We start from the raw sequence: 72,089 nt of genomic DNA, 5'->3' as shown, positions 1-72,089 counted from the left end.
CAATCTGCTTCCAAATGAAACTGTTTAAACTGAACCTGCTTTTTGTTCTTATTTTCCATTGCTCTTATCCGTTGCCTGTTCTAAAGCAGTATCTTAATGTGTAAAAAAGCAAGTCTTCTCTGCATCCGGCTTCCACAAGCTGTTTCTCCCCCTTGACGTGTAATAACCGTAAGAGGCACTTCTGAAAAAACAAAAAGTCCATCAAGGGCTTTATTGAGCAAGAGTGTGTTGGGTTTCAGTATGATGTTCCTCAACATGCTGCAGTGCTTGTTGGACAAACCTCTGGCACTCTGTCCTCCACGCTGAGAATGAGGCTCATGGTATCAGTGTCAAAGAGTCTTGACCCTTGGGGGAACAACAGACATGCCTGTGGTGGCTGATCAAAGGTCATTAGATAGTCATGGAAGCCCTGGCCTTCAAAGGGATGGAATCCGAGCCAGGGCCTGCCCAGTGCTGACTTCAGTTAAGTCATTTCCCCTCTTCCCCTAAACCCCATTTCTTCATTTGAAGAATAGAAACTATGAGCCTATCTCATAGGAATGCTAAGATAATAAGGATATGTGTAAATGCTAATTGCATAATGAAATTTAAATACTGAATCTCTTTGACTCCTACAGAAAAAAAAAAAAAAAAAAACAGAAGCAGAAAAGAGCCTTCTGCAAATTCTCACTCCTTGGTTGCTTTGGATTAAAGCTCTCCTTTGCCCCTCCCCTCTGTGGCTTCACAAACAGGTCTTTGGTCTTGGAAGGGAGAAATAATGTTTTCATTGATTCACACAGGAATAAAAGGAGAGAACTTTAACTCTGAAACAAGATCAGATAATCTTTCCCGCATGGCACACACAGTCCAGCAGGCTAGGCCCAGCCCTGTGCCTGGCATTTCTCATGTGTTTCTCCCCCCTCCTTTTTTTATTCTCTTCTCCCCCGTTTTCATTCTTGTCTTCCTGCTCCTCTACCCCCCCCCCCCCCCCGACTGGTGCCTATTCTAGAACCACCACAACCACAACACATGGCACTTGAGGTTCCTTCTGCCCCAGATCTGTCCAGCTCTCACAGGAGCCCTTTTCATGTGCCCTAAACTTCCACTTTCTCCTACCTAAAAGCACGGTAGAGAGCAGTAGACCTCCTACCTCAACCTTTCTGGTTTCATATTCTGCTCCCAGACAGAGTGGTCCAGATCATCACTCTCCACCCAAGTTGTCACTTATCATTTCTCCAACAATTTATGCCTATATCCTCCTCTTTCACAAAGATACAGAAATATACACAGGGTTCACAGGGTTCTGATTCTTAAACCCAGCTATGACATATACATCTGAATTCAGAAATGATACAGTTGCCAAAATGGTGCCTAAAGTTAACATTGTAAAAATATTAGAAATAGACTTTTTATATATTTTTTAATTTGAGGCACTATGGCATGGCTTTGTAATATTGAAATGGTTATTATTCTGACTCTGCCTGAGACTCAGTTTTTAAGCTTAAAACTTTTGGGGCCATACCAGAAGGCCATATAGGCTATATATATTAGCTATTTTGTTCAAATAGGGAAAATTATTTTGTCTGCTTAAGATTCACTGTGTTGACATTCACAGAGTGCACTTAAACCCTTAAATTAAAGATTGCATGGCCCTGGCAGCTTCCACATGCAAGTATGTTTTTGTCCCCACTCCATTCCACTTAGGTCACAACAGAAAGGATTCCAAACACCTAAGGAAGATAGTTTTCCTTAGGTAGGTGAGAGCCTATCTCTTCTTTATAAAAAAAAATACCACCTTGGTCCTAGAAAAATCCTAAGACTGTGTTCTTCTGATATTGCCAAAATAAAAAATTAGAAACAGAGGTGGCTTACCTACAAGAGCTTAGAAGTGTTTTCTAAACTGTTGGAGGAGATTAATATCATAGCCTTGTCAAACATCAGTAAGTCCTGGTACGGGTGGTGTTACTGCACTTGACAGTGAGAATGAAAGATGATTATTGCTATTGACTATGTCCTAGCTGAGACAGCGTCCCCACCCTGGGTGTCTATGAGCCCAACGTTATATGTATTCACCCAGCTTCTCACTGATGGTGACAAGAGGCTGCCTGGGGTGTTCAGTGTTCTACACAACATCTGGGTGAGCACTCTGTCTCCCTCCCTCCATCTGTCTGTCTGTCTGTCTGTCTGTCTGTCTCCCTCCCTCCCTCTCTCTTCCTCCCTCCTCTTGTATTCACCCAGCTTCTCACTGATGGTGACAAGAGGCTGCCTGGGGTATTCAGTATTCTACACAACATCTAGGTGAGCACTCTCTCTCTCCCTCTCTGTCTGTCTCCCTCCCTCCATCTGTCTGCCTGTCTGTCTCCCTCCCTCCCTCCCTCTCTCTTCCTCCCTCCCTCTCTCTCTCTCTCTCTCTCTCTCTCTCTCTCTCTCTCTCTCTCTCTCTTTCTCTCTCTCTCCCCATTTCCCCCTCTGTCTCTCTCTCTCCCCCCTCCCTCCCTTTCTCTCCCCTCCTCTCTCTCTGTCTCTCTCCCTCTTTTACTCCCCCACCCCCTCCCTGCTCTTTCCTCTCCCTATCTCCCAAACACCCAGTGATTTCATCCTCTAGGACTGCAGTGTATTCTCTCTAGCCTGGCTGTCTGGCTGCATTCACACTGCCTTCTTAAGAGGGGCTAAAGGAAAAGACTTGCAAGGTCAGTGTGAAGGGCAGCCTTGGCACCTGGCGAGACTCTTCACCTGTGTTCACCATTTGCTGCTGCTACTTTAGCCTGGTTGTGGAGACGCTCTGTTCCATGTCTATGAGTTCTGTCTTCCTCAGAGCAATTCTTACAGGAAAAGCCAAACATCTAACTTCCTTACTTCGATGTACTTATGGCCAGCGACAAGACTGCAATCATAGAGCAAAGCTTTGGGGTCAAAATAGACTGACATCCCCTGGCTTTTTGTTTTTTCTACTCATAATAAAATTATGGGCTATGGAAGCATACCATGTACCATGAATAAATGGGTGAATTTGAACTTGTTAGTCAGTTTTTCGCATATAACTTTCCTGGACACCATATGGAAAAGCCCTAGTTACCAAATGAGGCCGTTCCACTAGAAGCTTTGAAAACCTTCTTTCCTCATACTGTCAAATGCTAAGCAATCTATCTCTCCCCTCTTCCTCTCTGTCTCTGACTGTCTCTCTATGTCCCTCTCTCTCCTGTGTCTGTGTATGTGTGTGGGGGGGGGGGAGGGGAGGGTGCTGGGAATAAAACTCAAGCTTTGAACATGTTAGGCAAGCTGAGTTATATTCCCAATCATCTTTTTTTTTTTTTAAGACAGTCTCACTCTGTGGCCCAGGCTAGCCTGAAACTTGCTGTGTAGCCAAAGCTACATTATCTGCCTGCCTCGGCCTTTCAAATGCTATGATTACAGGTGGGTACAACCATGCCTAGCCTCTGATTTTTAACTGACACATAATGGTTTGTTACAAATGTACCACATAAAAAAATTTAAACTAGGTAGGGCATTTGACTTATCTATTACCTCCTGCATATATTAACTTACTTTCTCATCACAGTACTGAGTTTATATCAGATATGGTAGAAAAAAAAAATATGTGGTCCCCTCTCAGAAATCAATCTTGAGCCAAGCATGAGGATGCACAGCTGTAATCCTAATACTCAGGGGATGAAGCAGGGGGATCATACGTTCAAAACCAGCCTAGACTATTTAGCAAGACCTTGTCTCAAAAACATCCATCTGTGTCCAAGAAATACTTTATGATTACAGATTCCTTGAGGCAGGCTTTTCAGGAAACAGGAAATGAGTGCTTAGCCAGGGCCTCAGCCTCCCAAAGCAAAGCTCAAGCAAGGCCAGCATTGCTCATTCTTGTTTCTTTCAAACCATTGCAATACAAAGCAGGATGTGATGGTGTAAGACTTTAGTCCTAGCACTGGAGAGAGAGAGGCTCAGATATTCCAGGTCAACCTTGGCTTCATGCTAAGTTCCAGGCCAGCCTGGGCCACATAAGTCCTTGCCTCTATCCCCAAAACATTATTTTTTCAGATTAGCTGAGCAAGTAAGATCGAGCATTGGCTAAAGAAGCAAGCAAGCATGGACTTCTCACAGGCCTGGGGGAATTACCTACAGAGTTGTTGGTTATTTTCCTCTTATTTTTAAATTCTAGATTTATGGTTCCATTTTCTCACAGAACACATTTAGAAAGAAGCTAATAAATTTAAATACAGAAAACCAGATAAAAGCAACATTTCTTGAGTATATTATTTTTAATTTAATTTTTTTAACTCCTAATTCACTTTATGGGTCTTTTGCCCACATGCATGTCCGTGCATCCCATACATGCAGTGCTTGTGGAGGCCAGATGAGGGCATTAAATCCCTTGGGACTGGAGTTACAGATGATTGTGAGCCACCATATGGATGCTAGGAATCAAAACGGGGCCCTCTGGAAGAGGAACAGGTGCTCTTAGTCACGGAACCATCTCCCTATTCCCTTAGTTTAAATTTTACTTTTGGGACTGGAGAGATGGTTCAATGAGCAAGAGCACTGGCTACTATTCCAGAGAACCCACATGGTAGCTCACAACTGTTGTAACTCCAGTTCCAGGAGATCCAACAACCTCACACAGACATACATGCAATCAAAACACCAATACACATAAAAATAAATAAATAAAATTTTTAAATATTATTTTTAATATTGCCTGCCAAACTTAAAAAGTGGGGTCATAGAGAATGTGTTTCTGGATGTCTCCTCTGTATTAAGCTTTGGTAATGAACATACTATTTTTTACAAAGCTCAGTTTTGGGGAGATAATAAAAATACAATTTTTATTTAAAAAAGAATAAATAAACTTGCCTAATGAATTGAATTAAATCTTGTTAGAGAGATTCTCAAGTGAGAAAGAGTGCTCCCACAGTCTACAAAAGGCAAAGTTCTCTACACAAAAAGGTTTCCTTGATTAGACACAGAGCCCCACCCCAACCAGCTAGCTGAAATTGATAACTGTTGAAGAAGAAAAAATATCTGTTTTGTGCAGTGGAGTAATGCTGGACATATCAGCCACCATCTGAGGCAGCCTCAGGACCAAGAGCTGGATATATCAGCCACCGTCAGGGGCAGCCTCAGGACCAAGAGCAGCTGGCCAACAGAAACCAGGCTCCATGGGGAGCCGTTTTGTTTAATTTTGTTTTGTTTGAGTAATTTTTGTCTTACTGGCTTTCTATTTATTTGCTTTGGTTTTCATTTACTTATTTTGTTTTGTTTTGCTTTAAGAGACAGAACATGAAATTGGGTGGGCAGGGCAGCCAATAGAATCTGGGAAGACTTGGGGGAGGGGGAAACGTGATCAAAATATATCATGTGAAATAAAGTTTTAATGAAAAAAAAAAAGGAAGCTGGGTGGTGATGGTGTATACCTTTAAATCTCCAGCAGGGAAGGGAGGTTGAGACAGGCAGATCTCTGAGTTCAAAGCCAGCCTGGTCTACAGAGTGAATTCCAGGACAGGCAGGGCTATAAAGAAAAACTGTGTCTCAAAAAAAGCCATATTCTCATCATAAGAAGACTTTGTACAATTAAAAAGAATTAGCACGACACCCTCATACAGCTTGTATTGTATTATATTGTAGTGTTATTGTAGTGTAGTTATTGTAATGTATCTTATCTTATGTCAGCGCTGAGGATTAAACCCAGGGCTTTGCACATATTAGACAAATACTAGCCACTAAGGTGTATCTCCAGCTTTTCATGTAACATTTTTCTCAGTGTGTTCATGACCCCAAGGGGGCTATATAAACCAGAAATTACAGCTGATCTTAAAGTATGACACAGAATCACTGAACTGTTACTGTTGTAGAAATATCCTAAAAGAAAGTTGCGTTGATTTGCTTTATTTATTTCAACTTGTTATTTGCTGGTTTGTTTTTAAGTATGCAACTACCCAGTGCAGGATACGGGGGAGGATGGGAAAAGAAGACTTCCGATTCTGACCTGTGGCTGAGAGGTGCTTGTCAGATTGTCAGATGCAGCAAACTCGTGTCTCAGAGAAGAGCATCCCACATCGGGCATTCCCCCCTTATCCCCAACACACACACACACACACACACACACACACACACACACACACACACACACACACACACACACCTCAGCACTTGATAAGGACCAAAGTGCTGCTTTCATTTTCCATTTGCAATATGACCTCAGGAAAGGAGGTCACTATGTGTGATACATAGGGCTCAGGCTTGGTTCACAGGCCTGTTCAACACCTGTAGCTCTGCCTTTGCCTTGCCTTAGATCTCCAACATGAGGACAAGTCTGTACAGAGCTCCAGGCAGTCAGTGTGGTCTGATGGTGGACTTGGGCCTCTTCTGAGTCACATGTCAGTTATCCTTCACCTAGGGCAGTAATGGCTATGTATATCAAATTGGACACTAAATGATCTTTACGCTCATATACTGAGTTCTGACCATAACTATTTTTCAATTTATAGTATCTATCAACTGCTCTGATAAATAGAATAAATCTTAAAAAAAAAAAAAAAGCTGTCCAAGACAGGCATGGTGGCTCCTGTCTTTAATCTCAGTACTCTGGAGGCAGAGGCAGGTAGATCGCTGTGAGTTCAAGGCCAGCCTGGTCTACAAAGTGAGTCCAGAACAGCCAAAACAAAACAAAACAAAAACAAAAACAAAAACAAAAACAAAAACAAAAAACAAAAAAAGCTGTCCAATTTAAAACCTGTGTGAGTGATTCATACATACAGAGGAACTTGCCTTTTGAGAATAATTCTAGGTCTTGTTGATCAAGTTTTTAAAATATGCCTTTGACTAAGTGAGTGGCTGTGAGATCTCTGTCACATGTTCAAGTTTCAAAGGATCAAAAAAAAATGAACTTCAAAGCTAGTTTCTGATGACCTTAGAGAAGAGGGAGAAAGCTGGGGGTTACAAGGGATATTCAGAGAGTCAGGTGAGTTCTCCAAGGACAGTGTGCTAAGGTGTGTGCCTCCTTTATAGTCCTCACTGTCAAACTTTCACAGCTGACATCACTCCTTTGTCACACAGATACGCAGACCTTAACATACCATGACTCCATATTGTACTTGTCACGTTTGTGGTCACAGTCCTTGTTGTGAGGCTATCTGTGCTTCCTCTTGCATTCAGCTTCTTCCAGCTATTTTATACCTGGAGCCAATTTCCCATGTCTCCACTCAGCTAACCCGATGAAATGGTTGACAGTAATTGCCATGAAGGAGTGTGTTTTCTTTGTGTTCCCCACAAATGTGCTGATGGTTTTAGTTCAACCTTCAAAGCATATGAAGATGCCCCTTTCCTTCCTTTGAGGTCTCTTTTCAATGGAAGCTCTTCACCCACATTGGTGTGATACCCACACAGACACACACACACACACACACACACACACACACACACACACACACACACTTCACACTCCTATCATGTGAAGTACCACCTAGGTAGGCATGTCATTCTGTCAAATGGAAAGACACACCGTGAGAACCACCACATTAACTACATCTCTTCTTAATTGTTCTCTATGTGCTATGAATAGGGATTCTCAGGAGAATGATTCTTTGCTCAAATAAATTGGAAAAATGCAACATACTCTTTTTTTTTTTTTCCTTCAGGCAGAAGGCACATTAAAGTTTTAAAGATGCTGCAGAGCCCTTCATTTAAAAAATAAATAAATAAAAGAAAGGGGGAAAAACCTACTTAACTTTATGTAATATATTGTTTCCGAAATTTGTTTGAAGAAAAAGCCCACAAAGCACAGTTAGTAAAATGATGATCTGAAACAATTAAATTAAGAGTGTTTGTAGAAGTCTCACTGAAATTTCCTCCCCTAATCTTTTGTAACCAAATTTCCACAGCATTGTCCTTGCTTGTCTGTGGTTATGAAAGCAATACAGCTGGAGCAATTAAACAAGCTGAGACTATGCAGCCCTGAATTGGACTCCAGGTTCTGTTCCACCTTTCTCTGTTTCTAATCTCTTGTAGTTACCCTTATCCAGAGGGTTACTAGACACTATGGTTGCCAAGTATTGCAAAAATATGTTTCATGTGAGGAATAAATCAAGATAGACAAGTCCAAGATTGTAATTGCTTGATTTTTTTATTTCTAAAGATAACAATTTTTAAGGAAAATCCATGTACTCAGAAAGGAAAAATATTGGTATCAATTCTGTTTCCCTATGATGAGCATACTGAGATCCAAGATGGCGGCTCATAGCATGCAAGGTGTCTGAGTAGCAGGACCTCAGTGATGGCAAAACAAGTGAGAGGTTGTGCTATGGACTCCAAAAGGCCAGCATTTGTGTTTCTCAGGTAAGAGGAGTGCCCATGGGTGTCAGGAACAAGTGGTTCTAGCCTGTAGCCCCTGGACTCTCAGGATCTAGGGAAATTGTCCATGCCTCCAGTCCATGGATCTACCTATCTCCCCTAAGGAGACTGGCCAGACCCCAGAAGCATACAGGATCTCAACCCAAAATAGCAGTGCCCATTATATATACTGTCTAGGCTGCTTGAGCTCAGAAACCACAGAGTGAGTGATGGGGCTGCTGACTCTGGGACTTCCCCAGAGATAGGAGGGCTTCTGGGTTCCTGAGGAGACCTACTAGTCCTCAGGATTATACAGGCAAGATACCCCCAGTATTATCCCCTGCCTGTGAGCCTAACTGAGACACAGCTTCATGAGGAGAAAGGATGGCTATTTCTGAAGATTGAGCAGCCAATCCATAACCATACCCACCATCCCAAGGAGAGCAGCTCCAGGAATACCCAGTCTCCTATCCAGGGCTCTTTCCTCATACCTAAGAAATCCAGCATGAACCAGGAACAACCAGATGGCTAAAGGCCAGTGGAAAAAACACAATCAACAAAAACCAGGGCAATATGGCACCTCCAGAACCCAGTTATCCCACTGCAAGAATTCCTTAATACGCTAGATACCCTAACACAACTGAAACACAAGAAAATGACCTATGTATTTGAAGATAATAAAAGCTCTTAAAGAGGAAATTAATAAATCGCTTAAATAAATACAGGAAAAAACAGGTGAAGGAAATGAATAAAATGGTTCAAGACCTGAAAATGAAAATAGAAACAACAAACTTTAAAAAAAAAAAAAAAAGAAAGAAAGAAAAGAAAATAGAAACAACAAAGAAAAGACAAACTAAGGAAATCATAGAGATGGAAAACTTAGGAAAGAAAATAGGAACTATAGAGGTAAGCATCATCAACAGAATAGAAGAGATGGAGGAAAGAATCTCAAGTATAGAAGATACAATTGAAGAAATCTATAAATCTGTCAAAGAAAATCCTAAATATAAAAAAAAAAATCCTGAAACAAAACATCCAAGAAATCAAGGATGCTATAAAAAGACAAAACCTAAGAATTTATAGGAGTAGAAGAGAAGATTCCCAGATCCAAGGCCCAGAAAATATTTTCAACAAAATCATAGAAGAAAATTTTCACAACCTAGAGATACCTATAAATATATAAGAGGTCTACAAAACATCAAATATATTAGACTATAAAAGAAAATCCTCCCATCACATAATAATCAATACACTAAATGTACAGCGCAAAGAAAATAATATTGAAAGCAGAAAGGGGGAAAGGCCAAGTCACATATAAAGGCAAACCTATCAGAATTGCACCTGACTTCTCAACAAAGACTCTAAATGCCAGAAAGTCCTTGACAAATGTCTTACAGACCCTAAGAGACCACAGATGTCATGCCGTATGACTGTACCCAGCATAACTTTCAATCACCATAGATGGAAAAAACAAGATAGTCCATGACAAAACTAAATTTAAACAATAGCTACTCGTAAACCCAGCTCTACAGAAGATACTAGAAGAAAAACTACAACTAAAGGAAGTGCACTACACCCAAGAAAACACAGAAAATAAATAATTCCACTGCAGCAAAACTAAAAGAAGAGAAACACACAAACACACTACAACACCAACATTAAAATAACAAGAGCTAGCAACCACTGGTCATTACTATCAACATCAATACTTAACTCCCCGATTAAAAGCCACAAGCTAACACAATGGGTGCATAAACAAGACCCATCATTCTACTACACACAAGAAAGACAGAAACCTTAGCAACAAAGTTAGACATTATCTCACAGTAAAGACCTGGAAAATTAGAAATAGTACTACCTCAAGACCCAGCTACATCACTTCTGGGAATATACCTAAAATATTCTCTACCATACCACAAAAATATGTGCTCAACTATGTTCATGGCAGTCTTATTCATGAGATCCAGAAACTGGAAGCAACCTAGATGTCCCTCAACCAAAGAATGGATAAAGAAATCCTGCTACATTTACCCAATGGAATACTGTTCAGCTATTAAAACCAAGGAAATCATGAAATTTGCAGGCAAATGGGTAGAACTATAAAGGATCATCTTGAGTGAGACCCAGAAAGACACACATGGTATGTACTCACTTATAAGTGGATATTAGTCATATAGTACAAGATAACCATACTACAAATCATAGACCCAAAGCAGCTAAGTAACAAAGATGGTTCAAGGTATGCCCTCCTTGAATCTCATCAGAAAATAGAATAGACAGCAGAAGTGGATGCACAGAGAACAGTGGATAGGAAAAGGAATGAGGAGAGAAATAAAAGGGGGATCAGATGTGCGGAATGTGGAGAGAAGAGATTTAAGAGCTCCTTGACCAATAAATCTCTTCTACCACTGAACCCATGCACTTTCTCTGCCATCTGACTGGACTTGCTACTGTCCTTAGCCAGCGCCACCACAGCAGTGTTTTTACCTGCAAGCAAATTGCCTAAAAGACACTTATCCAAAAATCTGCACAAGAGGTTCCAGAGGTGATTTCATAGTAGGGTTTACCCACAACTGCTGCCAGGGCCACCATCTGTGGGTTTCCAAGCCACATGAGGAATAGTAAAGCATTACCCTACCCCAGACTTCTCTCAGAGAGCGTGACAGAAGTGGAGCTGCTCCCTTCTCAAATCAGGCTTGAGCCTACTCAACCCCATAGAGACAAAGGCTACAGCATGACAAAGCCAATTAGGCTTCTGTTCCCTTCCCAGAGAACTGGCTTCTCACAAATTACGTGACCTGTCTGCTAATCTAATTGATAGGCTTGCAAAGTCCCTGCATCATTAAGGTTTTCATGTCTTCTCTCAGACCTGTACACACAAATTACATGCATTTTCTTCCCCTCCCTGCTGACTCAAGCTATATAAGCTGGTCCTATTATTTCAATAAATGAGCTATTCTCCAACATAGTCTTGGAGGACATACTGCCTCCTGAGACCTTGCTCCCTAGCTTTTCTTGCATCCTCAGACCGATCATGTGCAACTGCCAATCAGGGTCGGGGGACTCACAACCCTCCATGTGCAAACAGCAAAGGCAAGGCTGTATGCACTAAGTGAAAACACTTCGGACATCTCACAGCTCTCTGCTCTCCTGACACCTGTGGGCCTCAGCAACCTCAACTGGATAGTTTGCTTGGGCTATTCATAGCCCACAGAACAGTTAAGAAAACCCCACATGCAAGGGGTGCTGGGAGCCCACAGGAGAAGAAGGGTAACGGGAAAAATCAGGACCAGAGAGACAAAGTAGCTGATCCATGAGATAAAATCAGCATTCAGGCCAATGACCTTATTTTCTTGAGTCTCTACCCCACTCTCCTCTCCCACTATACCTATTCTTCATCTTCTGGAAAGTCTGTTATCATCTATCTCTACCCAGCTGTCCTCTCTATCCATACCTAACTCTTATCTATGTAGTACCGAAGGGCACAGAAGGAGGCCAACACTATCCCCTACTATTTAAAAGGAACCTTTAATCACCTGTTCCAGTTCTCTCAGAGGATCACTGCCTCTGAATGATAACCTAGGTCTAGTCCTGGAAGCTTCTAGCTTAGAATCTTTTCAGGCTCTGAGAGTTATTGCTAAATAAGATTGCCCTTTCTTATTATTGACCTCTGACTGGCTGGTTCTACTCAGCTGTTCTAGCTTGAACTCCTCTCCCAGCTGACTTATTCGATCTGGCTTCTCTGAATTGCTCTTCTTGGCCTCAAACTAACTCTAGCAATTTGATGTAGTCTCTTGGCTCCTTCTCATTCTCTGGTTTGTTCAGCCTTCACATGAGTTCTCTCTCTAAAACCTGTCTCTCTCTCTCTATTACTGTCCCAGTAAAACTGCCTTCTCTTTCTCTCTGCACTGTGTACCACCATGCCTGGACCTATGTTTTCTTTATCTGAAACTTACTCTATACCAGGCTGGCCTTGAACTCACATCTCCTTGCCTCTGTCTCCTGGATTAAAGGCATGTTTGTATTCCAGCAGCATCACACAGACCTAGAAGATCTTTGGATATGATCTCTTGTGAGAGCATCCATGTTCTAAATTCAAATTTCTCTACACTAATGTTAGTGCCTGTTTAGTGATGCTCTGTCTGTCTGTCTCTGTGTGTTTGTCTTATCTCTCTTGGTGTATCTCTGTCTCTGTCTGAGTATCTCTGTCTCTCCTTCTTCTTCTTCTTCTTCTTCTTCTTCTTCTTCTTCTTCTTCTTCTTCTTCTTTCTTCTCTCTCTCTGTCTCTCTCTGTCTCTCTGTCTCTCTCTCTCTCTCTCTCTCTCTGTCTCTCTCTCTCTCTTCTCTCTCTCTTCCTTTCTCTCTCATATCCATTCCTCTTACTCTTGCATTTTCTGAAGCTCTTGCATTTTCTGAAGCTCAGAGACTGACCTGGTTTACAATATCTGGCCAATATCCCTCTTTAAAAATCTAATGCTACTCTGTTTAGTCAGAATTGGTTAACTACTGAGTAGTGACTGTTGCTGCAGAAGCCCTCAACCCACAGGGGCAGACTGGAGACAGCCACTGGACTGGAATACCAATCTATCAAATGTAAATGTCACACAAGTGTACTACCATTTCTCTTACTATTGTATTTCCCAATGTCCTGAGGTGACTGGTATAATATACCCACAATGCTATAAACTCATCCACTGAAAAAAGAAAGAGATCCTAAATTAAAAGAAGTAATAGCAAAAATCTTAAGCAATTACATAACCCATATCTCAGAGCAAAAACATAAGTAACATGAAAACCAAGAAAATGTCTCATCCAAAAATTACCAACCCCAAACTTATTACCACTGATTAAAGTAACTAACCCAAAATTCTAGATAGAGAATTCAAAACAAAAAGTATAAATATGTTTCAAGAAAAACAACTCAAAGAAGATTCCAATATTTTTCCAAGAGAACACAAATAGCTGAGCAAGATGAGAAAGTCAGTCCATGATGTGAAAATATTATTCAATAATAATAATAAATACTGAAGAAAGTCCAAACCAAAATGATTATGAAAATGAAAAACATAATAGAGTAAATAAAAAGTTAAGAAGAACAAACACACAAACACACTACCACAACCAACATCAAAATTAAGGGATCGAACAGTCCCTGGTCATTAATCTCTCTCAACATCAATGGACTCAATTCTCAAATACAAAGACAAAGACTAACAGAATGGATGCATAAACAGGGCTCATCATTCTGCTGCATACAAGAAATATACCTCAGCCACAAAGATAAGACTTTACCTGAGAGTAAAGTGATATAAGAAGGTCTTTCAAGCAAGCAGACCCAAGAAGCAAGCTGAAATAGACATTCTAATATCTAATAAAATAGACTTTCAATAAAAATTAATAAAAAATATGAGGAAGGACACTTGATACTCAAAGGAAAGTCCAACCAAGATGGCATCTCAAATTGGAACATCTATGCCCCAAATACATGAACACCCACATTTGTAAAAGAAACATTAATAAAGTTTAAACCACACATCAGTCTACACACACTAATAGTGAGAGACTTCAACACCCACTTTCAACAAAGGATAGTTCAACAAAACAGAAACTAAACCAAGAAATAATGACAGTAACATATGTCATTAATGAAATGGACCTAATAGATATCTTCAAAACTTTTCACCAGAACACAAAAGATTATACCTTCTCCACACTTCATGGAACCTTCTCCAAAATTGACTATATTGTAGGTTATAAAAAAAAGCCTAAACAGATACAAGAAGATTGAAATAATACCTTGTATCCTATCAGACCACCATGGTCTAAAGCTGGACCTCAATAACAACAGAAATAACAAAAAGCCAACACACACATGGAAACTGCACAACTTCCCACTCAATGACAAGTGGGTCAGGGAAGAAATAAAGAAAGAAATTAGGAATTTCCTAAAATTCAGTGAAAATGTGAGTACAACATACCCAAACTTACAAGACACAATGAAAGCAGTGCTAAGAGGAAAGTTCATAGTACTAAATGCCTTCATAAAGACATTTGAAACATCTCAAACAACTTAATGACACACCTGAAAGCCCTAGAAAAGAAAGATACATACACACCCAAGAGGCGAGATAGCTGGAAATAATCAAACTAGGGCCTTAAATCAATAAATTAGAAACACAGAGATAAATTCAAATAATCAAGAGCTGGTTCTTTGAGAAAATCAACAAGACAGACAATCCCTCAGCCAAACTAACTAAAAGGCAGAGAGATACTATCCAAATCAACAAAATCAGAAATGAAAGGGGAGACAGAACAACAGACACTGAGAAAACCCAAAGAAATACTAGGTCTTACTTCAAAAGCCTGTAAGTCACAAAATTTGAAAACCTTTTTTCTTGATAGACTCCACTGATAAAAGTTGAATCAAGATCAGGTAAACAAACGAAGTAGTCCTGTATCCCCTATGGAAATAGAAGCAGTCATCAAGTCTCCCAGCCAAAGAAAAGCCCAGGGGCAGATGGTTTCAGCACAGACTTCTACCAGAAATTCAAAGAAGAGCAATACCAATACTCTTTAAACTATTCCACAGAATAGAAATGGAACATTACCAATCTCATTCTATGAGGCCACAGTCCCCTTGATACCTAAACCACACAAAGACCCAACAAAGAAAGAGAATTTCAGACTAATTTATTGTATGAACATTGATGCAAAAATATTGAATAAAATACTCACAATTGAAATCTAAGAACACATCAAAAATATTCACTAGAACGAAGTAGGCTTCATTCCAGGGATTCAGGGGTGGTTCAATATACAGAAATACATCAATGTAATCTACCATATAAACAAACTGAAAGAAAAGAAGATATTTGATCATCTCCTTAGATGCAGAAAAAGCCTTTAACAAAATTCAACACCCCTTCATGACAAAATTCCTGGCTAGATCAAGTATACAAGGCCTATAACTAAACATAATAAAGGCTGTATACAGCAAGCTTATAGACAACATCAAATTAAATGGAGAAAAAAATCAAAGCAATTCCACCAAAATCAGGCACTAAACAAGGTTGCTCATTCTCTCCATATCTCTTCAATATAGTACTTGAAGTTCTAGCTAGAGCAATAAGACAACAAAAGTAAATAAAGTAAATCCACATCCTCAAAGTATTACTATTCACAGATGAAATGATAGTATTCTTATGTGACCCCCAAAATTCCACCATATAACTCCTACAGCTGATAAACACCTTTGACAAAGTGGCTGGGTACAAGATTAATTTTACAAAATCAGTAGCCCTCCTGTATATAAATGACAAATGGGCTTCTAAATTAGAAAAACAACCATTCACAATAGCTACAAATGATATAAAATATTTTGATGTACCTCTAACCAAGCAAGTATAAGACTTACATGGGGGAAAAACTTGTGGGGCCACCGAGGAAGAAGATGCAGGCTGTCCTAATGAGACCTGATAGGCTGAGGTGAGGTGGCAGGGGAGGAAGGCCTCCCCTGTTAGAGGACTAAGGGAGGGGAATAGTGGAGAAGAGGGAGAGAGGGTGGGAACAGGAGGAAATACGCAAGGGATTAACAATTGGGATATAATGTGAATAATTTTTTTTAATTTTTAAGAATCTCTCAACTCATTCAGATTAAACAAAAAAAGAGCTAATGTTATTTTGAAAAATCTTACTATAACACTGAAAAAGGTTACTCTACATTGTAATAATTAGTTTAATAATGCAGTATTTTACTGTTTCATTCATACTTTTCATTTTCCTGCAATTTTGCCACCCTATCTGAATCTCTTTGAAAAATCAGTATTATGTTGTGGTCATTCAAGATGAAGTAACAAAGATGCTATTAAGAGCATGTCTCATTAATAAAGGTTATTCTAAAGATTGAAAAAAAAGTAAGCAGAATATCTCTCCCACATAATAGGATATATGGGAGATAGAATTAGGCTATGAAGATAAAATAGAGGAAATGTATCATTAATAAAGAACAATCATAAATGAATATAACATGTAAAAACCCTGGCACTCAATGAAAAGTCAAAGGCTGTACGCTATAGGCATATTAAAAGTCATATTAAAAGTAGATTAAGAAGCCCAAGAGATTTCTCAGTGGTTAAGAGCATTTGTTTTTCCAAAGACCAGGGTTCTAATCCCAGCACCTATGTGGTGGTTCACAACCATCTGTAACTCCAACTCCAAGGGATCCCATCTTCTGACTTCCTTGGGCACTATGCATACATGAGATGTACATACATACATACAGGCAAAACACTCACATATGAAACAAAATTAATCTAATTGAAAATTTTAAAAAGAAAAGGAAGAATTCCATACAAAGTGCCATAAAAAATATTCTTAGTAAAATAATAAAAGTTCCAAGGCACAGTGACCATCATGGAAGAAAAAGTAGAAATATCGTAAGAAAGAGTCAAGGAAAGAGCCACAGAAAACATGTTGTCCAGATATGAGAGGACCACTGAACTCATGAATTCCCAGTACCTTTAGTTGCCTGAATAAGACCTGCATAAGATCAAGGCAGTTAATATTCTAGCATGGAGTGGGAAGGATTTATATCCCATTCTTAACTGAGGATCTAAGAACAATTGATGGCTTATAGGGGAGGGAAAGTTCATTTTCTTCAAATACATGGCTCTCGGTATGTTAATGATAGTTTAGTCAATGCTCCATCCCACACTCAGAAGTACATATACAGATAGCACAAGTTGGAGTTGATTAGTTATTAAATTTTTTAAAGGACATGGAGTTTGAGTGATAAGGAAGTTGGGATTGATTTGGGAGGTTTTAAGGAAGTGAGTTGGGGTGAATATGACCAAAATATAACATAAAATTCTCAAGCAAAATACTTTCTTAACCAGAAGTCTGACTTTCACACGAACTCTGGTGCCCCATATTAGACCATGTCCCCTGGATGGGGAGGCCTGGTGGCACTCAGAGGAAGAATAGCAGGCTACCAAGAAGAGGCTTGATACCCTATGAGCATATACAGGGGGAGGAAGTCCCCCTCAGGAACAGTCATAGGGGAGGGGAGTAAGGGGAAAATGGGAGAGAGGGAGGAATGGGAGAATACAAGGGATGGGATAACAATTGAGATGTAATATGAATAAATTAATCGAATATATTTTTAAAAAAGAAAAATTTCCAAATCTAAAGAAAGAGAAGACAGTGGAGCAGGTGAGCCCATAACTAGGGAAGCTAACCTATAGTAAGATTGAGGTTGAGACTATCAAACCCTGAAAATATCATCTTGAATCCAGCAGGAGAAAGGATTGCTCTCTTTCTCTCTATTCTAGGCCTGAATGCTCAAGTGCTCATAGCATTTTGACCCACTGCTGCCACCCTTGAGGTGGTCATGTAGCCTGGTGGCCAGATTTCAAGTTAAAAGGTCCTATTTCCTTGTAAGGAAATGACCAGCTAGCACCTAAAATTTCTCTTCATGCAAATGAAGCATTGCCAGCACCTCAGCCCTAGTCAATGATGTACACTTATCCCCAAAACTGCTATCTACTTCCCCAATAAAAAGAGGTATTTCACTGAAAATAGTCTCAGAGAAGGTTTTTCCCCCGAATTCACAACTGGACCAAGATCCTACTTAGCCATATGCTCAGCTACTTGTTTGGAATTAAGCTGCACTCAATTCCTTCAAGTCCAGCCATAGTATGCAACAGTGTCAGGATACCCCAACAGCAGAAGAAGAACCTGGCAGAGAAGAATACCATCTACCTACAGGAAGTTCACAAAACACCAAACAGCCAGGACCAGAAAAGAAAATATCTGTGTCATATTATATCTAGAGCAAAGAAAGTATAGTGACAATTGAAAAGAACTAGGGCCAAGTCACATACAAAGGTAGGTATATCAAGACAAATGTTGACTTTTCAACTCAAGCCATGAAACAAGAAGGGCTTAGAGTGATGTGTTCCAAGTTCTAAAAGATCACAATTGCCAAGCCATTCTAACATACCCAGCAAACCTATCTGTCGTAATTATGGTTTAAAAAAAAAAAGTTGCCCATCATAAAAACAGGCTAAAGGAATTCATGACCTTCATGACCACCAAGCCAGTCTTACAGAAGATATCTGAAGAAATAGTTTAGTTGGAAGAGAAAAATAAACAAAATGACGCTATAATACTAGTTAAACAAAAGAAACAATGAAAGGGCCAAACACTACCAAATCAACAAAATAACAGAGAACAAAACACACCATTCAATTATAACTCTAAATATAAATAGTAGCATTCATCTATCAAATGACACAGACTAACAGATTGGATTAGAAAACAGAATCCTTATTTTTGATGCCTCCAATAAACACACCTTATCACACACACACACACACACACACACACACACACACATACACACAAAAAAAAACCACTATCTTAAGGTAAACAGATATAAAAAAAAAAAGTATTCTAAGCAAATGAAAGTGGGAAATAGACAAATGCTGATGCTAATATCTGACAAAAGAGACGTCACCAATTCTTATCTAAGGAAATAAAGAGTATTATTGCTTTATACTTATCAAGAAAATTCTAAATATACACATTCAAAATAGAGGTTCATCCAAGTTAGTAAAATAAACACTAATATATTTAAAATCATAGATTGACCCTGACATGGTAACATTGGTTAATTTCATTATCTCATTCTCACAATTAGACTGACAAATTATACAAGAATGAAACTGGATGAACGTTGTAATTAGATAATATCATTTTTTTAAAAGTATATCTTGACATTTATAGAACCTTTCACCCAAACACCAAAAACTACACATTCTTCTCAGTACCCCATGGATCCCTCTGAGTACACAAAGCAAGCCTTAACACTTACAGGGACATTGAAACAATATCCTGTGTTCTAGCTGACCACAATGAAATATCAAGCAAAAAATCAAGAGCAGTAGAAACTGAAGAAAATATGTAAAGTGATGGAAAGTAAACAACTTGATATTGAATGAGAAACGGGTCACTGAAGGAATCAAAAAGAAAAAAATTTAAATTCCCAGAATTAAATAAAAATGAAAATACATATACCTCCAAAGTATTCAATATAGTGTAAGTAGTCATAAGAGAAAATTTTCTAGTTCTAACTGCACACATAAAAAAAAAGAGATCCCAATAAATAATCTAATGATTAAATTTAAGGTCCTTGGAAAACAAAAGCAATATAGTCCCAAAATCAGTAGATGGAGAGAGATAAAGATGATCAAAGCAGAAATTAATTAAATAGAAATAAAAACAGTAAAAAGGAATCAAGGAAACAATCAGTTGGTTCTTTTAAAAGAAAATTGCCACATACTTAGTCAAATTAACCAAACAAGAAAGAAGCTTCCAATAAATAAAATTAGAAATTAAAAGAGAGACAGTAGTACAGACACTGAGAAAATTTAGGGAATCAAGAGTAGGTAGTTTAAATTTTTATATTCCATTAAATTATAATGTCCAAAAGAAGTAATTGAATTTCTAGAAGCATGTGACTTACCTAAGTTAAACAAAGATGAGACAAATAATTTAAGTATCTTTACTATAAAGGCCAATAAGATCCATGTGGTAATTTAAATACCTTCCAAAAGATAAAAGCTCATGGTTTCAGTAAAGAATTCTCCCAGATATTTAAATAACTAATATCAATATCCTTAAATAATTCTGTAAAATAGAAACAAAAAGAACAATCCCAAACTCTTTTTTTAAGAAATTATTTTTTTAAGATTTATTTATTCATTATTGTGTATACAATGCTCTGCCTGCATGTACACTTGCAGGCCAGAAGAGTATCAGATCACATCATAGACGGTTGTAAGCCACCATGTGGTTGCTGGGAATTGAACTTATGACCTCTGGAAGAGCAGTCAGTGCTCTCAACCACTAAGCCATCTCTCCAGCCCCCCCCCAAATTCTTTTTAGGAGGCAAATATTACTCTAATAAACAAAATGAATTGTGTTCAACAAAATAAAAAAGAAATTTCTGACAATCTCCCTGAAGAAAATAGATGCAAATATTCTCAATAAAAATCTTACAGACCAAATTTAAGAATGTGTCCAAAGAGCTGGGTGTGGTAGTGCATGCATTTAATTCCAGCACTTAGGAGCCAGAGGCAGGTGGATCTCTGTGAGTCTGAGGCAAGCCTCCTCTACAAAGACAGTTCCTGGACAGCCAACATGGAGAAACCCTGTCTCAAAAAAACAAAAGAACAAACAAAAGAGGACCATTTGCCATCAGAGATTGTTGAGCACACATAAATCAATAAATGTAACTCATCATATGAATAGACTCAAGGATAGAAACTACATTATCTTTTCAAATGATACATAATGAACCACTGAAAAACTACAATGTTCCTTCATGAGCCAGACCCAGAAAGATGTGCATGGTATATACTCACTTACAAGTGGATATTAGCCCAACATAGATGTCTCTGAGTAGATGTCTCTGAGAGTCTGAGAGACTCCACACAGAGGGGGATTAGGACAGATATTGAGACTAAAAGCTGGATTCTTGGTTAAGAGCTGCTTGAGTTGTATGGAAGAAATGGGAGATGGAAGGAGTGGGCAGGTGTCAGAAGCTCCCCAAGGAGACTGTCAAGGCTGGCAGATCTGGACCCAGGGGGTCTGCACAAACTGATGCACCAATCAAGGACATTGCAAGCAGAGAACCTAGACCCTCTGTTCAGATGTAGCCAACGGGCAGCTCATTCTCCACATGGAGAAGGGAAGGGGAGAGCGGAGGACTACCTCTGACATGAACTCTGGTGCCTGAGATTTGCTCACTGTCCCTTGGCAGAGAGGCCCTGTGGGAACACAGAGGAAGGGGTGTAGGCTATCCAGATGAGACCTGATAGGCTCATGAGTCAGATGGTGGGGGAGGAAGACCCTGCCCAGTCAGAGGCCTAGGGGAGGGAAACACGGCAGAAGAGGGAGAAAGGGTGGGAAGAGGAAGATAAGAGTTGGGGGATTGCAATTGAGATGTAATGCAAATAAATTACAATTAAAATATGTATATATTTTAAAAACCTGGAGAGACTAGGGAATGTAGGGAAAATATCTCAACATAATAAAAGTCGATGACAGACCAATAGCCACCATCTTCTTAAATAGAGAAGATTGTGTAACATTCCAACTATGACCAAGGCAAGACAAAGCTGTCAACTTTTACCACTCCTACTCTGTATAGTAATGAGATCCTAGCTAGAGCAATGAGAGAGGGAAATAAAGGGGATTCAAATAGGAAAGAAAAATCATCAAAGTATCCCTATTTGCGTACAATCCTCTACACAAGAGATCCTAAAGACTCTATGAGAAAACTTGTTGAGCTGATTAAACACTTTATCAAAATGGCAGGTTACAAAATCAATATACCCAAATCAGTAGGCTACCTATATACCAAAGACAGTGTGAAAAGAAAACAAGGAAACAATCCCATTAGCCTCCAAATAAATACAATACCTTGCAATAATTCTAACCAAAGTGAAAAACCTATACAATGAACACTGTAAAACACGCCAGAAGACGGAGACCTCCCATGCATATGAATTGGTAGGTTAATATTGTTTTAAAAAGTGCCCAGCCAACCAAAAGCAGTCTATAGATTTAGAGAGATAACCATCAAAATTCCATGCAATCCTTTATATTTAAAGGATTTAAGAATTTAAAAATTCATATGGAAGTAGTCTAAAGATAGTCTACAAATGTACATATAAAAGAATCAATGACACTTGATTCTTCACTCTCACTCTACACACAAATCAACTCAAAATAGACCAAAGGTCTTGGTGTTAGATCTGAGCTCCCTGAACCTGGTGGAGGGAGACTAAGGAGTACACTTGAGTAAGGGCTTTCTGATCAGGACTCCAGTTACCCAGGAGACCACATAATCAACTATCTTCAAGTAGGTCTTTATGAAGTTACAAAGCTTCTCTACCACAGAAGATATTGTTAAATGGCTGACGAGACAGCCTACTGAATTGGGGGTGGGAGGAGGGATCTTACATCTGACAGAAAACTAGTGTCTCAGCATATACAAAGAACTCAAAAACAAACACTCCAAATTAAAAAGTGGGCTAAGCAACCAAACTCAGAATTCTCAAAAGAAATATAAATGGCTAATGAATATTTTTAAAAACAGTTCACCATCCTTAGCAATCAAGAAAGTGCAAATTAAAACTACCTTGAGATTTCATTTAGCCTAATCAGAATGGCTAATATTAGGAAAAACAAAAACAAACAAACAAACAACAAACAAATGCTAGTGAGGATATGGGGAACAGAGCACCCTGGTGCACGTGGGTAGGAGTACAAACTAGAACAACCCTATGGAAATCAATGTGGAAGTACCTTTAAAAACTAGAACCAGATCTACGATATGACTCAGCTATAGCACTCCTACACACCTTCTCAAGGACTCTACCTCCTTCTGCAGAGATGCAGGCTCATCTATCTTCATAGCAACGCTGTTCACCATTTCTAGGACATGCAAATAGTCTAGATGCCCAGTAACTGGTGAACAGATAACAAAAACATGGTCCCTATGCACAATGGAATTTCATTCAGATGTGTAAAATAATGAAATATGGAATTTGCCAGCAAATGAATAGAACTAGAAAACATTATCCTTACTGAGAGATGCCCCATGTTCTCAATCATATATGGATTCTAGGGTCAAATCTTTAGATGTGTGTGTTTAACATGGAGTACTTACACAATGTAGGAAACTAGAAAGAAACCAGAGAGGATGGAGAGGAGACAGTAATATGTAAAAGAAGGGGGGATAGTAAACCACAAGTGATGTGAAAAGAAAATGAGCATGGTGGGGAGAGGTTTAGATGTAGGGGAGGAGTAACAAACATTAAGGTGTCTTAAATGACAGATGGGCAGAAGGGCAGAAAAAAAATGTTCCCAAAACTGTCCTTGCCCCCCCCCCTTGCATTAGAAATGTGATTACATAAAGCCTTTTCAAAATAAAGACACTTGGCATTGTGAATTTTGCAATATTCATTTAAAACTCAATCACTTCTCTATCATCTAAATTGCCTAATAGATGGCCAGATCCTGAAAGGACAAAGCTTGGGTGTCTTTAATGATTGCTTCATGTTCTGTGACTTATGCCAGGGCTTAGAATGTAGTTCGTGCTCCTCAATTATTTTTAATTGAAGGAAGGACTAATTAAGAACTCAAGGATTTACAGAAAGAAATTTTTTTTCTAAGACAAATCTTTTTTTTTTTTTTGCTTTTTTTATTAATTTATTCTTGTTACATCTCAATGATTATCCCATCCCTTGTATCCTCCCATTCTTCCCTCTCTAAGACAAATCTTAAAAAGCTGTTGTGACAGGAAAGATTAAGAGGAGTAGCTAGGGAGAGGGGAGGTGCAGGGCAAAGGAATGGGAGGAGAGGAGGAGAGAAAAAGTGTAGTCAGGATGTAAAGTTAATTAATCAATTTAAAAAAGAAAATTGCCAGGCAGTGGTGATGCACAGTTTTAATCACAGCACTAGGTACTTGGAAAGCAGAGGCAGGTGATCTCTGAGTTATAGGCCAGCCTGGTCTACAGAATGAGTTAGCCAGAGCTACATGGAGAAAACTTGTCTTACAAAACCAGAGAGAGAGGGAGAGAGAGAGAGAGACAGAAAACAGACAGAGAGAGATAGAGACACAGAGAGAGACAGAGACAGACAGAGACACAGAGAGACACAGAGAGACAGAGACAGAGAGAGAGAGAGAGAGAGAGAGAGAGAGAGAGAGAGAGAGAGAGAGAGAGAGAGAAAGACAGTTCTTCAGTACCTATCCACCTTGTCTGTTGAGACAGGGTTTCTCACTGGGACCAGGTACTCTGGGAGTAGGCTGGGCTAGCTCATGTGGAAGTTCCAGACACCCCATCCCCACCCCATCAGCCCTGAGATTTTAAGTATACACTACCACACCTGGCTTTTTACATGGGTGCCAGGACTAAGCCCAAGGTTCTCAAGAGTTGGTGGCTAGCAATGTACCCACTAAGCTATCTCCTTAGCCATCTCTTTGATAATTAATAAATGTTTTACTTTAAATGGATTTTAATAAAAACTCTTAAAATTCATATTAGAAACAGAGAGTAACTGATAGCAACACAATGGCCAACCATGACAGAAAAAATAACCTCAAAGCTAATTTTGTCATATCTTAGACACTAAAATCCACCACTACATCTCTGTCCACCAGAAAATAGAGGAAACAAACTCACTCCATGTAACTGGAACCTCCAGCTAAAGCTAAGACCTGGCTACTTGCTGCGTTTCAGTTCAGATGAACCATTGTGCTCAAAGAGGAAATTTCAAATGAATGTGTGCGCTAATGTGGCAATTAGGAAAAGGTGAGGCTGGGGAATCGATGGGAATATACTAGACTAAGTCTTTAAAACAGATACGGCTGTGAAAAGCAGTCATTACTTGAGTGGCGAAGACATGTCAGCATTATTGGGGTCACTACACAGCCTCCAGGCCCCAAAACTTGAGAACACTTACTGCCCAGCACTGAAAAAAAACTGAAATGGGGCATGAGGGATGTAACCAAAAAAACTCAAGCTCAAAGTCCCAAGGCATTATTCACTCAGCTGTTTACTTCTTAAAAGATATTAAAGCCAAGGTTTAATATGCAAAAATATAAAAAGGAAATTTGATCGAATTTTCTGAGCTGTGTTGACATTACATGTATATTTATTTATAAAGTAAATACATGTACTGTTGATCCATATATTAAATGGTATGTAAATATGGAGGCAACTGGGGTTCCTTATTCCCAGATTTATTAGTTAGGGTTTCTACTGCTGTGATAAAACACCAGAACCAAAAACAACTTGGAGAGGAAAAGACCTATTTTCCTTACTGGTTGCAGGCCATGTCACTCCAGGAAGCCAAGGCAAGAATTCAAGGCAGAAACTAGGTGACAGGAACCTGGAAACAGGAACTGAAGCAGAGACCTTGGAGAAGTGCTGCATAGTGGCTTCCTCCACATCGCTTTCTCGGTTTCCTTTCATATTTATCCCAGTTCCACCTGTACAGGAACTGAGCACCACCCTCAGTGGGATGGGCCCTACCCACATCAATCATTAATCAAGAAAACATCCTACAGACTTGCCTATAGGTCAACATTCTGGAGGCATTTCTCAATAAAGGATCCTTCTTCCCAGATGATTCTAGCTTGTGTTGATATGGAAACTAGGCAGCACAACAGGTGACCCTTAGAGGGGCTCAAGTTCACAGTAAAACCTAAGCAGCCCAGGGTGAGAGGGTGAATCCAAACAGCAGCAGCACTCTGAGGTTCGAAATAGTAATAAGAACTTGTCTTACTGGCACATAGCCCAGGATCGTCACATGGCAAGTGTATAAATCTCCAATATCTTCATGTGGATCTTTACTCTGTGATCCTCACTGCTTTGATACAGCAATGAGTTCACCAAAGTAAATATCTAACAATCAGGGTGAGGGGCGGGGGAAGGTTTGTGAGTTTCCTTAAGATCCCAAATATGCACCGAGCTTAAAATGTTTGAAGTTCCAGATGCTTTCTACTTTTGCCTTGACATTTGACCATGACCAGTCTGCACTGTGTGTTACACATTTTATTTCTTTTTTCAAAATGGTGTTAAATTGCATTTCAATGATTTAACCTTAAAGCCACAACGATAACCAAGAAATCCTCAATTCTAATTACTCCCAGGTTCTTCACCAGCAGTCAACTTTGTCATCAAGATCATCTTGTGGGGTTAAAATTCGATTTCTAATCTACTCGGTGTGTTCTTCCCACCTCTGCTTGGGTTTTCTCTCCATGCCTTTAGCCCTTTTCTCCAAGAGCTCCTTCACGTATTCAACACTGGCTCCCTTTTCAGCTAGCCTTTTAGCCTCACTTGGCTGAAGTGAAAGGTCACTTTAGTTCCATCTTTTGAAGATTTTCAGTTTCTACAATCTCCCCTCAGTAAGATGTTTACCAGAATGACAATACTTTTGATTGTGCTCTCACTGGCTCTTTAGATAATGCTAGGGTAACTGATGTTCTATTTCCTTTGATATTTGTGCATTCCAAGACCTTGCATTTTACTACTGCCAAATGGAATGCAGATGGTTTCAATGTAGAAGCCACAGCCTACCCTAGGTCTCCTTCCTGATCAGAATTCTTCATGAGGCTTTCATTTCAAGTTGCTGCTCCCGGGAGTCTCGGCCTTGTCGTTATGACTTAATCTCCATATAAACCGGCATTCCATCTTAAAGGGCCAAACACTGAGATTATTGTAAAATCAACTTGATACCATCCTAACCACCACCATGTTGCATATGTCATCACTCACATCTCTGTATATCAAGTACCAGTTCCTAATACATCACGCAGACATCATCGGGTTGGGTATAACATTACTTCGCAAGCACTTACCCTACTTCCTCTCCCAGAAAACCACTTGTCAACATTTCCCATCTGTGGGTGAAATGTTGATTCGTCTCCCAACCGGCCTTCCCCCTCCCCATATCTTCCATTCTAAATTAGAAGACCTAATCATAAACCATATCCTCAGCCTTCTTAGCTACAAAAAAAATCTCAAGAAAATCGAAGTCCAGAGCTATAGTGAGGAAAGTGATCAGAAAAATGAACACTTCACTGCTATACATGCTAACCGGTTCCATGAAGCCACTGGAGTTGAGGGGAGCCTTCCAAAACATAGGTTCACAACCCAGAACCTATGAGCTGACTTCATGTGAAAAGGGCCGGTCTGGCTGTACGGATTCCAGAAGTGTCATTCAAGGATGCCCCTGGTAAATGTTCTTATAAGTGCTAAAACAAAAACAAAAACAAAAACAATGGGGGAAGTCCTGAGAGAAGGCTGTAAGAGGCAGAGAACGGAATTAGGCAGCAGCCACAGCGATACCATATTCTGGGCCCACCAGAAGCTATGAGAGGCAACAAAAACTGTCCCCTAGAGCCAGCAGAAAGAGCACAGCTCTTAGTTTTAGATTGCTGGACTCTACAGCTATGGAAGGATAGGTTTCTACCTAGTTCAATGTAACAGCCCCAGGAAACCGACAAGCCCATTATAACTCTTACACTTTCTTAGGGAAGGAAATATATCTTCTAAAGCCAGGACTTGGGCGTGAGAATCCAAAGATCACAAACATGAGAGCCATTGAATGTTACACTCATCTCATGAGTAGGGAGCACTTCCTGTGCGCCAGGCCCCATGTTAATGACTTGGGTCATGAGGGAATCAAACAACAGTTACAAGAAGTGGCCTGGCTGGGGAGAGCTAGCATGCTTAGTGCTTCTGTTCAGAAGTAAATTCAAAGAAACTGCAATTTCTAAAGGGAGGTGGGTCCCTGAAATGCTTTCAACTTGTTGGAAGGCCTTAATTATGAGTACAGTAATTAATAGCATGTGGAATAAGTTTCTTCCAAACACGCAGCTTGAAACATGAGGCATTTGGCCAAATAGATTTTGGGCTTTGCTGGCCTTAAGTCTTTAGGAGAGTGGTTAGAAGTTCCTGATGTCCCCCTAAGTGGTAATAATGATGGACACAAGCAGGCAGCTGTTTCAGTAAGGTTTTCCTTTGCTTTGCTCTGCTGAAGACTTCAAGACACTTTATACATGTTACAGGAACGTGCTTTTTTATTTGTTCTTTACAGGAGGATGGACACATTTGAGAAGTTCTTCAGCTGAAACAAAACATAAAGAAGCCATCATTCGCTGTGCCACAAATGTGAATAATGATCTGTCATTTACTGTGATTGTTACTACCCTGGTTCATGACTAAGTGGCTTACACACACCTAGGTCTACCCCTCTGCTTCCAGCAAAGAAAAATATGATCCTAAATGTTATGTCCCAGTGCCCTACTTTCTTTAAAGGCAACTGTGGACATGTATACCTGAAAACCTCTTGCATGTTTCTGGTGAGGATAGTGGTTTTGGAAGGTCTTTGTAAGCAGTGCTTTCCCAGTTCTCTCTCTCTCTCTCTCTCTCTCTCTCTCTCTCTCTCTCTCTCTCTCTCTCTCTCTCTCTCTCTCTCTTCTCTCTCTCTCTCTCTCTCTCTCTCTCTCTCTCTCTCTCTCTCTCTCACACACACACACACACACACACACCTTCCCATAGCCTTGCTCTCGCACAGGCACTGAAGTGATCATCACAGTCTTAGAAATAGAAATGAAAGTGACTATGCACTTACAAAAAGTCCATGTTCCCTATTAAGCCACAGGAAGGAAAAGAACTGAACATTTTTCCTCTAGAAGCCTGACAATAATCCCTTGGCACTGATCTCCATGGTACCTAGAGACAAACTGACATACACATGCCAATTTATGGTCATTCTGATCCCCCTCCCCATCCCTTTCTCTTCTGATTTTCTTCTGTGTGTCTGGCCCACAGCCCAGAGAAGTAGTTATTCTGTGTGGGCCGCATGGCAGAATGTACACAGACTTTTCAGATGGTCTGGAGTATAAAGACTGGCTCATAGTGAGCACCTAGAGAGGCCCAGCGGGTGTGCCATTACAGGGCTGCACCTTAAAGTGTGGCTGTATAGTCACAGAGTTCCTTAAAGTCATTTTGCTTGTATGTTAGTGTTTCTGTTTTGAGACAAAGTTGCCCTATAGCCCAGGCTGCCCTGCAACTCTACATAGTCAAGGCAGGCCTTGAATGCCTGATCCTCCTGCCTCTACTTCCACAGTACTAAGATTTCAAATATGTTCTTCCAAGCCAGAAAGCATTGTATAGCATTTTGGGGCTTTGTTTGTGGTTGAGGGTTGCATCCAGGGACTTGTACATGTTATGAAAAAACACTTTATCACTGAGCCACAACCTCCGCCTTGCAACAGTGTTTTCTTTCTTTCTTTCTTTCTTTCTTTCTTTCTTTCTTTCTTTCTTTTCAACAGTGTTTTCAATGTAATTTCTCCTCTGAGAACTTACCTCAGACTTCTGAATAAAGAGGATATTCTTGGGGCCTGGGAACCTGCAGGGCTATGGTCCATTTCACTCAATGGACTGTGAAACATAAAGGCCAGGAGTTGGGAGTTTCTTCCATTCATCAAATGCTTACTACCACACAAGAATGAAGACCTGGGCTCAAACTCCTAGAAGCCATGTAAGGGGTGGTAGCACAGGTCTATTATTCCCAACCCTCCTATGGGGAGATGGGAGGCAGAGACAGGACAATCTCCAGATATACACAGGCTGGCTATCCTGAGGGACACAGAGGGAACAAGATGGAAGGCAATGACCAACATCTGAGGTTGTCCTCATGAACATACACAGAGGTACACACACACACTAGAAACTGTCCTAGAAACCTCCCCAGGAAGTGGCTAGGCAGTGTATTTCTACTCACAAGTATAGATGAGAGGTGGTCATACAGAATGAGGCACAGAAGAGACACCATGACTTCAGGATACGAAGACAAGGCCTTAAGAAAATGGCCTTGAAGAATAAAAAGAGTCTCCAAGACCATGAGTTCCACACTCACTCCCAGCATTCAAAGTCTATTTATTCAGTGTGTACTGCACACAAAGCATTGAACTCCTCCCTCAGAATAGAGAAAAGCAAATCTCAAAACTCTAGCAGCTTATAAGGGAAACAACGGAAATAAACAAACGCATTATTCCACAACATCTCAGTGCTCTGAAGAAAACTGTCCTCCAGTGTGGCGCCCTGGCCACCACGGTACCAAGTCAAGGGCGAGGGACTGCGGATTTAACTCACACACACATACATACATACACACCAAAACAGAGGGCCCTTCATGCTAAGAGAGCAGCGGCAGCGGCAGCAGCGGCAGCAGCCTTTATTCAGTGTTCAAAGAGCCTTCTTATAGGCAGCAAAACAGGAATGCCACTCGCAGGTGACATCCCTCAAGAAGTGATTGCGCACAGGAGGAAAAGTCCCGAAGAAGGGAGGGGGGCGTTCTCAGAGCAGTAAACATGACTAGCTAACCAACATAAACACAGACACGGAAGCTGCTAGAAACAGGACATGAAACAGCAAGACAGGCAGGCAGCCCAGTCAGGCCTGGTTCCTACACTCCAGGATAAAGAACGGTGGGAAGGCTGCTATGTCAGATGAAGTGGGCATATCTGATAAGGTAACAGCATGAAGGAGCTAACCCTACACATAGTTAAATAAAAAGCACTTGAGCTAATGGAACGGCAAGGAGCTTGAAGGTTTGATGAATGCAACGAAGAGAAAGAAGCTAATGTGGCTGGAGCAATGGGAGTGAGCATGTTACAGTGGGTTTGGTTCCATTCATCCCATAAGCTTTGCTTCCTCGACATCCATATATATAGATCAAATTTAATTTCCTGTGTTGTGACCCATAACAGACTTGGCTTGTAAAGTTCTGATTTAATTTCTCAACATGGGGGTGACTTGAGAAAGGTCCAAGTTGTTTTCTTTTTAAATAAACTAATCATCTAGCTATCTACACAGCCGTGCTGCCATGCTTCTGTAACTCTTCGATGACATCTCTACCTATAGAGTCATCCCATTAAGATGCAGAGAAAAGCCCAACCTATCTAAAAGGCTCGACTCTCTAAAACTCTGAAGCATCATGAACATATTGGTCTAGATTTGCTTATTCAGTTAGCCAACTGTCAAGAACCTGGATGTCTGCTGTGGCGCATGGCAGTTCGGGGTGGGAGTCAGGGTGAGGAGAATGAGCTGTAATGACAACAGGCTGAAGAAGTGAGCTGGAGAAATGTCTTCCTGTGGTCACAACTTATGGCCAGAAGTTGAAATCTCTAGCAACTCATAGCCCATGTCAGGGAAGCCTGAGGTCCCAAGGGTGCAAGGCCATGAAATTATGGAACTTCTTAAGCGAATGTCAAGGATTAAAAATAAAGAAGAAAAACCATAGATAAACCTTTTTCTTTTTTCACATTTTCAAGACTGATGATCTTTTCCCCACACCCCAAGCCAATCTCATTTCCAAGTTAGCTGCTTCTACACCCTTCCCTACTCATTGTCCAGGTGTCTCTTCTGCCTCCAAGTCCTTGTGAGGAGATTTATGAATCTCTTTAATTACTAGCCACACAGAATCCACCACTGTGATGTTTTTAAAAGCCAATATTCATAACTACTTTCATTTATATTTGGATCTTCCATTCTTAGTTGGAGAAAGTAAAAGTAATCCCCTGTGATGGCCACAATAAGTCACTACTCTGAGAAGATATACTGTGGCTCATAATGGATTTCACTCTATTGTGGGGGAAAAAGAGAGAGAAACAGAGTGGGTCTCACCATGGCATCCATAAAACAGAAGGAATGCCACACAGGAGATGCTCATCTTCACCTGTCATTCCATCTGAGCCCCAGTCACCTACATTCTAAGTTTGTCTTTCCCTAGTAGCTAATCCTGTTGGAATGCCCTGCCAGACACAGCCATGAGTGTGCTTAACTAACATCCTAGGTGTGTCTCAGTTAATCAGGTTAAGAGTAACTATTAGACTCTTAATGAAGAATTCGGATCAAGTAGAACTGGTTTGAAAGCAAACAAGCAGAACAGAAATGACATTCTCATGAACAATTAGTTCTTCTTGAGTAGAGAATGACAGTGAACAGAGCCAAGGAGTGCAGCAGCCAAAGACCAGCTACAAAGCATGGTCTGGTTGACATGGGAGAGAAGCTATTCAGATATTGAAGATGGATCAGCAAGACAGATCCTGAGCTGTGAAGATGATAGTCATGCTCAGCCTCATTGGTTCAGAATTCAGCTTTACTAGTAGGTCTAATTTTAGAACCAATAATAACCAAAACATTTAGCTGCCCTTTTTTTCTTTTTTGGCTTTGGTTGGTTGGCTGGTTTGATTTGGTTTGGTTTCGTTTTGCTTTTTAAATGTTTTATCTCAAAATTAGGTCATTATGGTTTGGTTTCACAGGGCTGTTTGGCTGTTCCTCAAGCCCAAATGTGAACAGCCAGTGTCGACACTCACTGAATATGAAGCTAGAAGTGTAATGTTGAACACAATACAAAAGCTGGTCAGGAGGTGTGAGCCTATATTCCCAATAGCTGGGGATCATGAATCCAAGTCAGCCAGGGATATGTAGCAAGAAGATCTCTCCAAAGAAGGAGGAGGGGGAACAAGGAAATGGAGACGAATGGGAATAGGAAGGAAACCAATGTATTCGTTTCAAAATTCAGGAATTTGCCTCTGCTTATCTCATTTCACATTTATTTCTCTAGACTGTCGTGTGCATTTCTGTAGCTGAAACAACTATCTAAATCTTGATTGGCTGAAGACCCATTTCCAAGCCAGATTCATTTGTGGCACCTACTGAGCACCTGCAGATATTCTATAGGGAAAAGAAACAGGTAACAAGAGTGAACACTCATGGAACATCTACAAAGCAGAAGACAACTCGGATCTGGGTCATCACCATGTGTTACCACAAGAACTTTATCTTATGGATACTTACTTCTTTTCTTGAGCAGCTCATCTTCCATACAACCATAGCAATAGGCAGAAACCAAAGAACAACCTGATCTCCTCACTCATCATAGACCACATTCAACCAGCTACCCTGTAGATTCTGTCTCAAAAAAATTTTAATGCAGTCCTTTGTCTATGTTATTTCTGCCAATGTTTCAGTTCTTACTATTTTGTATATCGGTTTCTATAAGAAATTCACCTCTTCTCTGGTACTCACCTAGTCTTCAGCAAGCAGAATTATTAAGAAAATGTAAATATAATCCTGTTTTTCTCTTGAAATCTAACGACTATCAACTTTCATTACAAAGGATGTAAGCTCACTCCTCTTCAGGCCCGTTGCCCAGCACCAGCACTGACCTGTACACATTCTCCAGTGTGTAACTCACAGAAGACAGGATGCTTTCCTTATGGCCTTTTCCTCTTCAACATTCCAATATCCCCTTCTCCATGGCAGTTTATCTCCACAGACACCTACCATGCCACATGGTTTTCTTCATAATTCTTTTCTGTCTCTTTGACTCAAAGACAATCACTCACCCATTTATTCTCAGCATCCAGCATAGGCTCTGCATCCTGTAGCAATGGGTTCAGATGAATTGCCAGCAGGGAAACAATCACAAAAAGACAAGAATGAAACTCAGTTCAGCCTGATTTGGGTACCAGTCCTGGTCCAGGGCTTCTAGAGTCTGACTTCAGCCTGTGTATTTTTGCCATATTTTAAACAAAGCCAAATTTTGGGAAAAGTTTTCAGATAACAATTAACTCAGCACTACGAGCACAACGGAGCTCAAGACATGTGTACACTGATGTTCCTTGCAAGGTAAGCATGGCTTCATCCACAAGATGGTTTTTTTGTTGACTTAGAAACAATGCTCAAGATAAGGGTCACAGAAGAGTGATCGAGGTAAACATAGTGCCTGGCCCTAAGGTAACATAGAAGTCACCTGGGTTGTTGTAAAGTACAAATGATAGCTCTCACAAGGTTCTAGAAGGAACAGGTCTGGGATAAATAAACATAAGATTCTGGGCAGTATGGGCAGAGCCTGGCTTGGCAGACAGGAAAGGGTCAACAGGTTATAAGCTGCATCTATTTCCAGCTTTCCAGGAGGACAGGTTAAACTTCTCTTTTCTTTGAAGCACGCCTACTAATTTAACTTTCATGGCTTCTCCGGCGCTTATCTGTGTTCACAAGCACTTGTTGCCCTCTACAATTGTGTATGAAGGAATTTACCCTAAAGTGTCTTTACCCATCTCTACCAAATCTTCAGTGCAGGAGCAACAGTCTGACAGAGAGACAGTGAGGGGCACAGGAAGACAGAACCAACGACAGCATAAGTACTGCATGCTCCTAACTGAAAGCTTACCAGTTGCTCATTAACACGTGGATGATAAATGAATGTCCTCTCATCTTTCACACAAGCCTATTTCTAATTAAGAGACCAAAGTTGGCTAACTAAAATAAGTAAGTTTTGAATACCTAAAAAGGGACCCTTTATGATAAGCATGTATAGAGGGAGCTTTTAAAAAAAAAAAATCACAAAACTGAGGTAATCCTACAAAAGACCTTGGAAAATCCAGGAGGATGCTAAATTGGGGTTCATTCTCTAGCCCACACTGCCTCCCTGTGGGAAGTTTTCTAGGCAAGGATGTGCTAAAGGCAATTCCACACTATATAAAATTATTGTAGCTAGGTTTCGTGTCATCTGACTCTCTAAGACACTGGGTTATGGAAACTACCAATGAGGGATTGGGGTTTTTTGTTTGTTTGTTTGTTTGTTTGTTTTTGAAAACTGATACACATTGTAATCTTGGAATAAAAATTTTTCATTTAAAATAAGTAACGCTGAGAAATGATCCTTGCAAATAAAATGAAACAGCCACACTGTGATGATTTTGTTTTTAATACTTTGAATGATTATACCCTAAAGACCTTCGTTGTTTGTGTTGTGTGTGTGGACTATTTTCAGCTAAGGTCCCTAAAGATTCCAAAGTGAAAAGCATCATTTCCACCAGCTATGTGCTCAATATGACCTTCTTAGAATGATACTTAATTACAATAAGTGAGAATACAGTTTGGTGCCACTAAAACTGATAGTTTCCTGCCTGGATATTCTCCTAAAGTGGGACTTTTAAAACCTGGATGATGCCAGGTGTGCTTCTGAGAGTTAAAAATGTGTACCTAGTTTAAGAAGTACCTGGAGGTTGGGGAGGGGACGACTAGAAAGATGGCTTAGTGGTTAAGAGCCCTTGCTGCTCTTTAAGAAGACCAGGATTTGATTCCCAGAACCCACGTGGTGGCTCACAACCATCTTTAACTCCAGTCCCAGAGGATCTAATGTCGCTTTCTGAAGGCACCAGGCACAGATGTACATGCCAATAAAACACTCATGCACATGAAATAAAATGATAACAATGACAGTAGAATAAGTCTCACAAGAGGTAGGGAAACTGCTCCGTGGTAGAGCCTTTGCAAGGTATGCATAAGGTGTGGGTTCAATTCCTCACTCTCATCAAAAGGGAAAGGAAATAACTCAAATACTTTCATTTACCTGGTAAAGAAGGGAAGTCATGTCATGTAATACTCCTTTCCAAGAAAAACATATTCTGTTTCAGGCACAATATACACTTCTTGTGGCTTTAGGACTTACTCTTTTTAGTTTATCCCTAGTCCTGAATAGTACAAATGCATCAAAAACATAAGAAAATGGTTTTAGTCTTTGGTTTCCATAAAAGACTCTGAGCAATTTCCAGAAGGGAAGTAATTGCTCATGGTCTACCTTACTGCGGCTACCAGAAGAGTCTGCCTTCGAGTTCCCTGAATCTCAGAAGGATTCCAATTCATTGCTTATGTGCTACCTGGCTGGTTTCCCTTTGAAGTGGGCTAGATATAATTCTCTTTTTGTTCAGTTCCTCGTCATAACGTTTTCACCTTGTATGGATTCCCCTGCCCTAGTGAAGAGAGAGCACCAAGCACCCCATTTCTGGTAGTATTTGAAGTACCTGGCTGTCAGTAAATAGTTACTATTTCCTTGGTGCCTGTCAAATTGCTCTCTTTCTCATGACCTTGAACTGCAGTGCCCTGGCCAAGATTCCATAGTAAGCATTTGCTTGCCGACTCTGCACATCCTGCACATGTACACAATCCTCCTTACTCCTTGGCTGCTTTGCCTCCATAAGAAAGAAATCACTGCTACATTATTGATGCTTAGCTGAAACTTCATTTCCATTTTCCAAGGGTTCAGTTGTTATATTTATTGGACACATATGCAAATAAAACCTTAAACAACTTTTTATTTTTTAATGACGGACAGTGGAAGTCCACATGCCATCCACATGACAAGCACATGATTTCTGCTGTTTTGTGCTAGTGTTATTGAAATAAATACCACAAAGATTAATTTTTTAAAAAAGAATAGAATGCATGGTGCTTTATTATGAGCAATCAGAGACCCAGGTCTGGGACTTAGGAAGAGAAAGGTAGCCTGAGGAGAGGATTAGGAGAAAGGGAGAGGAGATTTGAAGGAATCTGCCTGGCTGCATGTCAAAATGAAAGGCAGAAACGTCCAGATCATAAGCACAGGCTATGGGAAAAAGGGAAGTCTCTGCCATGAGAAAGTCAAGTGTAAAGTGAGGATCCTTCACTGGGGTCTAAGCAGATATGAATTCGCAGAAGCAGTCCCCGTGCCCAGATCTCATCTCCAGAAGTAAGAAGAGAACGCTTCCATTTTCCCTTCCTGACTCAATTGGGTTTTAAAGGTAGAGAAGCAGCCAGTACAGCCAGTCCTAGTGACGTGGCCTGTGATGTTAGCTACACAAGAGGTTGACGTTATCATCTGACAAAGGTCTAATATCCAAAATTTATTTTAAAAAAAAAACTCAAGAAATTAAACATCACAAAACCAAACAACCCAATTGCAAATGGGGCTTGGAACTTAACAGACAATTCTCAACAGAGGAATATCAAATGGCTGAGAAACACTTAAAGAAATGCTAAAAAAAAAAAAAAAAAAAAAAAAAAAAAAAGAAATGCTCGTCCTCGTTAGTCATCAGAGAAGTGCAAATCAAAACGACACTGAGATTCCATCTTACACCCATCAGAATGGCTAAGATCAAAAACTCAAATGACACCACATGTTGGCGAGGATGTGGAGAGAGAGGAACACTCCTTCATTGCTGGTGGGAATGCAAACTAGTATAGCCACTTTGGAAAGCTATCTGGCGCTTTCTCAGAAAAATGGGAATAGGGCTTCCTCAAGACCCAGCTATCCCACTCCTTGGAATATACCCAGAAAATACCCTACTACACAACAGGGACTTATGCTCAACCATGTTCATAGCTGCTTTATACATAATAGCCAGAACATGGAAACAGCCTAAGTGTCCCTCAGTAGAAGAATGGACTAAGAAACTGTGGTACATTTACACTATGGAATACTACTCAGCGATTAAAAACAAGGAATTCCCAAAATTTGTGGACAAATGGATTGATCTAGAAATTATCATAATGAGTGAGTTCACCCAGAAGCAAAAAGAGACAAACGGTATATACTCACTTATATCAAAACACTAGTCCAAGGGATACGTACCATGAAAAACTTAACTTACCAAGAAAGTCGGTCAGAGGAGAGGATATCCTATTGAGACTTTAGGTGAGAGTAGCATGGAAGAATGGGGAAATAGTAAGATCCACAGGGACCTGGAAACCTACAAGAAGAACTTTATGACAGGCCGATCTGGATCCTGGGGTCCTCCTCAAACTAAGGCACCAGCCAAGGAGAATATAGGCAGTAAACTTCAAACCCCTACCAAGACCTAGCCGACGAACAGGATATTTTCCACCGTTGAGTGGAGAGTGAGATCTGACTCTTACACGAACTCTGGTGCCCCTTTTCTGACCACGTCCCCTGGATGGGGAGGCCTGGCGGCACTCAGAGGAAGGATAGCAAGTTACCAAGAAGAGACTCGATATTCTAAGAGCATGTATAGGGGGAGGAGGTCTCCCTCAATCATAGACATAGGGGAGGGGAGAAGGGGGGAAGTGGGAGGGAGGGAGGAATGGGAGGAAACAGGGAAAGGGCTAACAATCAAGATGTAATACGAATAAATTAATAAAAAAATAGACAAAAAAAAAAGAGGTTGAGGTTAGTGAATTACAAGTTCAAGGCCAGCTTGTGTGATAAAGGGAGACCCTGCTCAAAATAAAAGGTAGAAAGAGCTCTAGGGTATAGCTCAGTAATAATGCAATTGCCTAACATATGGAAGTCCTTGGGTTCAATATCACTAATTGCCTACAAAGTCTTGGTCAAGTTTACTCTAGCCTAGGATAGAGTTTCCTTATACTTCAAGAGGAGGTAGTGCATTAGGTAATTCCAAGGGAGGTTGTGGTTCTAAAAAGTCTAAAATCATTAACACATGGCCAGAAGGCCAGAAAGCCTTTCAAAGATAACCACATGGGTTCTTTGTAGTCCCCCAAACTGAATACTGTGATGGTGTGAATGTTGTCCCCTCTGAAACTCTTTGAAATTTGATTACCACTCTAACGGTACCAAGAGGTGAGATTTTAAGAAATGACTGCTGTCATAAGGGTCCTGCTTTTGTGGATAGGATTAATAGCGTTATAAAATGGGGGATCTGAGGGCTCTCCCTGACTTGACCTTCAAACACAAGCTGACTGCTAGCTTCCCTTGCCTGCTGACCATGTGAGAACAGGTGTTCTGCCACTCCAGAGGACACAGCAAGAGGGCCAGGTGCTAGCAGAGTGGTCATGGGTTCCCCATCCCCTAGAAATATGAACACTAAAAGTCTGTCCCCTACATATGCCAGACTGTTCTATTCCATTCACTGCAGCATGAGTGGGGCCAAGACCAATAAGGCGCATGATCTTCTCTCATGATAGAACCTCGCTTGTGTGCTGGAACAGGGAATTCTGCACCTCTTCAGTAGAAAGGGGGTGCGGAGGGGTGGCTGGAAGGAAGGGCTGGATGCAAGCAGAAAAACTAAACCAGGAAAGAACTTTCATAAGAGATGAAGGAAGGGAGAGAGATCCTCAGATAGACAACAAAGGAAGGTGGTAGGGAGGTTTAGAAAGATATATCAGCCTGTTTCAAGGTTCAGGCATATAGATGGGGTCTTCACCGCATGTGCAGAGATCAAAGGGCACTGAGAAATTTGACATATCAGAAGGCAGAGGGGGAATGCATTCTGGAACATTCACTTTATCCAAAAGGGGATTTAACAAAAATAGGATTTATCATGGAGCTTTAAAAGGTGCATCAGAGAGGATAAAGTTGGACTCAAGATCAACTCTTCATGCTTGCCTTTGTCGCTGGAATGATGTAAGATATGGACCACTCCTTGCTTCACTTCCCTCGTCTGTTGAGTGGAACTAATACTAATAATCATCTCACATAGGCATTTTGAAGTTCGTGTGAGTTAATGTCCACAAAGCCCTCAGCGAGTGCCTAGCACAAAGAAAGCCTCTGTACATGTTAGCTGTGACCAGCACAATCAGACTTCTAATGTAAACAGGCAATTCTGTATTTTTTTTTATAATTATTCACTTCTCTCCCTCAAGTCCCCCCTCCCCTTCCCTTACTCCCCAGAAAAGAGGAACTCCACCCATCCACCCGCCCCAGCATATCAAGTCACATCAAAGCTGAGGTTATTCGCTTCCCCTGTGGCCCATCCAGCAAGGCAGCCCTACCAGGGAAAAGAAGAAAAAAAAAAAAATCAGGCATCCAAGTTCATGTCCAAATCAGGCCCCACTCTCCTCACTAGGGTACCCAAATGATGACTGAGATGCCCATCGGCTACATCTGTGCAAGAAGCTCAGGCCCAATCTGTGCATAGTCCTTGGTGGGAGGCCCCAATCTCCACAGCTCTGCCGGTACTATAAGCACAATTCGTGTGGATTAAAATTTAAGTAAGAGGCAAGTGTTGAACTAAGTTTAAGACTTTTCTATGAATACTTTTCTCCTCCTGAATGAATAAAGCAAAGTCACAATGACCTGTTGAAAGCTAAGAATGGCTATTTGGAGTTGAAATATACAATGGGTTAGAGAGCATTTATACTGGTCAGTGAGACCCAGCCAGAGATATGTTTTCTATCATCCATCACTACAGCTAACTGCCTAAACAGCTTAATCAGATTACAAGAAAATTACTAATTCCCATTAATTCCCCTGTGTGCGTTCCAGGATAAACAAGCCAATGAAATGAAGACTTTCTTCTGATGCCCAGATTCAGAACAGAAGGCCCAATGCAAAACTAGCCTGGGGCAGCTAAGCTGAGCAGCCATGAGGGAGAATTGATCCCCAGTAAGCAAAGGAGTCTCTTGTAAAGGGTAGTATGGCCAACCCATTGGAGTGACATCCCACCGTGTACCCTCATGCCTCTTGGTTCCCCTGACCAAGAAATATGGGAACCTATACAGTGAAAGCCATGGACTACAAAGGCTAAGTCTGTCGCTGCTAAGAAAAATTCTGTAGGGAGAAACACATGTGTGCTGAGGCTTGGCCTGGGATCCCAGCTGGAAGAATGGGAGCATTAAAGGGAAATGGTGACTAATATGAATGTGATGTTTTCATGTTTATTTGCTTAATTCAGAAAACGCATCTTTTTCATCCTTAAACTCCGAGGGTAAGATAACTGAGGCTCAGTCAAATCACGCAGGAAGGCTAAAGACGGGGAAACTCAGCCTGCTCTCCATCACTTGAGAACTGGGAACAACCCCAGCAGCACTGTGGATCACAGTTCTGCTGAAAGCCATATTAATGTAAGATCAGCTTTGTTTCTGTTTTTTAAATCACAGTTGACAAAGAAAGAGTAAAGATTTAAGTGGTAGAAATGGAAAGGGGGCACTTAAGAAAAGTCAAGTAGAAGATAAGAGGGACAGGAGATTGGCAAGGAATACTGGACCTTGGTGTCAGATGAAGAAATTCCCGATGTCAATTGTGTCATGCAACATTTATATAAGCTGGGAAGTTCCTCAGTTTCCTCATCAATAAAATGGGTCTGGCGGAAAACAGAACTGGAGCTAGGGTGAAGTAAGAGGTACACGGCCTTTCATAATCTGTAGCGTGGGTGCTTCCTCCAATTCTGCCTACAGCTTGCTTCTCCTGGTCACTCACCCCCAGCCTAAGCCCTAAGGAAGGAGATCTTCATTACAGTAAAGTAATAAGGATATGAGAAGGTCTTAAGAATATTGTAGACATAATAATTGCTAAATGATTGGCCGACACTATTAAACGCATTTGAAAGGTTAAGCATTTGAAATAGAATTTCCATTCTTGTTTCTCGCTGGAATTGCAGGATTAGATATTATGCCTCCAAAAATAGAATGTAAAAGAAAGAACAAGAATAAGGACATAAAATTGAAAGAATTGAGGTCCCTAGGAATACTTGGGTACAGATAGCCACTATTTTTTTTAATTTTTTTATTAATTTATTCTTGTTACATCTCAATGGTTATCCCATCCCTTGTCTCCTCCCATTCTTCCCTCTCTCCCATTTTTCCATTATTCCCCTCCCCTATGACTGTTCCTGAGGGGGATTACCTCCCCCTGTATATGCTCATAGGGTATCAAGTCTCTTCTTGGCAACCTGCTGTCCTTCCTCTGAGTGCCACCAGGTCTCCCCCTCCAGGGGACATGGTCAAATGTGAGGCACCAGAGTACATGAGAAAGACATATCAGACTCTCCACTCAACTGTGGAGAATGTTCTGATCATAATGAGTGAGTTAACCTAGAAGCAGAAAGAATCAAATGGTATATACTCACTTATATCTGCATACTAGCCCAAGGGGCATGTCCCACGAAAGCCTTCACTTACCAGGAAACTGGGACAGAAGGGAGGACATCCTATTGGGACTCTAAATGAGAGAAGCATGGGAGAATAGCAAAGTAGAAGGATCCAGAGGGTCCTAGAAACCTACAAGTAGAACAATATGATAGGCAGATTTGAGCCCAGGGGTCCCGCTCAAACTAAGGCACCAGCCAAGGACAATACAGGCGGTAAACTTTAAGCCAGATCTAGCAGATAGCCACTATTATTATGCACCTGTCCTAAGATAGTTCTCTGGTGCCTAGAAGTAAGGATCACACAGAACAACAGATGTATTCCTTAGTGAAGAAAGCAACTTACAAGAATCCACAGAACTAGAGGTCAAGAACAGTCTTAATTGTGGTGCATGTTGGGAAGTGTGTCCTTCTACCCCTGCCACCATGTCCTATTTACCACCAGAGTACTTAAGCTTAGCAGATAATAATCTCTTTTCTGCAAAGCCAATTAGCATCAATAGATCAAAGCCTAGACGTCTTAGTAAGTGGAATTAGCTAAGCACATTAATTTGCCTCTTGAACATAAGAGGGGATTCTTCTAGAAACAATGACCAGAGAATAGGACCAAAGACAACCCACAAACTTTGATTTATGGATGTTTGCATTATCGTTAGACAGAAAGACCTATAAAGAAAACCCTGTAATTCGTGGGGAAATGCTCTTTAATGATGACTCAGAGAAACCAAAAAGCAAATATTTTAAATGGTTGTCTATCCTTCATAGAATATAAGTATATATTTGTCTTAGTTGGGCTTTACTATTGCTATGATGAAACATTGTGACCAAAGCAACTTGAAGAGGAAAGGGTTTATTTGGCTTCCACAACACTGTTCATCACTGTAGGACGTCGGGACAGAAGCTCAAACAGGTCAGGATCCTGGAGACAGGAGTTGATGCAGAGGCAATGGAGGAATGCTGCTTGCTGGCTTGCTCCTCATGGGTTGCTTACCCTGCTTTCTTATAGCATCTAGGACTACCAAACTCAGAAATGTCATCATCCACCATGAGCCGGGGCCTCCCACATTCATTACAGTTTTTTAAAATGCCCTATAGGCTTGTCTGCAGAACAATTTTATGAAGGCCATTTTCTCAATTAAGACTCCCTCCTCTCAGATGACTTCAGCTTGTGTCAAGTTGACATAAAACTATCCAGCACAATATTGTTTCTGCCTAACACCAAGAAAAAGAAAGGAGTTCAGACTAAAGGACAATAAAATAAAAAAGTACATGTGAAATAAAGACTAAAACATTAAAATTCAATAATATAATTATAGCCTTATAAAAGGCAACAATATATCAATTAAGTTATTAAAAAATCAAATAACTATTGTAAGGGATAAATTTGGACTGCTCTATCAGGGTTTGAGTTTTTAAAAAGCAAAAACATTACAGTGATATACCCAATGAAAACACTGAGGATTTAGATTACAAAGTCTCCTTAGACCTTTTAAATAAATATTAAATGTCAAAAGAGAGGGGTAAACTGTGAAAAAAACTCAGCCAATTTGTAAACCAAACAAAATATACTCTAGTCTACAGGAGCTTGGGAACACACTGCTGAAAACTCTTTAATGCTCAGCCAGTGTAAGCCAATAAAATATCTCAAGGACACAGAGCCTAGAAAAATAATTTCTGAAAATTATTTCTTGAAAAATCTTACTCAGAGAGTTTTTCCGAAAATCATAATTTGCTCAAAAAAAAATCTCATGACTGTGTTCTTGCTCAGCAGAACATTTGGAGACACAGTGCCATGGTCAATCTTTACTATCAACTTAATGGATAGCAAAACACCTAGAACCTTCCTGACAAACACCTTTGGATCTGTCTAGAACGGTGTTACCTAAGAAGATTAACTAAAAGGTGGGTAAGTCCTACCCTGAATGCCTGCAGCATTATTCTGGGTTCCTGGGCTGAATAAAAAAGGGGAAAGAGAAAAGAAACCTGAACCGTGGCATCCCCTTTCTCTCCTTTTATCTATCCTGGTGTTAACAAGCTCCCTCATATGCCTGAAACCACCACAGTCATTATACCAGATGATAGCCCCAAATCATGGGCCAAAATAAACTTATTACTTCAGATTAAATTGCTCTTTGTAAGGTATTTTGTCACTGTGAGGAGATACGTATCTAACAGAGAAAACGTACCAGGAGTGAGGGTGTTGCTGTCACTACTTAGCCAGGGTTTTCTAGGCATTGAGAACAGGTTTGTGTGAAGAATGTGGAAATGTTTGGAGCTGTGGAATAGAAAAGTCCCAGAGTGTTGGGGGTCATTCTCATGGGAGCTCAGAAGACCAGGATGCCAGTAGGAATATGGTTATAGAGGAACAATACGGAAAGATGGACGGAAGACAAGATACCATGACTATCCAGTTATCTATGCCAAGGATAGTACCTCACCAGGGTCAGAGTGGCTGTCATTGACAAATCTGACTCAAATGCTGGAGACCGTGTGGAGAGAAAGGAACCCTTAAACATTCGTGGAGGGACAGAAAATTAGTACGACTGCTGTAAATATCAGTTTGGAGGTTTCAAGATCATCCATACCAACACTTGTTATGGCTTAAGGGTAGGTGCTCCCCAAAAGGGCTGAGTTGGAGGCCTGGCACCCAGCATGATACTTTTGAGATTTGAGGCTGTTATGAGATAGGCCTGGTGTAAGGTCTTATCTCAATGGAAAGTATGCCCTTGCAATAAAGAGGCCATGAATGTGAGAAAGATTAAAGAGGGTCCATGAGACAGATTGGAAGCCATAAAGAAAAGGGGAAGAAATGGAGGTGAGTGTGTTATAATCTCAGAAAAATAAGGGCTGGAGAGTGGCTCGGCAGTTTAAGAGCATCAGCAGCTTTCCCAGAGGAACCAGTTTCAGTTCCCAGCACCCACATGCCACTCACAACCATCTGCAACTCCAGTCTCAAAGGATCTAACTCCCTCTTCTGGCCTCTATAAGTATTGCATTACATGATACACAGACATAAGTATAGGGGAAACACTTGTAGACATCAAATAAAAATAAACAATTTTCTTTCTGAAAGTAAAAGATAAAAATATATGTAAAAGGGGGCACATAAAGGGAATTTCTGGACAGACCCTAGCTAGTTCTTGAGTGAGATTTTTAGAGAAGCTTTAGCCAGGCCCCACCAATACACTCTGCTTTCCTGCATCAAAATGCAATTACTTGCTCCCACACATGATCCCATCACTGCAATTCACATTAATGTGACACAGTTGAGAATGCCCTGTCACAACTAAACCAGTGTCAAATCCATTCCCTTGACCTTCCAAAACTTTGAACTAATAAAGCACTTTTATTGATAAGTATCTTTCCTTGGTTATTTCATTATAGTGATAAAAAGATTCCTTAAATATTATGAGGCAATATAAATATTGTATATGATTTTTCTATAATTTTCAGGAAAATATTATTCATCTAAGCAGAAAGAATGGAGTTTTTAATGTGCACTCATCAAAGCATAAGTTAAGCACTTAAGGAGTTATGAGTGACTTCACCAAAAGTCATCAGTGTAGATCATAACTAGAAATGATATCAACACTGTCAACAGGGAAGTAGTATTCAAACTACCTAACACTAGATAGGGGGGAAAATCCAGAAATCAGGGACTTCCCATGGATCCAGGCTGATGAGAGCTGTTTCGGTAGACTGCTGGTACAAGCCAAGTGTAATAGGAGGGTGTGAGGAAGAGAAAAAAATGGCCCATGGAAAATATCAAAGGGCTTGCTTGTCCCAGGAATCTGTTGGATAGAAAAAGGAAAAGTTCTCACTGGGTGTGCTAATGAGAGCTTATAATCTCAACATCTGGGAGGCAGTAGGCTGGAAGGTGGAGGGCAGGGCTCAAATCCACCCTCAGTTCACAGTGAGACCCTATCTCAAGAAATGTAAAACCAAACAAAAGCCCAGAAAGTTCCTGTCCCAAACATGTAATTACTCTTGGATTCCCTCTGCAGCTATCATCACTCACGTTTACTTGCTCCCTTCTTTAAAACAATACTGATTGCCAATGCATGTACTCTCCAGGGCTGACCAAGGCAGACACAGAAGCACAGATGCCATGTGACCTCATTCACATCTGGAAGCACTGACTTCACAGAAGAAGTAGAATAGTGCTCACTGGATGTGGTGGGGGATAGGACCACACATCCTCAATAACAACTAGGAAAAATAAGCTGTGGCATGGTGTACAGACATAAGAGAGGGACTAGAGATAATAATGTACCTTGTATCTCCAAAAGCTAGACGAAAGGTTTCTGACTGTTTTTGTAGGCTTAGGTTTTTCAAAACCTGCTTTATTTAGGGTTCTTAAACACTTCAACCTCCCTTCTAGCCCACTGACCATAGGTAGGAGAGAAAGAAGGTTAATAGGAAAGGGGGTTGTGGACATGTTTAAAATTATTTCCTTGGGGGCGATTCTGCTCTCTGTTGTCAGAATCACAGCAGCCCAGTCCAACAGCAAACCCCAAACAGCAACACAAATCAGTAGCCAGTAGCGGCAGCATGATCCAGGAGAAACGGCAAGGCTCCACCGAATGAGCACAAGTCCGTGGAAGCAGCCAGAAGCAGCAGGAATACCAGAAGTTCTCTGGTGCGGTTCTCTCTACAAAGTGAAGAACAGTTATGCATTGCACAGCATAGCGAAGCAAAAGCATTGTTTCACTGTCTTTGGGGGTCTATTTGTGTCCTTTCTAAGCATCGGGCACCATCTCATGTGTCTGTGTTCAGCAAAACATCATGTGCCCTCTCACAAGACAGCTCAGAGAAAAACATCACAGGACACAACTGAGTTTTTAAGAAACCGGAAACTTCCACTTTAATGTTCTTACCACAAACGTATCCTGGAAGTGGTGGATATTTTAATTGTTCCTAATTAACCATTATATAATATATACATGTATAAAAACAGCATACCCTATGAGCATGTAAAAATCGCATGCCAACAAGAAAAATAAAACTTAAGGAAAAATTTAAAAGTATAAATAACACCCAGTTTCTTTTAGCTAGCCAAATTGTTCCTTCATGTCTGACTCACTTTTCTACAGGACTGACTCCTGGGTTTCTATACTAAACCAGTCAAAGTTTTCCATTGCCATGCATGACACAGTGAGTGCTTCATAGGTGGATGTAGGTCCTATATTGGGCCAAACATAGCAAGAATCCAGAAGATATTTCTATGAATCCTGGGACACACACATCAGTGCTTCCCACTCCTGGGAGAGGCACAATTCATGTCACCTTTCCTGTGAACTGTGCCTGTGGTGTCATGGCACACAGCAGCCACGGCCAGTGTTCTCCCCTAGCCTGGAAAACTGTACCAAGAGAGATGCAACATCTAGAAACTGAAGCCATGGTGTGATCACAAAGACAGGAAGTGTGGGGACACAGCCAGAAGTTAGTAAAGATATAGCGTACGGGGTAAACCTGCGTCCCAGAAAAAAGCCCCAACCAAAGTGCACCTGAGCCTGTTCCACTCCTGCCCTTCTTCAGAAATGCAAATGCATCGAGTCTTTTGCTTACTAACCCTGTCAAGGCTGAGTTTTCTATCATGAGACAGAAACCATTCCTAGTGTACAGCACCCTGCTGGAGGCATTCTGTACAATGGCTTGAGCTCCTTTGGTCTTCTTTATTTCTTTTCTCCAGACAAGCCACCAAAGCTGCTTACATTCTCCAGGAGGTGAAAGGTGAAATTTAATAGGACAGTTTGAGAACTTGCTTTCGCCTGGGCCAAGGAAGACGATAAGGCAAAGTAGAGGCCTTGCTGCTGTGACATCAGAGGGGAGCTAGAGAGGATGCTGTCATCTTCTTGCTCCTTCATGCACAGAGGGCCCTGGGACATTTTCAGATGTGAAGGCACTGCAGGCCTTGCACTCCACACTTCCACCAGAGCAGGCACATATTCACTACCATTTTAGGTATTTCTTAGCTGACTATTAAATAAGCTTTCCCCTTTTTGTCCTGGACATGCACTATTTCTGAGTATTAACTGCACATTCTAAATAGTAGAAAATAGTGTAGGTTAATCTGAAAACAAGCTTCAATCCCCAGCTCCTTTCCCTTACAGGACCATACACAGATGAATCTCTTTGCCAGTGGACAGAATTTACAGGGTATGTCTCAGTTTGCAGAATTCAAAATGAAAGGAAAATACATGTTAAACCAAAAAGAATTTAACAAAAAAGGCAAGTCTCAGACAACAAGTAAGACTCCCTGTGCCACATTCTGGAGGGCATTAGCTTAAATCCCCTCTGCCTAGCTCATGCCTTTAATCATACTTAGTCTAATGTGAGGTTCTCTCCTCATGTGAAAGTTGTTAAGTACATACTAGGTAAAACCAGCCCATGTTGTTTTGATCCTAATATGTCCCAATAGACCAATTTGCAGGGACACAAGACCATATCTGACATAAACTATAGCAATTCCTTCCTTCAAGAAGAAAAATTATATATATATATATATATACATATATATGTATATATACACACACATACATTATATAAATGTATACATATATATGAAGTGTGTTTCTCAGAGGGAAGAGAAACCATTACTTTTATTCCTAGGTTGTGTGTGTGTGTGTGTGTGTGTGTGTGTGTGTGTGTTACCATATTACCCTCCTACTCAACACATATATACATCCATCCATACAAATCCAATACAGAGAATATTTTATTCTGGACACAGGAAAATAATAAAATAATAAAAACATAAAGGATAAGAAAAGCAGGAAATGTGAAATGTCAGTCAAAAAGTTCCAACTATTCAAGCTGTTCTGTCATACAAGCTGGACAGGTTGTTTTCCATCGTTCAGAAATTCAGTTACCAGCTGGACCTGCTAGGAGTCTGCTGCCTATTAGGTAGATCTTGGAAGAAATACCTGGCTATGAGAGCACATACATGAAAGAATGTAATATTGTTGAAAAATGGAAAAAAAAAAACGAGTAACCTGTATATTATCCTTCTGTGGTGGCTTTAATAAGAATGGCCTCTATAGATTCATAGATTTGAACGCTTGGCCACCAGGGAGGGGCACTATTAGGAGGTTCTGGCCTTATTGTAGTAGCTGTGGCCTCAATGGAGGAAGTGTGTCACTGTAGGGTGGGCTTTGAGGTTTCAGATGCCTAAGCCAAGCTTAGTGTGTCTGTCTCTTCCCACTGCCTGTGGACCCAGATGTAGAATGCTCAGCTTCTTCTCTAGCACCGTGCCTGCCTGCGTGCCGCCATGATGACAGTGGACTCAACCTCTGAACTGGAAGCCAGCCCCAATTATGTATTTTCCCTTATAAGAGTCGCCAAGGTCATGGTGTCTCTTCACAGCAATAGAAACTCTTAGTAACACACATCCCTTCAATATCACTTTCTAAGTTACAATAACTTTGGGGGAGTTAGAATGCTTGTTTTGTGCTATACACACTATTTAGCTACTTATTGATGTCTGTTTTGCAAAGAACATTCTTTTATAGAACCTAGGAAACTATATGAGGAGGATTTACTTTTGTTCTGGGCACACTTCCAAATTTATGAATAGATTACTGTAAATTCTATAAAATAAGCTGGTTAATTGTCACAATATTACATAATGAACTGCACTTGCATCCATCTAATTTACAAATGTCTGGGTTAAGACCAACTATTTAAGAGATTGGTTTAAAATGTTATTGATTCCATATTTGTGATAACCCAGGGACTCATTAACATCTTTTAAAGCCAAGGAGAATTGCAAGTAACTTTTACTTTGGAAAAAAAAAATGAACCAGTGAATATTTACTGAATCATCCAAAGAAAATTCTTCATTATCCATTACAAGATTTAACATTAGGATCTGGGAGGTGGCTCAGTGTGGGGAGGGGAAACACTGAAGAAGCATGAGAACCTGGTTTGCCACACCAAGACCGACCCCACCCAAAGCCAGAAATCATAATGCTTGCCTATAGCACCTGTGCTCATGCAAGTGAGCCAAGAGATGGAAACAGCATCACCAGAGGCTCATGCACCAGCTACGCATGGAAAACAACCAAGAGACCTTGGTTCTTGTAAGGTGGAAGGTAGGAGCAGACACCCAAAGCTGTCCTCTGAACTCTACACGCCCCTTGGCATGCACCTTTGTGATCACACATGCAGACCCAGAGAGTTCTGTCTGTCTGTAGTCTGTCTGTCTGTTTGTTTTTTGAAATAGGGTTTCCTCTGTGTAGCCTTAGCTGTCCTGGATTCACTTTGCAGACCAGGCTGGCCTTGAACTCACAGAGATCAGCCTGCCTCTGCCTCCTCACATGATGGGAGGATTAAAGGCATGTGCCACCATGCCTAGCTATACAAAGAGTTTTTTGAAGATTGAACATTAGATGCTGATAATGACACCTTTTAACTTTTAAGAACTTCATAAGAATATTATTATGACACTCAAACATGAAATTCTGCTGCCTTGTACTAGAGATGTTTTCTAGCCCTGGACTTTGAGGCAAACACACTTGGAAGTCTCTTTTAATAGCCAATGGTCTTTAAAATATGAAACAACTTTTATGTGGGAAGAAACCAAATTAATTGCACCCACATGATGTTGAGACACTACATAATGTATGCAAGGGCAATCCAGTCACCTCGACTTACCCTTAATACACCATCAGAGAATAGCTGTGTCATTCCATTGGCATCCTAAGAAGCCAGGATTTTCCATAGTATTCTTTTTTATGTTCTTACTAATTAATAGTTCTAAAAACTATTTAAACTAAAAGTGACAAGTCTGCGCTTTGCAGCATGGTACCTGGATGCCACATTTTCTGGAGGGGCGGTCCCTGATTCTACACATGTTAGAAGATAAAAAGCAAGATACACAGTGCTGTTGGAAGCCTATTTCCCTCCCTGTCGAACAGTCATCATGGTCTGGTCTCCTCTCGAGGCCTTCTTGATGCCACTGGACTGGCACCAGCTGAATTGTGTAAAAAGCACAGGAAACCCACAGCAGACTCTCTGGAAGGTCAAGTGATGCAGTCGAGGTCACTGATTTTGTACACATTTAATCATTTTTGTGTGCATTTTAATAATTTAAGAATGGCTTTAAATATAAACTTTTTTTAAAACTATGATAAGTATACAAGTCATAGCCAAAACCGCTTCTCAAAATCTGTTACAAAATAGCTTGAGTCCACAGGCCTTCTTTCATTCACTTCAACTTAGCATTCGTTGGCCCCAAAAGGAAGATTTAAAATATGACACACATTCATTTCTATCATGTGATGTAAAACGTGAAAGGAACTGAAGAGTCTGGATGCTGCAAATGGCAGGAGGAGAATGGTCACTGACTACTGAGCCAAATAAAACCTGACCTTTTCGTTCTGTTGCATACAGTTGCTTTCCAGATCTCTGAAGCTCATTGGTGGGGTTTAAGGTAAAGTTAATGCTTTTCAGGTTTGCATATTACATTCTTAAATCTTGAAGTTTGTAAAGTCAAAAAACTCAAGACTATGGCCTCAGGTACCCTCCATGGATAGAGTCCCCCAAAGTGAAAACATGATTTAATTTGAGCAGCAGCCTATCGACTGGGTGTCACACTTTAAGCCTTCCACTTGAAAAATGCATTTACCAGGCGTATGCTATAAACTATGCATAGCTATGTGCCTGTGGAGGCAAGAGATCTATGAGAAAGTGTGCTTTGCACAAGATAGCTTAAAGGAAAATATGTGCATCCATGACAGTTTTGACAAAGCTGTTTTGACACAGCTGTGCAAGGAAGCAGCTGTGTCATACAGGGGGCTTTAAACAGAGTCCCCAAAACAAACTGTCAGAGTTTCAGCTGTTTCTGGTAACAAGTAATGTGCGAAACAGACATCATTTTCCCATTTTCAAGCCTCCGCACAGCCTTGGACCTCACCATTTGTAGTCCTCCATCCCCTGGGATAGCAAAGCTGGGACTAAGTGGGGGTCCAGAATGAGGCTGTCTCAGGGATGAGTTGAGAATGAGGGATGGGGTGAGAGGAGGCATCATCTGGCAGACATGCTGTGCATGACTAGAAGTTATATGTTTTCCACACTTACTCATCTCCAAGAGGGCCATCCAGCATCCTTCACAAAGTGCCTGCTTAGTCTCTTGAGAGTTCGCTTGCATCCTAAGCATTCTGTGCAGTGGACAGCAGACCCACTCCTTTGCATTCATGAGTAAACAGGGTCAAGTAAGGATGCCACTTTGTCTGTTTTGCATTTGAAACCTAGAGAACTAGCCAGTGGACACCTCTGATCTTGGAGGGTTACCTAATTATGAAAACTTAATTTAGCTGGATGTCTGTGTTATATCAAAATGGAGAAGCATAATTGAGTGGTATGATTCCCCACATGGAAATGTTAGTGCTATTTGCTAACAGTTTTCTCAAATCTCAGCATTTCTTTTATTTACAGCAGAAATGCATACTTAGAGAATTTCCAGGTTTTGGTCAAATAAAAATGGAGAAGCAACATTTGGGACGTCTGCGGTAGTCATTGTAATACTACAAGGAGTGTGGTGAGTGCAAGGGCCCATTTACAGCATACTACGCTAGAAACCCTACAGGAGCTCATCTGCCTGGGGGAATACCTGCCACTCATCCTGTAGAGTTCCTTTAGCAAAAGGAAGGCATGGCTTTCCTTCTTACAGGCCAGTCTCTTATCTGTGTAGGATTCAATTGCTTTATTGATGTCTACCAGGAGGGGAATCAATAAATTATGGCCTTCTCCTACAGAACCTTCTGGTAATTGACATTAGTACTAAATTAATGCATACACTTGATTTTGTTAATGACCTAATAAAAGCACTGAAGTGAGCCAGGGATGCCTACCTAGCTTTCGTATCTACAAAATGTATCTTTGAGCTACTGTGTAAGTCAACATGTGTGTCCATGGCTCTGTGTGGAAGATGGTTATTCTAAATGACAGACGCCATTAGTTTTTGAGGAGCTCTTGTGTACATCTGGATTCAATGTTTTTATGATCTCTGGATGCCAGTGAATGTGTGCAAATGTGCTTGTGTTTTCATAAAATGCATAACTACCCCCCAAACACACCACTGTGGGTTCATACATGTATGTGTGCATGCACACATGAGTGTGCATGTGTGTACCCATTATGTTGAAGATAAACTCTTACATTAAAGGACATACATAGGATGAAATTGAAACATTAAGAGACAATGTATAATCTTATGAAATTAGAATTTTTCTTTCAAATTCTGAGTTGTAAGCTATAGAAATCAACGGTGTGATTACTCTGTTAGATTATTGCAAAGCATTGTCATACTGCATGGGTCTGTCCAGATCATAAATATTTACCACTTAAGTAAATATCTGTGAGCCCTTCCTAAATTCCAGACACCTTCCAATAATAAAGATAGAACAGTGAAGAAGATGGCCTAGTCCACAGCCTTGAGAAGATTGTGGTTTATCAAAGGTAGACAAAGTAGGTAAACAAAAAATTACATAATTTTAGATAACTATCATTTCTGAAGAAAATACAATAAAGTAAGAAAATTCAGGGTGTAATTGGGTAGGAATAAAGTAATGGTTCTCAGCCTTCCTAATGCTGCGAGACTTTAATACAGTTCCTCATGTTGTGGTGACTCCCTCCTCCAGCCATATAATTATTCCATCGCTACTGCATAACTATAATTTTGCTACCATTATCAACCATAATATAAACATCTGATACGCAGGATGTCTGATATGCAATCCCTGTGAGAGGCACGACCCAGGGGTTGGTAACCACTGGAATAAATGTAGCAAAGAAGTTAGACATGCGCATGTGCAAGAAAGGTGCTAGGTAAAGAGGAAAGAAAATAAAAGGTTTTATGTGAGATGTGCATGTGTCATTAAGAATCAGCAGGACAGGTATGATACAGGAAAGGAGGAGAAGAAGACATTAATAATAACAGAGTAGGTGAATTATGGAGGAAAAAAATGAATGCTGGTCTCTCAAGACAGGGAGAAGAGAATAACCAAGGAGGAGGGGGGCCAGATAGCACCATGGAAGTCCAGAGGAAGAGGTTCCCAAATGGAAGAAGAATCCACTGCACAAGCAAGTCTGAGAAACATAGTAGAACAGGAACTGAGACTTAACCACTGGGTCTGACTCCTGAGTTCTCTAACCCAGATGGAACTCCTTTCAAAAGTTTTCACTTTGGTTTTTGTCACTATAGTTTTCCAACCTTCCCTCCCATAGTCTTTCTCTGCACAGACATGGAATGGTATTTGGTGAGATACTCAGTCCCTGGAAACATATTTATTCCACTCACTGGGACTAATAACCCATGAGGAAAACTGTTGTCTCTTAGATGGTGACTAATCATTTCTTCAATGAGGAGGTAGAACCAGTCATGGAACTCACTGGCACAGTGTTGGCCCGGCATACAGGAAGCCTGTGGCTCAATTCCCCAGCACCATGTAAACCAGATATGCCTGCATTACCAGAGCATGCCTGTAATCCCAGCACATTGAAGATGGAGGCAGGATTGTACGAAGGTCAAGGTCATCCTCAGCTACACAAGATCAAGCCCCACCTGTAATAGGTGAAGCGTACCCTCCAAAACCAACCAATAGACAGATGGACAGAAAAGGAGGGAGAAAAGGAGGCACACAATAAACTTCCTGTCTAAACAAAAGTCTGGGAAATGGTTGAATAGGAAATGTATCTTTTTTTTTAAAAAGACCTGAATGGATATGAAGCAAACAAACAAAAATTTAAAAGTAAATAAAATAAAATGTCACAACATCGTTGCTATGTGCCAAAGGCCATGCTGGGTGTTAAGGCTGGAGAGAAGGTCATGGTAGTGGATGGGGGGGAGGGGCTACTGTCTTTTACCTGGTTGTATAATGGAAGGCACCTGAAGTGGCATCTGAAGAGAGGGCCCTAAGCTAACCATCTGGATTCATTGCACTAAATATGAGTTAGAGCATGAAGTGTCCTTCCTCATCCCTTTTGATTAATTTTGGTTTACTTACCAGGAAAGTGGGTTAGAGGGAAGGACATCCTATTGGGACTTTAGGTGAGAGAAGCATGGGAGAATGGGGAAATAGAAGGATCCAGAGGGTCCTGGAAACCTACAAGAAGAACATTATGACGGGCAGATCTGGGTCCTGGGGTCCTTCCTGCTCAAACTATGGCACCAGCAAAGGAAAATATAGGCAGTAAATTTTGAACCCCTTCCCAGACCTAGTCGATGGACAGGACATTCTTCACCATTGAGTGGTGAGTGAGGTCTGACTTTCATACAAACTCTGGGGTCCCATTTCTGACCACGTCCCCTTGATGGAAAGGCCTGGTGGCACTCAGAGGAAGGATAACAGGTCACCAAGAAGAGACTCGATATCCTATGAGCATATACAGGGGGAAGACGTCCCTCTCAGTCACAGACATAGGGGAGGGGAGTAGGGGGGAAGCGGGAGGGAGGAAGGAGTGGGAGGATACAAGGTATGGGATAACCATTGAGATGTACTATGAATAAATTAATAAAATAAATAAATATGCGATAGAGGCCCTGTGAGTCTGTCGTCATTCAAGTCCTTGTCGTTGTAATTCCACAAGTCAACAAGCTTGATTCCAGTCACCGCCAAAGCCAGATCGAAAATTAAATGACAAAGTTGGAAGTGCGGCTTCAAGTTCGGTGGCATCAAGGAGAGGGTTGATAGTTACTTCGCATTGTTTATTCATGGAACACCACAACAAGGAGGATACAGTGAAAGCCTGCCTAGCTCCCTGCATTGGCCCATATGCTGATAGGATTTTATTCTCTTGTTCACATGCACCTAGTGTCATCGTGCGTTGGAAAACTAACTCTAGATTTTCTCTTTTCAAACATTCATAACTCGTCTGACCCTAGAGGGGAAATCCTCACACACTCTGTTAGGGCGAGGGCCATGTGATTCTCATCATCCTTAATACGAATCACACTTCTGAAACCCTGAATAAAGCTTCAGCAATTTAGGTAGTCATGTTTCCGTAGCCAACTCCATTGTTTTCAATTTCCTTCCGGAGTTTGTGTCCACCATTAAAATCTTGTAACGTATTTATGGTGTGTGCCAGTGAACGAGATGATATGTGCAGCTTCCCGTTCTTTTTCCTTTGGTGTGCGGATGGAGTACCTATCTTCAGCATCCTGATAACTCACATTTGGCAGATGAAGTGTATACCATGTACCAATAAGTTTATTTGGACTAACCTGGTTCAGGTTTATGAACCCACATGACTCACTTGTGTCTAATTCTTTTCACGTAATGTCAGAATTCATCGTGCATTTTTACATTATAATGACTGTACTTTTGAAATCTGAGCATTGAGAAATGTGCACAATTGTGCATAATTGCTGGCAAATCTCTATTAACAAACTTACATGCCCTGAACTATAAGAATAGCTTTCTGTGTGTCACTGTTAAGACATCTGAAATATTACATATTTTGTGTGAGACATACCAAGGCAAGGCTTAACGCACCATGAATTTGTGGAATCATGACACTAACTGTGGCCTCTCCAGAAAACCCCAACTGTGGCAAACTATAATAGAACAACAGCAACCACCACCAAAATGCAATCTCCAGAATGAGAAAAATAAGTTAAACTGCATATCAAGCAGTTGGAAAGGCAACTCAGTGACTAAGCCTGGGGTTCAGTTCCCAGAACCCATTTTAGAGGCTCACAACCACCAGATTATTTGATGTCTTCTTCTGGGCTCCATTTAGGTGCTTACACTCACATGTGCAATTACTCACACACAGACACACTCATATATACATTAATAAAACTAAAACAAATCTTTAAACTGCAGTTGGCTTCTTAGTACCTGCATGAACTTAAGCAACCTAAGTAGTTTCTGGTGTCCCTAGCTAATCCTTCTAATTTTAGGATAAAGGTTTTATATAGTAGCATAGCATAATATTTGATACACTCTGTAACACTGATAGGTGATTGCTGGGCTACACACTGTAGACTGTTTCTATATATCTGTGCTTACAGGATAAAATTATAAGCACAATCCCATAAAGTACATTGGGTAGTAAAGAGAACAAATTCCATTAAAGTGACTCAGGTAAATCCAAGAACTCTGGGCTCTTGTACTTACTAGCCACGCAGCCATGATAAGTTATTTCATTTCCCCAATATTTTTCTCCTCCTATGAAAAATGAGACAAGTCATGGTTGTGTACTTTTCTCCTTCAGCCACATACAAAGTAAATCCTATGAGGTAGAGTTAAAGCTTCTGGCTAGGCATCAGCTCAACTTCTCCATGTTCCTGCAAGATACAATGGTGCAACAGTAAGAAAGATGTTATGGGAGTAACTGAGCACTCTTTTTACTGGATTTAAGGCCTACTCCATGAGCCGGAACACAACCTGACACTGCTAAAATAGCCAAGAATATGAGACTAAATAGGTCATGGCAAGAAACTTGTGCTATTATTCTGCTAAAGTAATATAGAAATCAAATAATTCCTAATGACATATTGCTGAGTCCATAGAGCAGAGTGAGTCATGTGCAACCTTCACCAGCGAAGCTTCTTCTTGCAGTAGATAGGAATTAACACAGAGACCCACAACTGGACAATATACAGAGAGTAAGAGACTTTGGAGGACTCAGTCCTAAATGGGATCCCTTCATCAAACTCCTCCCCTCAAGGCTCAGGGCTCTATGTAAAAGAAGAGGCAGAAAGATTGTAAGAATCAGGATGATGGATGGTTACAAGGAAACAGTGTCTTCCAGACATTGTGAAAACATAGGTAAGACCTGCATCAAATTCAAACCAGACAAAATTCCATCATGGAAAACAGGAAGTGGACATCAAGTCCCACCCCTAGCCAAGAAGCTATGTGCAGATATTCCTGTTGGGAAAGAGGAAATCGTTTTCCTCAATGGATTGTCACTGTGTGTATCAATCACACTCCAGGGAAGGCCCCATGCTCAGGAGTAGGTGGTCAACACCAAACGAACTCTGTGCTTTGTTTTGTTTTGTGGGATTTTGTTTCATTTTGTTTTGTTTTGATATTTCTTTGTCTATTGAGTTTTTTGTTTATCTTGATTTTAATTTTTAAATGTTTGTTAAGAGAAAGAATGCGAAGTTGGGTGGTGGGTAGAATCTGGGAGGAGCTGGGGAAGGGGAACCATGATCAAAAAATTTTAAATAAAAATGAGACAAAAGTAATAATAATTGTATTTATCAAATTTTCAACACAACTCCTGGCACACAGTGAAACTATATATATTTATTATAATCATAATTGTAATTTTATTTTACAGATGAAGTAATTGGGTTCAATAAATTATTTGTTCAAGATTGAACAATTGCTAAAAGTCTGAGCTATAGTTGTAATTCAGGCTTACCCTGAAATATAGTTGTAAATCAGGCTTACCTTGAAATATAGTTGTAAATCAGGCTTACCTTGAAATATAGTTGTAAATCAGGCTTACCTTGAAATATAGTTGTAAATCAGGCTTACTGCTGAAATACACGTTTTATAGGTGTTAGTTTCTTTCTCCCTCCACTTCTCTTTACTCCAGGCTAGTTGGACTCCTGGGTGATGGGCGATACAAGCAGCATCTCAGAGGTGGGCTTCTATCACTGGTCCAGTCAGAAGCCAGCTTCCACCAGCATCACTACACACCACATCCCACCTACACCTTAAACTGAACTCTCTGGAACATTCCAGGGGACAATGCAGAGAGCTGAAAGAGGTGAAGGGCTTTGCCAAGCCCTTCATTTCCTGTATTTACTGCAACCATCAGTTAGTGGAAAGAAGCAGCAGGCACCATGGCCAAGAGCACTAGAGCACACATTCAATAGATGTCATGATACACGGTGTAGACCTACACACTATAACCTCTCATTTTCCTCCTTCTCAGCCACTTTTACTGCGTTTTCCTAAAGGCTAGGCTACCATTTGATGCTGTCATCTCACTAGTTGGCATGTCGAAGACATTACTGTACTCCATGTTCAATGTAGCACTATTCACAATACCCAAAATATAGAAACAACTCCAGTGTCCACTCACAGGTGAATAGACGAAGACATGCCATGCATATACACAACGAACTATCATACAACCATTACTAGGGATGAGCTCCTATCACTCAAATCAATTGGAGAATAATATGTAAATGAATAAAGAGAAACATAAAGATAAATAAATCTCATTAACATAGGGAACTTTAAAAAGGATTCTCACAGAAGTTGAGATGAGAATAGTACTCACCAGAGGCTAGGGAGGGTGGGGGGAAGGGGTATGATAAAAGGTTAGTCAGTAGGTACGAAGCTACAATTAGGAGAAAGTTATCAGGGATAAACCATAGATAATGTTGATTTGCCATATATTTCAAAAGGGCTGAAAAAGGACCGAAGAGATGGCTCAGTGGTTAGGCTCAGTGACTGCTCTTCCAGAGAACCTGGGTTCAAATCCCACATCCATGTAGTATCTCACAACCATTCACAGCTTCAGTCCCAGGGAATCCAACGTCCTTTTTTTTTTTTTTTTGCCTCTGAGGGCATAGCACACACACACATGATGTACATACATATATACAAGAAAAACACCAATACACATTAAAAAGTAATGGTAAGAATTTTTAATGTTTCTGCCACAAAAAATATGATAAATACTTGAATATATATCTACACTGGCTCTGATTTGAATATTACACTATATGAACACTTATCAAAACATCATGCAAATATGACTAATACAACTTTACAACTTTTTCAAAGTATTATTTAAGGCACAGCTAATCTACCTTTTTCTCATTCCCCTTTGTATCCTTTTCATTCACACAAAGATTACCTCCTTCATAATATTGTAAAATGGAGAAAATGGCCTCACTAGGCCAACTCAAGACTCAGCTTGGTTGAGGACCACACTCCCTTCTTAGGATGCAAGTAGGAAAAGGCAGTATTTCTTTGGCCAGACTTATTTGAATCTTAATAGTCCTTCTAGTAAAAATCTCAAGGTAAATATTCTCTATTGCTAATTCAACATAAAGTTAAAATTGAGGACATCCTACTGGGACTCTAGGTAAGAGAAATATGGAAGACGGGGAAATAGAAGGACCCAAAGAGTCCTAGAAATCTACAAGAAGAACATCGTGATGAATGGATCGGGGGCCCAGGGGAGTCTGCTCAAACTATTGCACTAACCAAGGACAATACAAGTAGTAAACATTGAACCCCTACTCTGATCTACCCAATGGACAGGACATTCTCCACAGTTATGTGGAGAGCAGGGACTGACTCCGGCATGAACTCTGGTACCCTATATTTGACCACCTCCCCTTGGTGGGGAGGCCTGATGGCACTCAAAGAAAGAATAAACAGGCTACCAAGATGAGACTTGATAGCCTATAGCCATATAGTGGGGGAGGAGGCCCCCCTCGGTCTTTGGGGAGGGGAATAGGGTGAAAGCAGGAGGGAGGGAGGAATAGAAGGATACAAGTGATGGGATAACAATTTAGTTATAATCTGAATAAATTAATTAAATAATAAAAAAAATTTTTAAATAAAAATGAATAAATAAAATTGATGGCACGGTTCTCAGATTCTTTCTTGAGGCCTCCTACCACCACATCCATTATTAATAGAGATTACTAACATTGGCTATTAATTATCATTAGCTATTAATCCTGATACTAAACTTCAGTTGGGTTCTTTAACATATTTGCTTATTTATTTGCTTAAAGACAGAGAGGGAGAGCACATGCATGAGTGGGATCAGCCTGGCATGCATGTGGAAGTCAGAGGACAGCTTGCAAAAATGGCTCCTCTTCCTCTACTGTGTGGACCAAAGGGATGAAACACAAGGCAACAAGCTTTACAGCAAGCATGTCTCCCTGCTGAGCCGTCTCTCTCACTGGCCCCTCCCTATGCTACTATGTTAATACACTACAGTAATGCTAACTAGTCTTGAGACATCTCCCTCCTCCAATGTGACGGCGTATGATTTTCATTGGTACTATATGGGACTTTCTATTTAAACTTGAGCTCAGAAATATCTGGGGGGAAAAAAAAGTCCCGGGTACAATCCTTAGCATGTCCAGCAGACTGGGGGACTAATGGAGTCCTCGTAGCAATAAACTTTTCTAAATTTCTGTAATAAAAAAAAAAGGAATTGTATCAGATGACCCTCCCCCCTACACAAAAGGCCTTTACAATCTACTACCTTTATACACCAAAAGTGCCTAAATTTTCTTGAGAAATTTCTCCTCAAAATTAAAATTTGAAAGTTGGCTCTGAGTTTGTACAATCCTCAGAAGCCCACATTTTCTAAGCAGGGTCTTCTTGTGTATTAAAAGCCATGCTTCCTGATCAATACCACAGGCCTCCCTGTTACACGCATTCTCAATTATGTGCAAGCCATGTGGATGGGCGGGTCCCCGGCAAAAAGCAGATGAACACCAAATGAAAAGCCAGGACTTCATTCACACTACGTTTGTCAACATAACTTTTTTTTTCTTTTCAAATGGAAAGTTCCATTGGAAACTCAAAGTTCTCTTTGCCAACTTGAGAGGGACAAAACAAGTTCAAAGAGAATTTCCAACTTTTACAAAGGTTATTGTGAACAATGGGAGTTTTTCATATTATTTTAAAAATATTGTCGGCACTGCCCCTTGAAACAAGTTAAAAGGCAAACTAAGCCGAAATGTGACCCTTGTAAGCACTATGCTTAGGCCAAGATCCCAGAAGATACCGTCTCAAGACACAATTCTGCTGCCTCCTTTCAAGTCGGATGAATTCTTTTAACTCCCATCCAGTGTGGCGCTCCACTGAGTACCTGGAAACTGAGTCAACTACAGTAGGCAGCTTCCCAGGACTTTCAAGGAGAACCCGACAGATTAGCCCAACTCCTGGCTGCTTTCTTCTTCCAACGCACACTCAAATAAGGAACATAACTCTCAATAGATTGTTTTAGCTCTGAACTTTCTGTTCACATATACAATGACTAAATTTAACTCGAGACTCAAAAGATGGCGGGCAATTAAGCCAAGCACTACTATTGTTGGTAACGCACTACTACTATGTAAGCAGCTAACTGGAGCCAAAGGGCCAGACAAGATACATTGAGATGGTTCTTTTTCTTTCTTTTTTTTTTTTAATTAAAAATGTAGGTACTTCATACATGAGTATTGTGTCTACGTTGCTCCCACTAGGAGTAACACTAAATGGACTAAGTAGGTTGTGTATTCACAGGGCCCATAGCAATGAAAGGCACCTGCAAGGACATTCAGGGAATAAATTGTCCTTCTTGTGAGGAAGCAGGTTCCCACATGACTGGCCTTGTAAAGTAGACTAAAGCTATTCATGTAGTTTGACAGTCTCATCTCACTGACACTTCAAGGTTAGGGAGACACAGACTATTTCAAGAGCATCAGTAAAGGAAACAGAAAGGAGCTGTGGTCAACAGAAAGCTGAGGAGTGGGCAAAAGGGCTTCTTATAAAAGCCTTTTCTCTTTTACTTTTTATTGATTCTGCATGAATTTCACACCATGCACGCCAATCCCTCTCATCTCCCTGTCCCTTTATATCCCCCCCTCCCCTAGCAACCTCCCCCACAAAAGAAGAATTTTTAAAAATCCTCATCTTGGACAGTATACTCTTTTTGCCCAAACACAAACATTCATTGCACTGAGTCATTGGTCTGGCTTCTGCTACACCATCAATGCTGGATCTTCACTGGGACTCCTCTGGGATGTCCTGTTGTTGTCCTGTGTCATGGAGATCCTGCAGCTTTGGATCTGCAGGGAAGGCTCCTTCCCAAGCTCCAGCAGTTCATAGATGGGGTAGCTGTTGGAGTGGGCCAACTCAAAGCCCTGGATCTGGTCCTGGGTGGTAGCTTAGTTGGTCAGCTGGGCAATGTGGCCCACACCCACACCACCAGGGTGAGCTCTCCAGCACTGCCCAGGCTAGCTCACCCAAGGCTACATCAAGCAAGGGGTTGGGCCAGCTCTTCCTCTCTCACTGCTTACCCACATAGCTCTATTGTGCTACCCAGGCAAATGGGGGAGTGGGGCTGCTCTGCCGAGTGCTGCAGCCAGTGAGGAAGAGAGCCATCTCTCACATTCTCATGACCCCAGGCCAGCTCTTCTACCTGCCACCTTTACTTTTCAACACAGTGTTCAGCTCTATCTTAAATGCCTGCCCCTTCTCTCTCATACACACGTTTCCTTAAATCACCAGGTACCCTATTTCACCAAATATCAAATAACTATCATTTGTTGGGCACCACGCTAAATGTCTCTCGTATTTTATTTTCACTTCCTGTCATAGATAAGTATTCTTGTGTCATTCTGTTGCTGTGATAAAAACACTTTCATCAAGAGCAACTTGTGGGGGAATGTATCTGACTTCCAAATTGCATTCCATCACTGAGGGACGTCAGAGCAGGAGCCATGGAGGAACACTGCTTGTCAGGAGCCACGGAAGAGCATTGCTTGTTGACTTACTCAGAGGGTCATGGTTAGCTAGCTTTCTCATACAGCCAAACACACCTACTTGCCTAGGGATGCTGCTACCCACAGTGGACTGTGACCTCCTGTGGCAAGTTAAAGAAGAAGGAGGACAGGGAAAGACAGAGGAGGAGAGGAAGGAAGAAGAGGAGGAGAGAAGGAGGGGGAGTAGAATACCTCATACACATGTCCACAAACAACCCTGACAAAACCAATTACTCAATAAAGACCTTTTCCAGGTGATTCTAAATGTCATCAAGTTGACAGTTCTAAAACGAGAAACACAGAAACCAACCTGTAGAGAAGTCAGCAACTCGCCAAGTTTGCCCGGTTGATAGGCTGCAAAGCTGAAGTTCAGACCTGGGCTTTTCTGGTTCCAAGGCTACTTCTCCTTACAGTTAGGTCTGACATGCAGAGAGATAGATATCTAACATGACCTTGAGACACTGTACTTCCTTTGAGTATGTACTTATAAAACTGTCATAGCCCATCACGAAAAAATGTGTTAATAAGAAAGAACATTTTAAAACTGTATTATTTTTATGTGCGTGGGTGTGTGTGCGGGCGAGCGAGCACACATGCATGCATGCAGTCTCATGCCACAGCTTGTGTGAGTTCTTAGAGGAAAATTTTGGGAGTTGGTTCTCCCTTTCCACCTTGTTTTCAAAGCAAATTCTCTCCTGTTGTTCCTGCCATGCTACATGCTCCAAGCCCCTGCCTCTGCCTTTCATCCATCAGAAGGAGTTGTGGGACTAGAGACTCAGACCACAATATCTCTTTTTAAGTGGGTTCCAAGCATCAGACTCTGGTCATCAGGCTTGCTCAGAAAGCACATTTTCTCCCTGGCCCAGCAACATGCATTTTGTTTAAAGGTTCCAAATACTCAGAGTAAAGCAGATTAGCATGAACAAGGAATGGGTTATGAGCTCTAACTTGACTGGCAGGTGATCTTAACTCCTGCTCCAGCTATCATATAATCTCCAAGGATGTTTCTAATTGTTAAGGAAAGAGATTCCACTCCAGTGGCAGTTTCAGGCCAGTGAGCAGAAAAGAAACTTTCAAGGAAGAAAAGGAACTTCTTTCATACTGATGCCTGAGATTTCTCTGTGTAGGGAGGAAAACAGAGCTATTTTTTTTTAAAACCAATGACAAATAATTAGCACATATTTATTCATATAAGAAACTTTATAGGTAGAATATAACTTGGCTGAAAAACAATCAAGATAAAAGAATTAAATGGAGATGTAGGACCGAAGTTTGTAAACTTTTGGTCTATTAGGATCGCTGGGAAAGTGTGTGAAGAGCATACAGCTTGCCGTGCTTACCCTCTTGCTGACTATATGCTTTGTCAAGGGATGGAGCATTAAAATTTCCACAGTTCCTAGGTGCCTCTGCTGTTACTAACCCCAGTACCATACTTTTTAAAAATGAGGAAATTGGAAGCCAACGAGGATACAAGATTTTTCTTGCCTGTGGACCTCTACTGAGCATCAGTTCACTGCGGTTGCAGTCTCTTTCTTCCTGCTGAAACTGTACCATCAGCTCACTCAGGACTCCAAATTGCTGACACCATAATAGAGTTGCCTGGAACTGCCAGCCTCCATAATCATGGGAGCCATTTGGTTCTGTTTCTTTCTCAGGAATCCTAACCAGTATAAGTCAACATGAGGGGAAATGGACAGAGCCGTGATATGTTTAAAGGAGACTTGATATTGAATTAATATGAGGATGAGGCAAAGGTCATATTCAAATCTTTAAATAGCAAAGTCATATCTTCACCCACCAGTCAGTATTTCTTTTTTTTTTTTTTTTTTTTTTTTTTTTTTTTTTTGTAACTCTTACTGCTTTTAAAGAGAATATTTAAATCTCTTTGAAGTTCTGGCAACCACATCCTAGTTCCACTACGCAAACTATCCTCTCTGCATCCTGAGCTCAGCATCTCCCTAAGACTTGGGGAGTGGGGAACACATGGTATCTTTACTTTAATTAGCCAAGCCCTATGAGGGCTAAGTGGCATTACTGTATTGGCTTCACAATGACGTCCCCCCCCCCCAAAAAAAAAAGTTCTAACGTGATATTTCATCTCCAAGTAAAACTTGTAATAACTTCTCTTTCCCTTTGTTAGTTTAAAAGCATGCCACAGCTACAGGCCAGGGAAATGTGGTCATTGTTTGTGACAACTTGGTAAGCAAAGAGCCTCAGAGTATACGTTAGGCCTCCATAAGCTGAGAACTGCATCTTCATCAGGACAGCAACTGTGAGGGTAAAGGCCAGAGCTCATAGACGCATGAGCCCTTCATCTCCAAGCCATCAGGAACTCCTGGCCCTTCTCTACAATGCCTGTGGGACGCATGGAATCTGCACTCAGGAAAATGAGGCTTTTCCTGAACTCTCTCAGTTGCTGGGACCTCGTGTCTTGACAGGAGCTGCTCAATAGTAGCTAAGTCAATTTTTCAATAATTTGAAAAGTACTATTTCCTCGTCTCCAAACACTTCACGCTTCACTGGGAGTTAAAGGGAGATAGAAGATGGCTCATTTAGCCAAGAATGGGAAAAGAGAGGGAGAAGGGGAGAACTCCGAAGCTTGGATTTCTCTGGCCCATAAGTGTGGTTTGGGTTGTGCTGTGTTGACGCTTAGAAAGACGTGACATCCCGTTTTTATTTCTCGAAGGGCTTTAAATGCTTATTAAAAAATGTTCTTTGAAATCAAATAGCTCTTTAAGGCCGTGTTTTGATGATTTGATTGTAAATGAATGAAAAGCATATGCATTAAGTCACACATGGTTTTAAAGAATTACAGGCAAAAAGTGTCTAACAAGACACATTGAGAGTTCAGCAAATTCAAGTGTTTGAGGGAAAAGCCATGGGCGAGAGAAAAACAAACGGTTTTTAATTGAAACAAATGTAAAAGCCTGTATGTGAAGGATTTGGTCATCGAGTCAGGCATGTTTAGTAACCATTCTGCTCCAATATTTCCACCATACACTGTTCCACATTAAGCTAAACCCCCCCCCAAATGTTCATTACAACAAACAATTAGTATTCTGAAATAGAGGGTTTCAAGTAAGACAACATTTTTTGCCATCTAACCAGGGCTCAGATACCAAACCCTAAAATGTTTTATCATGAATTAAATTGTGTGTGGAACAGTGGAAACACCGCTGTTTCAGAATGGTCTCAAATCACTAGTTTTTGTGTCTTTGAGATTTACCCTTCTGGCTCTACTCTAGAGCAATGCTTTCCCGTGCAGAGGGAAGGGCAGGGCACAGCGGAACAGTCTGAAAGAGGGATCCCCTAGGTTTTGTGTTTAGAAGAACCAAGGAAACAGGGGAACACTGGAGGCTGGAAGGGTGAGGTTTCTTCATGAGAGAAAGAAGTTATGGAAATAATGAGGGTGACGGCCAGACTAAGACTGGGACCTAAAAGGACACAGGAACTGAAACTCGGAGGCCAGCACCAAAGCCGACAAGGGACTCCAGTGAGAGCACGCACGCAGCACATGACCTTCTGCAACACCTCCCAGTCCCCTCCTGTCCCAGTTGGCACCACTGGAGGTGAGGGGGCTCTTTAGATTTCTGTTTTACCCTTCTCCTTATTTTTCAGGGTTTTTTTTCCCCAAATCTTGTCTGGGTTACAGTTTTTCCAAAGACCCAGGTTTTAGGCGTGGTCCTAACTACTAGGTTTTGTTATGCTCTGGCTTACCTTCCACGCTCTTGTGGAAATTAATATTTATATTAACTTGATGAGATCTAGAATCAATCACTCATGAACTAAGTCTTGAACATGCCTATGAAGAATTATCTAGTGTAGGTAGGCTCTGGTAGTGCCGAGAACTTTCTGAATTAGGTTAGTGGAAATTGGAATACGCAGCCTAGAAGCGGACAACACACAGGCATGCGGACACACACACTCACACACACCTTTCCATAGCCACCACCACATCAGCTCAGACATAAAGAAGTCCAAAGGGAAAGTGTCTGCTTTTTACCTGTCTGTGTTGTTGCCTTGCTGGTGAGTTACTGTTGTCATCACTGCTGCTACCATCCATCCTTGCTATCAGAATCCAGACTCGTCAGTCTTCAGATGTGGTCTGAAGACCTGTGGTCCTTCAGGAATTCTTCAGACCTTCTGCACCAGGTTGGAACTGATGGAGCACACAGCTTCGTGTACTGAGCAACTCTGGTGCTGTGAATAAGACCTGTTAGTAGGTGTTTGGATTCTTCCAGCTTGCGCATTGGAAATGCTTAGTGAAGTTTTGGTCTTCACTTTTGAGGTTTTTAAAATACAAAAGCTAGAAATGTTTTCATATGCATGAGAGCCTCTTAATTTACCCTTGTGGATGGTCAGTTTCTTGCTCATTACTCAACTGGATGTGGAAGTTTCTGTTTTAGTCTTTGCTTTCTAATTCCATGTGTGTGCACGTGCACGCACGTATACACATACACTGTAGACAAACTAAATGCCCATTAGAATTATTATTCTTTAAATTATGATACATTTGCATACTAGCTCGAAGATAGAGACTGTAGCTATGAGCTTATACATCATAATTAAAGTATTGTTAAAGGAGCAAATTAAAGTACACAGTATATACAGCATATATTAGAAATAGCTATATGACATATATTATAGATGTCTGGACTATTAGTACATGTTGCAGATACTTTCACAAACCTTTCGTTTTTGTCTGTACTTTGATAATATTTTTCATGAAAGTGTTTTTTGAATACAATCAGCCTGACCAATCAGCTCTTATAATGCATCAGGATCCTTAAGTCATGGAGGCCCACTCCTATTAGGACTTATAAAGTAATAGAAAAATCTCTTATTTTGCTTTTCATATTTATATTTCTGGTCAGCTCAAAGTTTATTCCTGTAATGTGGTTTAATGAACAGTTGTAATGCTTTCCCAAAGAATTACCCAGTTGTCCTAGTATCATTTTGTCCTATCTTTGCCCAGAGATTTCAAGTACAAGCTTTAGTCAGTGGTAAATGTCTACACATTTCTGAGTCTCGATAGGCTGTTCTGCTCTGTTGTGTTGGTCTGAGTCTTCACGCCCCAGTACCACATCATTTTAATTAATAAAACCTTAATTATCAAAAACTCTTTTTCATACAAAACCATTTTAGTCCTCTCCAACCCCAGAACCACACATTATTCTTCAACTTCAGCATTTTCTTGGCTATTCTTATGTCTTATTCTGTATGACCTTGATAGTCACCTTGACCTGCAGATAAAGCATGTTGGTGTGCCTGCTGGGCTCACTGGTTACCAACACTGTATTGATGTATGGACAATGATGCCTAGAAGCTTAGCTCAAAACAGTGAGTGTTTTCATTGTGTTATTTAGGAGTACAGATGATTCTCCTGGGTTTTGTACATTTCTTAATTTACCTAGAGCATTTTATCAATATTTCCTGCCATTACAAATTAGTTTCCTCTTTCATTGTAGCTCCTGAATAAAGTCACTTGCTTATTTACTTTATGAGTCCTAATAGGAGTAGGCCTCCAAGACTTAAAGATCCTAATGCATTAAAAGAGTAGATTGATCATGTGAGCCATTGGGTTTTGTTAAAATCTTTCAATGCCTAAGTCATCTTTACCGCTGACTCTGGGGTTCCCTGACTACCCTCTAGGAAAGCTGGGTTTTTTCTTGCTGGTTCTATTATCTCTGTTTTCTTTTCTCTAATCATATTGCCTAACACTTTAGTGCCAAAAAATATAGGAGATGGTAGGCTGACTGATGTTTTAGGCCCCCCATGGAAATTTTATTTGACTATTTTAATAAAGATTTATTATCTTAACCTTGTATCCCTATTTTTCCATAATGTTTTACTAGAATGGCTATTTTTTTTAAATCTCAGAATTTGTGAAAATTATGACTTTTTCCTTTTGATGCTTTTTATATGCCAAGATTAGTAAACTTTCTAATACTAGTTCCTGCTTGGATTTTGATAATAGCCACACTCGACCTAGCTTATTAGGTTTTGATGTGATAAAGCCTACTCATTAATATTTTATTATGATTTTGCATCACTATTCGTAAGTGATGGACTCCCACTATCATTGTCAGGCATAGTTGGCAAAATTTGACTCTCTTCTTTGAAAGAATTTGGAGTCAGGCACAGTGGCACATGCCTGTAATTCCAGCACTCAGAGAGGCAGAAGCAGGCAGATATCTGTGAGTTTGAAGCCATCCCAGTCTACATAGCAAGTCCAGGACAGCCAAGACTACCCAGAGAAACCCTGTCTCAGGAAAAAAATTAGACATATTGAACAATAAGCCTCATTTTCCTGATGTTCTGTGCCCCAATTTTAAGATTTGTGTTACATTTTTCCTGTGAATGATTCTGAGCCTTTTTTCCCCTTGTGTGCTCTTTCCTTGATGACTCTATGTCCCCTAAGAATGCTGACCTACTGAACCATCAAAGCATGTCAGTGGAATCAATTCCAGTATATTTGATTTCAAGGTTAGTTGTGTAGATAAATGCAAATTTGTCTTTTATGATATGGCAGTTTCCGGTAATCAGATCTTTTCTCCCTGTAGCTTCTCATTGTGTGTGCTCTGCTTTCTCATCACTGCCTTAGTGCCTAGTTTCTGCATCTCAGTACATTTTCTCAGGGGTTGGAATTGCCATTTATTCATTTTATACACTGCTCTTTGTTCTTTACTCGTTAAAGTCCCCTTGGAATTTGCCCTTGCACGTGCTTCCTTTTTATTTGGTTTGTTGTCTGTTTCTGGACATGTTTAGTTGGGAATTATTTTATTTTTAGTCTTTTATTTGCACTTATTAAGATGGTTGAATCTATTCCTTTTTCCCCTCTGGTCACTACTTTAAACATAGCTCACAGATGTGGTTATGAGGAGTTCATTATTGTTTTCCAGAAATTCTATAACTTCTGCTTGTATTTTCCCCCCTCACTCAAGATTTAGCCTCATAAAACATTTCTTAATATCAAACCATGTAAGAGGTTTTTTGAGATTTAATTCATTTTTAGGTTGCATTATGATCTGAAATGATACATGGTTTTTACTATAAGAAATGCATTGATGTATTCTTGATGTTCTAAAATACAATGTACTTTTATAAATGCAATATGCAAGTGTCAAAAAGGAATTCCCTATTATCCGTGTGTAATATTCTGTACAATTCAATCACTGATGCATCTTATCTTTTTCTTTGTCCTACTGATCTGTCTTGTTTTAAGTGAAATTTAAATCCTTCACTTGCCATGTGTTTCAAGATAGTCTTCTCTTTATGTCTTCTAATTTCTACTTTATAACACTAACTCAGGAATGTGTAGATGTAGTTAACCTGTCAAGCACAAGAGAAAGTGAAACTGGAGTGTGAAGGCTGAGAGAAAACACTACCAGAACTGGGCGAATAAGATGTAAAAAAAAAATTGTCTATCTCAGACTGAGACATGGATTCTCCAAGGAACAGCATCTAAGCCCAGGAGGTCAGCTGCTGTACATGGCTCATCTTGAGGATTTCAGCAATCAATGACAAAATAAATGTCTTCTTTCAAAATAAAGACAAAAAAAAAAAGAATTTTAAGAGACTGCTATGCTTCAAAGAGTTTGCAATGCCATGTAAAAAGTTGCGTTTTATATATAGTGCTTGGTCAGTTGAAACAAAATACAATAAACTAAGTGAACAACCCTATAGTGGGAATTGGTTACTTTCTCACAGTTCTAGGGGTGGTAAAATTTGAGTTCAAGGTATCTGAAGATAGCATCAGATGGGAGTCTGTTTATTGGTCCATATGCTGCCCTCTCACTGTATCCCTCCATGATGGACGAGTCAGGCAGCTTCTTTTATAAGGACACAATTCCCATTCTTGTGGTTATTCCTCCAGGACTAAGTCACCTCCGATGTCCCCTCCTCCCAACCCCATCACATTAGTGATGGCCTTATGAAATTGAACTTGGAATACATAAACAGTCAAACTATGGAAACATTCATAAACGCTGTCTCCCATTATTATATATTCTGGCACACTTGACTGCAGGTCTTATTCCCATGGGATCTCCAGCATAGACCTCTTTTTCTTAGCAGATGGCACATTGTCGGCCTTAGCCATTAAGATCTATCTCTATGTCCAGCCATGATATGAGGGTTTGTGCCCAGGCTTATTGTTAGGTCATACTTTGTAGATATTCCTAGGAGACCTGCTCTTTTGTTTTGGGGTGGGGACTAACAAAAGAGGGGTTGATACATGAGGAGGAGAGGTGGGGGGGCCTGAGAGGAGTGGAGAGAGGAGAAACTGTGGTCAGATGTAATGTGTGAGTTAAGAATAATTTTTTTTAATACCCAACTCTACTTTCCATAGCTATCGGTTCAGAATCCACACAATCTTCAAATTATTTCTTTGTATTTTTGGCCCATCCAAGTGTTCAAACACCACCTGGATATCTTATGCTATAGTATCAATAAATCCTAAAGCAGTCTTCACAACCTCTGTTCAAAGCCAGGACCTCTGAGAAGACATTTCCTGAAGAAGCACTTAGGCCTTGGCTTGAAAGCTACAGTGGAATTTATACCTGGTCCCTGAGAATGTGTCCAGCCTTCTGTTTCCTGTTCCTTCTGGATGCCTCCCTTGGTTGTATCCTATAGCAGTGTAACTTCCAAAGACAGTGAAAATCTTAACAGCTGGCTGCATGGGAAGAAGAGGCAAATAGTCCTAAACCCTGTGTGCAGAGAGACACTTGATATAGTTCAGATATAATTGCATTATTATATTTTTCCAAATATGCAAAAAGCACTATATTGGGGGCTGGAGAGATGGATCAGTGATTAAGAGCACTGGCTGCTCATCCAAAGGTCCTGAGTTCAATTCCCAGCAACCACATGGTAGTAGCTCACAACCATCTAGGATGGAATCTGAGGCCCTCTTCTATCTGATGGTTTCTTCTGTCGTGCAGGCATACATGCAGCAGAGTGCTTATATACATAAATAAATAAATCTTTTTATAAAGCACTATATTTAAAAAAACTTCATGCTTTCATGAGGTTGATGCAAGAAGGATTCAA

This window comes from Acomys russatus, chromosome 23 (genome assembly GCF_903995435.1).
Source record: "Acomys russatus chromosome 23, mAcoRus1.1, whole genome shotgun sequence".
NCBI classification, from domain to species: domain Eukaryota; kingdom Metazoa; phylum Chordata; class Mammalia; order Rodentia; family Muridae; genus Acomys; species Acomys russatus.
The sequence above is the reverse complement of the archived record's forward strand: the minus strand, read 5'-3'. Positions refer to the sequence as shown.